The 71,667-nt window shown below is 34.8% G+C and overlaps 5 protein-coding genes and 3 long non-coding RNA genes across 13 annotated transcripts; 4 read left to right on the top strand and 4 right to left on the bottom strand.

Moving 5' to 3' along the window:
• Window positions 1-11,710: 11,710 nt before the first annotated feature.
• On the top strand, window positions 11,711-15,293 carry LOC141596179 (F-box protein CPR1-like). Of its 2 annotated transcripts, XR_012522403.1 has the most exons (4): window positions 11,711-13,087; window positions 13,926-13,980; window positions 14,208-14,253; window positions 14,929-15,293. XR_012522403.1 is itself a non-coding variant. In XM_074416273.1 (3 exons), exons 1-2 carry the CDS (start codon window positions 11,868-11,870, stop codon window positions 13,972-13,974), a joined length of 1,269 nt encoding a protein of 422 aa, XP_074272374.1. In that variant the 5' UTR covers window positions 11,711-11,867; the 3' UTR covers window positions 13,975-13,980; window positions 14,929-15,293. The 2 variants fall into 2 exon arrangements, 1 of the variants encoding a protein (XP_074272374.1); XM_074416273.1 differs by lacking the exon at window positions 14,208-14,253.
• A 2,266-nt stretch (window positions 15,294-17,559) lies between these two features.
• Window positions 17,560-24,382, top strand: LOC141596176 (COP9 signalosome complex subunit 5b-like). Of its 5 annotated transcripts, none has more exons than XR_012522402.1 (11): window positions 17,562-17,699; window positions 18,261-18,684; window positions 19,262-19,552; window positions 19,637-19,778; window positions 19,858-19,898; window positions 20,915-21,015; window positions 21,103-21,182; window positions 21,278-21,401; window positions 22,911-23,011; window positions 23,095-23,149; window positions 23,728-24,382. XR_012522402.1 is itself a non-coding variant. In XM_074416269.1 (8 exons), exons 2-8 carry the CDS (start codon window positions 18,268-18,270, stop codon window positions 21,337-21,339), a joined length of 1,056 nt encoding a protein of 351 aa, XP_074272370.1. In that variant the 5' UTR covers window positions 17,560-17,699; window positions 18,261-18,267; the 3' UTR covers window positions 21,340-21,759. The 5 variants fall into 5 exon arrangements, 3 of the variants coding, with proteins under 3 accessions (XP_074272370.1, XP_074272371.1, XP_074272369.1); XR_012522401.1 differs by having other exon boundaries at window positions 23,640-24,382; XM_074416269.1 differs by lacking the exons at window positions 22,911-23,011; window positions 23,095-23,149; window positions 23,728-24,382 and having other exon boundaries at window positions 17,560-17,699; window positions 19,340-19,552; window positions 21,278-21,759.
• A 20,480-nt stretch (window positions 24,383-44,862) lies between these two features.
• On the bottom strand, window positions 44,863-46,995 carry LOC141594029 (putative pentatricopeptide repeat-containing protein At5g37570). The gene has a single exon (XM_074414244.1). The coding sequence runs from the start codon at window positions 46,860-46,862 to the stop codon at window positions 45,273-45,275; it is 1,590 nt and encodes a 529-aa protein (XP_074270345.1). The 5' UTR covers window positions 46,863-46,995; the 3' UTR covers window positions 44,863-45,272.
• Window positions 46,996-47,820: 825 nt separating this feature from the next.
• Window positions 47,821-52,211, top strand: LOC141596178 (F-box protein CPR1-like). Its single transcript, XM_074416271.1, has 3 exons — window positions 47,821-49,105; window positions 50,833-50,894; window positions 51,837-52,211. The coding sequence occupies exons 1-2, from the start codon at window positions 47,904-47,906 to the stop codon at window positions 50,879-50,881; spliced, it is 1,251 nt and encodes a 416-aa protein (XP_074272372.1). The 5' UTR covers window positions 47,821-47,903; the 3' UTR covers window positions 50,882-50,894; window positions 51,837-52,211.
• Window positions 52,212-53,445: 1,234 nt separating this feature from the next.
• LOC141594028 (uncharacterized) lies at window positions 53,446-62,198 on the top strand. Its single transcript, XM_074414243.1, has 5 exons — window positions 53,446-53,506; window positions 60,727-60,767; window positions 60,898-60,995; window positions 61,787-61,866; window positions 61,982-62,198. Exons 2-5 carry the CDS (start codon window positions 60,732-60,734, stop codon window positions 62,077-62,079), a joined length of 312 nt encoding a protein of 103 aa, XP_074270344.1. The 5' UTR covers window positions 53,446-53,506; window positions 60,727-60,731; the 3' UTR covers window positions 62,080-62,198.
• Window positions 54,246-58,668, bottom strand: LOC141596175 (uncharacterized). The gene is made up of 5 exons (XR_012522400.1): window positions 58,602-58,668; window positions 57,320-57,573; window positions 56,681-56,854; window positions 55,451-55,569; window positions 54,246-55,313 (listed from the first exon to the last, which is right to left on the bottom strand). It is a non-coding gene; the product is annotated as an uncharacterized LOC141596175 (long non-coding RNA).
• Window positions 58,675-60,093, bottom strand: LOC141596174 (uncharacterized). Its single transcript, XR_012522399.1, has 3 exons — window positions 59,891-60,093; window positions 58,818-59,804; window positions 58,675-58,731 (listed from the first exon to the last, which is right to left on the bottom strand). It is a non-coding gene; the product is annotated as an uncharacterized LOC141596174 (long non-coding RNA).
• Window positions 62,199-66,215: 4,017 nt separating the features above from the next.
• Window positions 66,216-67,848, bottom strand: LOC141594026 (uncharacterized). The gene is made up of 2 exons (XR_012521982.1): window positions 66,624-67,848; window positions 66,216-66,471 (listed from the first exon to the last, which is right to left on the bottom strand). It is a non-coding gene; the product is annotated as an uncharacterized LOC141594026 (long non-coding RNA).
• Window positions 67,849-71,667: the final 3,819 nt, after the last annotated feature.

Here is a 71,667-nt window from a genome sequence, read left to right as displayed (position 1 = left end):
ATATTATTTGCTTATATTATATGCTTATGCTTTATATATCCGTATATTATATACTTCTATATACCTCTATATATTCTTTCTTATCTACAATTCTTTATGCTAATTTGAAATAACCAAAATTACATAATTACAAAAAATGACATAACCAAAATTTTACATACCCGAAAAATAAAATTACATACCCTAATCAGAACCAAAAAATAAAAATTGCAATTCAAGTTGCAAAAATCCCATTCACAAAAATAAAATAAAATTACATACCCAAATTTTTAAAATTACAGTCCAAAAATTACATTACACTAAAATAACAAATCTTAAAAATTACAAAATTACATTACATTAAAATTACAAATGCCATAAAAATATAAATAAAAATACATAAAAATACAAATTGCTACAATCTCTCAGGTTGGCGTAACAAAACATTGACCGTTCATCATCGAGATCTGATGAACTAGGTAACGTTAACTTAATGTTGCCTTAACCACAAACAATGGGGTGGCACAATAGTTAAGGTGTCAATAGTCATCATCAACAAAAAAAAATATACCTTTATATTTTAAAAAATTCAACGAACAATTCTTCCATTTTCGGAACTCGGATAACATTAGCTTCCATAGCTTCCATCATTGTTGTACCTGAACCACAACCTTTTGTTATCGACAATTTATTTAATTTATTTAATTAATTTATTGCAATGATTTTAATATTTAACTTACATTTTCATTATTAGGACTAATAAATGAATGGAACTACCATAGACGATGCACCGACACACGTGATAATAGATGCATACAATTACTGATTATGTATTTCAAAATTATTCATTGCTCATTACATCACTATAAAAAAATGGTCTCATAAAACAAGAAATCAATGACACCATAGACGCACCGACACAAGTGATAATAGATGCGAAAAAAGTTGAAGAAATAGAACAAAGAAAACGCAATGAGCGTCGGCCTGGTACATCAGCTACAACAAGGAAACCGAAAGAAACAAAAATGAAGTGGAAGATACACATATAAGTAAAACAGATTGTGTGGATGTCATCGCTTTCATTAGAGTACTTAGAAAAAGATTTGACTTATTTTGGTATTTTGGTATTTTTTACGCTTAGATTTCAATTACTTTCAGCATTGTTTCAGTTTTAGTTTTAGAAGAAATTTAGAAGAATTCTTAAGCATTGTCTTTCATTTAATTACTTATGTCTTTCATTTCAGTACTTATCCAAAGATTAGTCATTGTTTTTTATTTCAAATTAATTTCCTGCAATTTAATTCAAGCGGTTTTATTAGATTTTCTTCATTTTGCAATTTAATTCTACCAACTTAGAATAATAAGCAGAAAGGACTTAATTAAGTCCACTAAACCAATGATTTCTTAAAATCATGATAATTATGAACGAAAAGTAATCATTTTAACTCCATCATTTTAGAATAATAAGATGAAAAGATTTAGATAAGCACACAAACAACCAATGATTTATTAAAATCGTGATAATTACAAACGAAATATAATTTTATTTAAAGTGATTCAAGTAATAATACTAATAACTTAAATTCATAAATAATTAAAGTAATAAGAGCTTCTGTATCCAATGATAACGTCTGCAGTTACGACCCGTGCATTTTTTGCACGGGTTTAAAACTAGTAAAACATTGTATATGAGTAAGTGGATTATACATTTGATGTAGTATATCAGATTGTATAGTTTTTGAGCGTTAAGATAAAGTTTTTGAGTTTTGTTTTCAAAATTTTGAGTTTTATTAAAAAGTTTTTGAGTTCATTCTTTTCAAGATAAAACTAAAAAAATTTCAATATAACTCAAAAACATTACATATAAGCTCAGAAAAATTTAAGTTTTGACGTCAAAAACCTAACATATAGCTTTTAAACTTTATAAAGCTCGAAAAAAATACACAAAAACTCAAATATATATGGAGTCTGATGTAATACATCCGATGTATAATCCTTTTTCTCCATTGCATATGCTTTATGGCTTTATGTTGCATATCTCAACAGAGTTTTTGTAGAATAACTCAAAATTATTAATTTAAACCACCTGATTCGGAATAACTCAAAATTATTAATTTAAAATCACATTTCCACGACAATTGACAAATGACCTGACTCGAATACTAGTCTACACCGCGCCTACATTGTTAATATTGATTATTGAAGTATGTCGATGACCTGCAGGATTGCAGTGAATATTAGTTTGACACCGCGCCTACATTGAATAACTCAAAACTTCCGAAATACAAATTATTCATGATGCTTACACAGTTTACTTGAGGACGGACATTGAGTAATGAAGAGTTGAAGTGGTGAATTGCAGGGCAAATCTCCTTTGGCGTGACAGAAAGAATGCACGCGGCATTATCTGCATGCCAATAGAGAATTGCCCTGGTATTCACCATCAATTATACGATATGTTGCTTCTGAAGTTTCTGCTTATCGAAAAAACATGTTGGAAAGTCTCCTCTCTAAGCAAACATGTTTCTGCACATTATTCAGAAAGTAGTAGTGTTGCAGTCCTTAATTGGCTTTGACATCGTATTTATACCCTAATATTTTCAGTTTCTGCGGAATATGCTTAAGAAGAAAAGAGCATATGCTGGACAATGGACAGAAGACATTGATGAAGTTTTAGTTGGTCCTGATTATTTTTGAGGAATAGGATATGATTCCTATGAAGGTGGTCGATCAGCACCCTGCAATACTTTTTCACATTCTCGTAATTGGATATGCTTGGATATTTCGAGCAATACGTACTATTTCACTTTCTAAACACAGTAACATACCTTAATTAGTTAATTACTTAGCGAATGTTAGTCGAATATTAAAAGAGGAAGGCAGGGAAAACAACGAAAATAACACCAAAGATGGCCGATGGGCATCAAAAGAGGAAGGCAGGGAAAAGTTCGAGTAATCCAAAAAGAATAATGTTTTATTGCATAAATCGATGAATTTTACAAACAAATTCAATAATTCAAGAACGGTCTTAACCGACAGATTCTAAATTAATGCATTCCCGATCATCAATACTAATCCTAATTAAGAACCACTTAATTAAACTTAAAAACAGCCAATCCCGCTTAACAAGTAGTACGAATCATCAGCGATTATAGTTTCTTGAGAATTATAGTTTCAATCATAAGATATTTTGGACGTGGTTTTTGTTTAAATGGGGTTGAAACCCAAACTATTTAACAAAATAGTGTCGGTTTCAAACTATTTATCAAAAACTTCTTACAAGCGACCCGAAATCAAAGCTTTCAGTTACATCTGACGTATTATCTGTTGGGTGAAACATCCAACACAAGGCATTAAGTTTGGAAGTGTTACATGTACAAATTATGGATTATGTACATGTAACATTAAGTGTGATTAAATGATGTGAATTCATTTGTTTTTTACATTACGTGAAAAACATATGAATTGTTTTAATTCATTGGTGAGTAACGTGGAGTGATTTTATTATTGTAAAATATAACGTCACTTCACATTACTATATAAAGGATGGCAAATCCTTTGGAAAAGATATCTCACAAAATGTAATCAAACAATGTGACTTAGCTTGGTAGAGAGCAAGTCGGGGTTTGAGGGTGAGAGGCAGTATAACGGGTGTTTTTATACAATAGTTTATGAGGTTACTCTAGGGGTAATATTGGTGGCATTTACTAATATTACTGGAGGGCTAGAGATTGTTATCTTATATTATTGTGGGTTTCGAATTAGTATTTAATTCGAGACGGTTACGTTGTACTGGTGCTATTTTTATAGTGGATTCTAGTCGTTTTGGCTAGTGGGTTTTACTTCCGGTTTGGAAGGTTTTGCCCTGGGTTTGACCCTAAAATATCATCTCATCTTATTATTGCTTACATTTATTTACTTTTACGGTTTACTTGTCGATTGGTTGCTTCCGTTGCACGTGGGAGATAGGCGTTAATTTCCCAACAGTGGTATCAGAGCCACTAGGTTCGGTCTGGTGGCTGGTTTAATTGGCAAGGATGTCAAATTTGGGGTCTCAATTTGCAGTACCAAAATTTGATGGTAAAAGTAGTTTCACCCTTTGGCAGAGAAGGATGAAGGATCTCCTGGTACATCTTGGCTTGGCTAGAGCCTTGAAAGGAGATGATGGTAAGCCGGAGAAGATGAGTGATGACAACTGGGAAGAGGTTTGCACTAAGTGTGCAAGTACTATTAGGTTGTGCATTCCGGATTCTGTCATCAATTGTGTTCTTGATGATGACTCTCCATCAGTGATATGGGAAAAGTTGGAGAAGCTCTACATGGCAAAGAGTTTGACCAACAAGCTGTTGTTGAAGCGACGGTTATATCGGTTGAGGATGGACAAGGATGAAAATTTAATTGGACATGTGAATTTGTTCAATGGACTGTTAGACGAGTTGAAGAAGATCGAAGTAAAGCTTGAGGAGGAAGATAAGGCGTTATTACTCCTCAATTCTCTCCCGGACACATATGAGACTTATGTGGATACTATTCTGTGCGGGATAGACACCATCACAGACAGCTTTATTGTCCTTTGATGCGAGGAAGAAGGACAAGGCTGGGGTACGGAGCGGCAGTACGAGTACAGTTGCAGTTGCTCGGGATGGGAGAGGTCGATCGTTTAACAGGGAGGATGGATCGAAGCATGGCAGGTCTCGGTCCAGGAACGCTTCTAGGAATAATGATGTGAAGTGTTTCAAGTGTGGTGACCTTGGGCATATTAGGTGGTTCTGTCCTAAGAAATGCGGGAATGAATAAAACAAGGGCGACACCAACTTGGTTGCCGGCGAAGGAAGTAGTGGTTGTTTCCTTACCGGTGGTAGTGACATATTTGTGGTCAAGGATGTGAACGACGTGTCTTCCAAGGAAGAATGGATATTAGATTCTGGTTATGTCAACCACATTTGCACCCGGAAGGATAGTTTTGATGAGCTCCAAGAAGGTGTGGCTAGGAATTTGAGTTTGGCTGATAACTCAAGAGTTGATGTCATGGGTATTGGGGTGGTGAAAATCAAAATATCAAATGGGGTGGTGCACACTTTGGACAAGGTTGCCTATGTTCCAAAGTTGCGGCAGAATTTAATTTCACTTAGTGAACTGGACTCCGAAGGTTATGGGTGTAAAGCTCATGGGGGAGTAATGAAAGTTACTAAGGGTTCTATGGTCCTCATGAAGAGGGAGCTACGTCGTGGTTTATACCGTCTGGATGCATATGCAGTAAAAACCTCACAGGATAGCTGGAAACGGAAAAGTCGTGCACGTGTTTCGTTTGCGGAAGAGGCGACGAAGGTAGATTGTTTTCAGGTTGCAGACGGGCGCAAAGGTAAAACTCCTGCTGGTAGAAAGGTGGAGAGTAAGAGGTTTCTCTCTAAAGTCAAGTAACGTCATTGACTGGGTTAAGGCTGTACACGGTGCATTGACCGTGATAGTGAGTTAAGGTGGGGACCAGATACTAACTCGGGTGTGCAGCTGGTGATTTCAAAAGGCCAATGGTTGATTCCTCGGTGGTTATCACTTGTGTTGGAGGGGGAGATTTGTTGGGTGAAACATCCAACACAAGGCATTAAGTTTGGAAGTGTTACATGTACAAATTATGGATTATGTACATGTAACATTAAGTGTGATTAAATGATGTGAATTCATTTGTTTTTTACATTACGTGAAAAACATATGAATTGTTTTAATTCATTGGTGAGTAACGTGGAGTGATTTTATTATTGTAAAATATAACGTCACTTCACATTACTATATAAAGGATGGCAAATCCTTTGGAAAAGATATCTCACAAAATGTAATCAAACAAGGTGACTTAGCTTGGTAGAGAGCAAGTCGGGGTTTGAGGGTGAGAGGCAGTATAACGGGTGTTTTTATACAATAGTTTATGAGGTTACTCTAGGGGTAATATTGGTGGCATTTACTAATATTACTGGAGGGCTAGAAATTGTTATCTTATATTATTGTGGGTTTCGAATTAGTATTTAATTCGAGACGGTTACGTTGTACTGGTGCTATTTTTATATATAGCGGATTCTAGTCGTTTTGGCTAGTGGGTTTTACTTCCGGTTTGGAAGGTTTTGCCCTAGGTTTGACCCTAAAATATCGTCTCATCTTATTATTGCTTACATTTATTTACTTTTACGGTTTACTTGTCGATTGGTTGCTTCCGTTGCACGTGGGAGATAGGCGCTAATTTCCCAACATTATCAGACGGTTTAAGACATAGATGGAAACTTTTCCTTATTTCTTGAGAATTGAATTGAGGGCTGATAGTTTCATCATTGCTTCCAAAATCTATACTTTCAATTTCAGGACAGATATCAGACACTTAGACATTAGGGATCGCATCAACCGACTCAAAATTGACGCTTTCCATTAATTCTTGAAAGTTCTCAGAGAATTTATGGTTACGGCTGACAGTAGCATCATTGCATCCAAAGTTAATACTTTTAATTACATTTAACATTAGCCGGCGTAAAACCGAAACGTTTTGTAAATTCTTGACTATTATAAGAGAGTTTAGTCATGAGTGTTGCATCATTGCATACATAATTAATACAATTAATTACGTAAGGGAAATCATAACTTTCAACTTTGATTATTGTTAAGGAAACGATCAACGACATTATCAATGGAGGTTTCCCACCAATTATTACCATCTTGTCGATTATTGTTAAGGAAACGATCAACGACATTATCCACAGAAGGGTAACCGTGGGAAAACGGTTTCCCACCGATGGAAAAGGTAATGACGGCAAACTGAATACCGGGGAAATTAATATTACAGAGCTTTGAACACTTGCTGAATAATCCAGGTCGGCGCTTAGAGAAACATACTCGACGTGAATATTTGTTGGCGATTCGAGCTATCGGGATGCAATTGTGTGATTACATATAGAAGATTGATGGGAAGAAATTGTTTGATGAATTTAACGGTAAAGAAACAGAGATATTGAGTTTAGGTTTTGGTGTGACCGTTGTATTTCCCGCGTATATTTGCCGACAATAATTTTGAATTATTAGTTAGTTATAGACTTATAGTTAAGTAACTAGTGTAGATCCCCGTGCTACAGCACGGTATTTTTTAATTTTGTTTTATAAAGAGATCGACATTCTCTTTAAATTCATTGCATAAATTAACTGTACCTTTAATGTTATAATGTACATTATGGGTATTATGTAAGACGGTTTTATACTGTATATATTAACGTAAGACAAATTTATTTTTTCGGTATTTATGAAGAAGTATTTTAAGAATTGGTGCTTCCGTAAAATATAAGTATTTAAGAAACGAGAACACCGTCTTGACAGGTAGGGTTGGATTATGTATATATATATTTTTTTTAAACTTATGTCGCATCCTTTATTATATTTAAACTTATATTTTGATTTTTGAATTAAGCTATTTTACTCAAAGTTATAGATGCGATTATGGTTTTACATTATCTTAATTTGTCGCATTCGGTAATATATAGTGATATTCACTGGTCCCTTTATTTGCTTTAATATACTCCACAGTAATGTTATGATTTAGAAGAATTTTTTGCTAAAATGGGCGATTTTGACTAATTATTTAACGAAATGGGTCGACTTTGAAATTAATTACCCAAAATGGGTCCACGTTATATCCGAACTTAGGTTTGTATTTAAGTCGCCATCTCAGTTGGCGACCATACCCAAATTGCAACCAAACCTAAATTTTGTTGCTATGATAATTGAGCATAAAATCGCCATGGGGGCTGGCGACTTGGCCTAAAGTCGTCATGCATCTTGGCGACTTGAATGGGCAGTGTTTGGGACAATTTTGACGAAATAGCTGAGTATGTCTCAGATTCAAGTAGCCATGGAGGCTGGCGATTTGGCCTAAAGTAGCCATGGGGGCTGGCTACTTGGCCTAAATTTTTTTTTTCCTGATTTGGGGCTATGAAACTGGGAAGGGGAGGGGAGTCGCGGAAATATGTCTTCGAAGTAAGTCGCCAAGCGCCGTGGCGATTTGACTCTTGACCATAGCTTCGTAAATTCCAAGCCTACATGGACCCATTTTCGACAATTATTTTGGGAATCGACCTATTCCGTTAAATAATTAGTGAAAATCGCCCATTTTAGAAACGGATTCGATTTACAAAGCGTCTTGCTTGTGACGGACAATATCCGTCACAAGGTGAAGACCTCTCATATAAAGCAAGTGGGTTGGCAAGTGGGAGGGAAAATGGAGCACCCATACACATATTGCCACTTGCATCTTGTGAGAGGGGCACTATCCGTCTTCAGCTTGTGACGGATAGTGCCCGTCTTCAATGAGATTTTGTGTTCGATTTAGAATAAAATTAAATCGTCATTTTATGATCTCAAAATATATATTTAAACACACTCAAGTCACTTCACTCACATATTTTATTCACGAACAATGATGATGGCTTTAATATGCAATTGTGTGTGATTTTTTTTCAATTGGTCGACAAAATGTAGGTAAAGGATTGCTATTTGCCACCATTTAATCCCAAATAAATAATCCTTAACAAACACCGGCCACCAGATTTACAACCTTTAAATTTGTTACCGATTTGTCAGCATTCGTATATGGTTGCACTTATGCACAAGAAGAGCGAGAGTGAATTTACAATTGAAAATATCCGAACTGAATTAAGAAGAATTTATAAGTAAAACCGAAGTATTTATAAAAATAAATAAATAAGTAAAAGCGAATTTAGTTAAAACTTGGTTGTGCAGAACTAAACTAAACAAAATCGAGTCGAATAAAACAACGTCGAAGTTGCTCATTAATGTACGCATTTTACTTTTTCACAAACTTTTTGCCATTGTTTTCCATACCTTACCCTTCCCCAAAAAAACAACCACTCCCTTGCGACCAAGCTCAAACTTAAACTTAATTGCTACTTTTTTCCTGTTATTGATAGAGTGGTATAGATGAGGTGGAACGCCCAGACTTCCTTCAGGTAATTGCCTTTCACACAAAATTAATCAAATCCGTAAATTAATCAACTATGCCACAACTCATGTCGATCAAGTAATAATCTATGTTTTATTTACTTCATTAACAATGTTATAGATAGATTAATTAGAGTAATGAAATTACAGTTTGTAACAATAATTGCCAATTGAAAATTTATGGTCAGAGTCTTACGTGTATGAATGTTGTTGCGGTGGAAGGCAAGATGGTCGCCTGTGGTGGGCACGACCACCACGGTGGTTGTTGTATTGCGGCTGTGGTGGTAGTTATTGGTCAGCGCTAATACTGACGCTCTTGTTGGTGGTTGTGGCGTTAGGTGTTTATCGGCGTTTATCTTGGTGATGTCGTCGGGCGTCGCACATGTCGTGGTGGTGTTGTCACCCATGGTGGCGTAAGGTTGTGGCAGTGGTGGAGGGGAGGTTGTATAGTGGTCTACGTGAATAATGGGAATGCTGTAGTTCAATTTGCTACTGCATGTTTTCAATTGCTTCCTTTTCAACTTGTTGCTGCGTGAATGGTGCTGTCAACTGCTTGTTTTCAATTTGCTACTGCTTTCTTTTCACTATTTCTTCAAGCTCTTTTATACCAGTTTCATGTATTAAGGCTGCAATAAGTTGACATACCCATTTCTATAAATTTTTTTTTCTTTTTCTTTTGTTTTGAGGAAGCAAAGAGAGAAAAGGGCGAAAAGTGATGAGAAATAGACCTAATTAAGATCATCATTGGGAGGCGGATCTATGAGATTATCTGATGGCCGGTCTGAGGAGGTCGCCAAGACCGGCCGGTGGCGCAAGGGAGACAGCGATGTATGGTGGCTGCCAGGCCGCAGGCAGTGGTTAATGGTTTGTAATTAGGCTATGTTTGGTAAAACTAACTGAAAAGGTAGTTGAAACCTGAAAAAGTAGCTGAAAACTGAAAAGCTAACTGAAACCTGAGAAGGTAACTGATAAGGTAGCTGAAAATTAGAACCGATAAGGTAGCTAATTATGGGGGTGTTTGGTAAACAGCGGATTGAGAAATTTTTAGCATATTCAAGGCTTTTAGCATGTTTGACTCACCAATCTACTATTTTGCTTGTTTGATAAATGACATATTGAAATATTTGATTGGAGCTCAATCTACTGTTTTTCAATATGCTGCTCTACCCAGCATATTCACAATAGTAGATTATGAAATATGAATTCGTCAACAATTTACACATAGATACAATAATCTATTAACCAAAATCAGATAATTACCAAACACTTCTACTAAATCTGCTAATTGAAATATACTAGTCAAACTTGTTAATCCAATCTGTAATTTATAATCTGGTTGACCAATCTGTTTCTACTAATATCAATCTGCTGATTACGAAACATGGCCTATATAAAAAAATGTTTGGCAAATTAACTGAAAAGGTAAATAATTTTGATGAAATGACGTAAAAGGATATAATAATTATTGAATAGTAAAGATTTAAAGGGTAAAAACGGAAAATCGAACCAAATCAGGTACCTGAAATCTCAAATGCTACTCTAGGTAGCATTTCATTTCAGGTAGCTCAAATAAGCCACTTGTCAAACGCTTACAAAAAAATAAGGTACATGAAATTTTGATCAAATAAGTTGCTTTGACCAAATTAGGTGCCTGAAATGTCTTGCCAAACGAAGCTTTGGAGAGAGTAAAGAGTAAACGAAGAAGAGAGAGACTGAAAAATGGTATTAAAATAAAATCATTGAAATAAAAGGTATATTATTAGTATGGGTGCTGATTTTCGCAGTACACATTTTACTCATCGCAGTACACTATTGACAGTTATACCCTCTCATTTTTCCTTCCATTTTCTCCCTCTAACTTCTCTGTAATTTTACATATCCTCCTCCTCCTCTGATTTCATCCATCATATGGTTAATGAACAAACATGTACCGCATTGATAAACATAGACGTATGACGATCAAACAGTCGGAGATCCACCTCAATATCACTGGTGTTTTTTCAAATTTTACTAAAATAATGTCTAAAATAAAAATAAAAATATTTATCATTTTAGTACTACATTAAATTAAAAAAAAAAGAAAAAAAAAAGAAAAAAAAAGTACTAACCCATTACCAGGTACTGTTGTACTACGAAGGAAAAAGAAAAAAATTAAAAGCAGTCCAGCGATACGAACTGTCCGTTACTACTACAATATTAACCACCAAAACAATACCACCGGCAGCCAACTGCGCCGGCTACTGGCCTACCTTCGCCAGCCAACCGAATCAACACCACCCTGCCGTCGAATGACCCTACCCGCACCTACCCCTCCAACGCACCTCCCTTACTACAGTTGCCGACTCGAACGACCACTCCCACATCGTCGGCGGACCACCGTCGAACCACCAACATTAACCAACACAGCCGCATCTAAGTACATCAATGTCCCCACCATACAACACTATGTAGCTCTTAATTGGTTTTAACATAAACCCTAATTAAATAAAAGAATAAAATTATACTAACAAATAATCAATTTGATTATTAATAATGGATTAATGAATTAACTACATGCAGTATACTCGAATAACCATTCATAATTAAGGTTTAACAATAGAGAGAAGTTAGAGAAAATTATGTTTGATATTTTTTAGTAAAGGGTAGAGAAATAGAAATTTTGGTTCAAAAAGTACTGCAATGAATAAAAATCGTACTGCAAAAATAAATTGCGATTATTATTTTTGTCCATGAATGAGTATCTTGAATGAGCGCCCTTTCATTTTTCAAACTGGTACAAAAATGAGCACCCCTATAACATTACCCCACTCCAAGACACCAAGTAACTTGAATGAGCGCCCTTTCATTTTCCAACTTGCATAGCCGGCAAAATTACCAACTTGAGCTTTAGAACAAGCACAAAAATGGCGGAAAAAACACTCCCCTTCGATATAATCACAGAAATCCTCACAAGATTACCAGTAAAACCCTTAACCCGCTTCAAATCCGTCTCAAAACTATGGAATTCCCTAATCAATTCCCCCAATTTCATCAAACTTCACCTCTCCAAAACCCTAATTTCCGAAAACCAAAACCCTAATCTCATCTGCTCCAGCTTCTCCATCTTCACTGCTACCATCACCAACGCCGCCATTTTCCGATTCACGGAGCTTCACCATCCTCTACTCCAGTTCCCCGATTACCACTGCGTTAAAATCCTTGGTTCTTGTAACGGCGTCGTTTGCATTTCCTCTTTCGATGGAGCGTACATTTGCTTGTACAATCCTACTACGGGTTCGCATCAATTACTCCCTGTTCAACCCTCTCGATTTCCGAAACCTAATCCTGAAACAATATTTAGGGCCCATGATCATCGCCCGAAAACTGAGGAACATTTGTTTGTTTACGGTTTTGGGTATGATAGTGTTAACGATGATTATAAGTTGGTGCGAATTCTCGAGTTTTATAGGAATTCTGTTTTTGTTGGTACTGAGGTTTGCATGTTTAGTTTGAAGAATTATTCTTGGAAATATATTGATATTGTAGGAAATGTGTATCTGAATTATGGTGGTCTTCAGGAATGCAATGCAGCGCTTTTTAATGAGGTTTTATATTTCATCGTAAATGATGGGAAGATTACGCCTTTTGTTAGGTGTTTTAATCTTCAGACCGAGACTTTCTCGATTATGGACCTTCCTAAGTTTGATGATAATTTCTTTATGTTTTGCTTGGCGATGGGACAAGTAGGTGGTTGTCTTAGTTTCTTTGTGAACTATAACAATGTGGATCATGGTGCATCGAATTACAGTAGATTGATGCGTGCTGATTTTTGGATTATGAAGGAGGGGTCCTGGGTTAGGTTGTTTAGTATTAGTGATACGTCGAGCATTGGGGCTTCGGTAGATATTATTGCGCTTGTTTACTCGAAAGATAGGCAAAAGATTTTGCTCAACTTGGATGGCCGGGTTTTTGGTTGGTATGATTGGGAGAAGAGGAGTATTGTGAGGGCTTTAGTTCATGGATTGCCCTTGTATACTGCTTCTTTTAATTTTGATACTTGGACTTATGTCGAAAGCCTTGTTTCTTTTGGGAACCGTAATTATAATTCAAAGGGGAAAACTACCGTTCCAACGAAGAAGAAAAAGTATGGTATTTTAGTGGCTTTTATATCGTTGGTTGCCTCTTGTTGTGTACTCTGTAGTGTTTTACTTAAGTGGTTTGCTGATGTCTTATGCTTGTTCATGTAACTAGTTTAGTTAGTCGAGGAGTTTCGGTATGATATTTTAGTGTGTGGTAGTGATTTGGATGGCTTAATTGTTTGTAGAGAACCAAGCTTTTAGTATGAAGAATGATTCATCTTGTTGTTTAAATGATGCCATACTACATGCTTTAAGTTCATGTGTTTGATAGTAGCTATGCTTTCATGCCTTTTGCAAACATGTGATTTGCGTAATATTTTATGATGTATGTTGTTCAAGTATTACTGTTGCATTTTCTTGTCGAATATTTTGCTTATACCCGTAACTTGTATGATCACACGAGGATACTTTGAATCTTCTCATGGACGATGACATGATGTTTATGTATTGTGTTACTGTAGCTCGTCACTGAGGTGATATGGATTTAGATAGGTATGTTTTTATTGTTTAGCTTGGCTGCAATGTTACTTCGCCTTAGATGTAAGTGTCGTACACAATACAGCGTCAGCTAGCCTGTCAGACACCTATTTCTGGAAGAAAATTTGTGATGGTTTATACTCCCTTCATCTCATAATAAAGTTAATTCTCTAGTGCACTGAAGGGTCCGAACATTATGCTGAGATAGATGGAATTTTTCCGGATTCGCTTTGCCTAATTTTGTTATTTAAAACTAGAGTGTTGAATTCTCATGATTTTCTATTGCTAGACTTGGAAAGGCAGTTAACAGTTTTATTTAAACCAGCTTTCCGAGCTCTGAACCTTTCCCTTACATTTTTTTCTTAGGAATGATGTGGACCGTTTCCTGTCCTCTGGATTCAAGCTGAAACTATGATCACTAGTAAGTTTTTATTATTTTCTACCAGTAATCGCGGATTTTACTTTCTTTGACCTATATTTCACTTTCGCGTGTGCTCATTTGCTTCCTTTTTCTCCCTTTGTTCTTGTTCTTTCTCATGTACTGGTGCAAGTATCGCTTGTAACCAGTTAACTATCATATATGAAGATTGTTGGCTCAGCTGAGATCATTCATGGTGTCCTTAACCCGGAATATATTGAATTGTGTAGGTGAAAGTGTGAGACAAAGTGGAACTATCTTATTTTCCTAATTCAGGTACCATTTCTTTCTAATAAGATTAGTTTGATGTTGGGAACTTATCCATAAGTAATTGTCATTTAGGACTCAGATATCCTGTCCTTGAATTACTAATCGTTCCCAATTATTTATTTATTTATTTTACGTCACTCCCTAAACACACGTTCCAGCAAAAAAGTTAATTTTTTGGTATCGACTATTGGTGGCACGTGCAGAAGTTGTGTTTCCCCTCTTTCTGAATTCTATCTAACTTGTTTTGTTTCCTCCTTTCATTTTCCGTCTTACTAAATAGACATAGTTTTTTTGATGGAATCAAGATGCAAACTATTAGTAATATAGGATGAATTGTCAAATCTTCCTTTTTAGTAAATTCGAAAATTTGTAAGACCTTCATGTTAAATCGTTCCCAATTCAATTCGTCACTCCCTAAACACACGTTCCAGCGAAAAAGTCAATTTTTTGGCATCGGCTATTGGTGGCATGTGCAGAATTTGTGTTTCCCCCCTTTCTGAATAGTATCTAACTGGTTTTGTTTAATTGTTTCCTCCTTTCATTTTCCGTCTTACTAAATAGAAATCTTTTTTTGATGGAATCAAGATGCAAACTATGTGCCGGTCCGGGTTCGGTATTTGTTTATGAAAAGTTCATTTGACAGTAAATGCTCCTTTGCTTATTTTCCTATTTCTGATGCAGGGTACACGAGTACATCAGAAGAACACTGATGACCCAAAGCAGTGTGTATGCTAAGACCATTTTGTGTTATATAAAGATGCCAGTTTGCCGGAGTAAGTTTTGATTAGGAACCGTTTTATCTTTTGTCGTTTGCAAGTATATGGATACTCTGCTCGAGTCTTTGGTACTTAAGGCCGAGATTGTACTGGGATTTACTCGGTGCATGCCTGCATCATTGAAAATTCAAAAATCCGTCTACTTTATTTCACCCGAATACTTCTGTTGTTCGGATCAACTCGACATTTGACAAGTTGGTATTGTAGAAGTGTAGAAGTAGATCACAAACAAATCTGAAATTTTAGAAGTAAAATAGTAGAATGCAGTCATTGTTCGATCCATGTCAGTATGTCCACTCGAGTCTCGACTCATCAGGGGCGAAGCCAAGAATTTTTATTTGGGGTAGCGAATATTTTAAGGCTATACTATTTGAAAATTGAAAATCGTAAAAATGTTACATCGTACTATGCAACATATAAAAATTCAAATTACAAACTCACAATATATAATCAAATAGACCAATGTAATGGCTTGGAGGTTTTGATTGTATAGTTCAACTTATCATTATATTATTTTGTAAAAATAATTTTGATTTTTGCATTATAACTTACAATGAATTGAACATTTTTTTAATGTAATGGGATAAACATTTTCATAGAATCAACAACTTATCTTTATTCTTATTTTTCGACATTATTTTGGTTCGGGCTTTATACCATCATTGAAAGAAAATTTAATAATTTTAGGGCAAAAAGAAATTCTTAATACCCTAAAATAATGAATATTGACAATTTGAAAATTAGCAAAAAGTAAAAATAAATTAATTAAATAACCAAAATTAAATCAGGTGTATTAAATAACTTAATAAGGAAGTTTATTGATTTGTTTCAGATTCCCGTTCAAATCACAGAAACATTTAATGAGGTCATTGAAAAAGTCAAAAATAACAAAAAATTTGAGGATAGTGGGATTCGAACCTTAGATGTGTTGCATTAGAGACAACTATTTATACCAATCTACCACTGAAGCACATCTATTTTGATGCTTAACTTATACACTTCCTTATAATTATTCTTTCCTTAATCACATTTGGGGTAGCTAAAACACGACTTATTTATTGATTTTTTTTCACTTGGGGTAGCGGCCGCTACCCCTTGCTACCTACTAGCTTCGCCCCTGCGACTCATAGTTTACAATTGCTTTTAAATAAACTAAACAGAAGAGCAACTATGGAGTATGATTTAAATTGAACCAAATCGAACTGAATTAGCTAAAATGGAATTGAACTGAAATTATGTCGGAAAACGAAGGTTGAGTCACTCCAACAAATTTGCACGCCAAAGGAGAATTGCCTTGGTGTTCACCGTCAGTCATATGATATGTAGCTTCTTGTACAAAAAAATATTATAAAGGATTCTAAACGAGCTTTTAAGCCGAGCTTTTCTGTGCTCGGACTTGGCTCGTATTTAGTCAAGCTCGAGCTTGGTTTGACCTAGCAGATTCCGAGGGCTCAACGAGCCGGCTCATATCATTGACAACCCTAAGTTTAGTAATAAGATATTGTGACACATAAGGATTATATATCAGCTCAATATATGTCTCGAATAATCTTCTGAAGTTAGGCCCAATTTCTAGCTAAGAGTGTTAAAGACGAGAAAATTTCTAATTTTCTTCTTCTTTTATTAGATAGCGAATGGAATGAGACCATCTTATACGTGAACAAATAGAAGGAAAGAACTGAGCTTGTTTATTGTCTTTGAGACTTTGACTTTGGTTTTGTGGTGACACACGATTCTAGTTTGATTAAGCAATATAAATATATACAAGTTAGAAAAATCCATAAACTAATAAAAAAGAATATTATTGAGATATGAAAAAATGATGTGGAAACTCATAATTACCCTAATTATTAAGGAAATAATTTTGAAAAACTTCAATTTTTAAGTTTTCTTTTTATAAACCTCAGTTTTCAAGTTTAAGATTCATATAATCCCTCTCATCCAGACCAAAGATAACATAGACTCACTTTTTCCCTCACAAAAAGTGGATCCATGTTACCTTTGGTCTGGATGGGAGAGAGTATTATATTAATTTAAATAGTAAATCAAATGTTAATTTTAGAATATTATTCTTTTATTTAAGCTAATTTTATACACAGTAATATCAGACGATCCTATAGAAAAGTCGTATAATAAAATATTCTAAACGGGTTATACAAGACAACTTATCCATGTCTCGTTTGATCCGGATTCCGGAGCCTAACCATCCCTTTGTTTATACTCCCTCCATTCAATTCAATTCTTTACATTTACTTTATACACGTATATCAATACCTCGTTTTTTTTGTTCATATCTTTAATTACATATTAATAAAACTTATAAAAATTCGATATTCACAATATTTTAGGTAAAACACTTTAAAAAAGATCTCACATGACTATCTTTTATATTATTCCTCTGTCCCGGTCAATTGCGCTCAAGGGGTCAATTACTAAATTACAAGTGAATCAAATTGAATATGATGATCAAATTATTTGTCAAATTCATTCTTAAAATAAAAAGGACAACAATTAAGTGATATACCCAAACATAAAATAAGATAACAAATAACCGGATCGAATTGCCCGAAGGGATTGGAGAAAGTATAAAAGGCAGCCCATTTAAATTGTACACAACGCCGGAATCGCTTTTTATCTGCAAAATCCCTTCATCCTAATCTTTTGACAACAACCAAGGTAATTTTCGTTTTTCATCTTCTTAATTCATGTAAAGTTATCGATTTTAGTTTTAATTTTTAATTGTTTTATTTATTAGATAGTTCCTCGATTAACCTTGATTAAACACTAATCATCGTTTGTGACGGCACTATTCCGGTCACAAGCTTGTGACATTTTATTGATTATGATAAGGCTCACAAAGAACATGATGATTTACCTGCTGTTTTTGCTGATCAGTTCAATTTTGCTAATTTAAGGATGACATAGTTTTGTCTTTGTGATTTGTGAAACATGATTTACATGTTACGCTAATTTACCAAGTACTCCCTCCGTCCCGCTCAATTGTTGTCCTTTGGTTTTGTCACAAAGATAAAGAAAATAAGAGGGAGTCAATTATTAGATGACAAGTGGGTCAAATTGAATGTGAATGATCAAATTGTTTATCAAATGCATTACTAAAATAGAAAGGACAACAATTGACCGAGACACCAGAAATAGAAAAGGATAACAATTGAGCGTGACGGAGTGAGTATTAGACAGTGAATTCTGAGTTGCATATTTTTACTGTGTTCGAATTAGATCTACAATGGAACATTCACGCCTAGCAGACTTCAAATCATCGGCCGCAGCCAGAGAAACCTGGCAACGTGATAACAACATCACAACAATCCTTGACCCAATTTCGTTAAACGACTTTTTGGGCCAACAAGAGAAACCATGGATAAACAACCCTGTTTACTTTAAACAGGTCAAGATGTCAAATCTGGTTCTGTTAAAGTTGGTAATGGATGCTAGTTCCCATGAGTGTGTCAGAGCGGGAGATATCTTCAAGTTGTTGGATAAGCGTTATAAAACGACTAGAGAGGTGGTCGGTTTATTGATGGGCAAGATTTTTGGCAATGTGATCATTGTCTTGGACGCGGTTGCATTGCCTGTTGACGATACTGAGACTTGTGTTGATGTTCACTCCCAATTGCTGCATTACTTTGAGACTCAGAAGAAGGTTATTCTTTTAATTGCATAAATTCTATTATTGTAAATTGTGGCGTATGAAAAATGTGGCGGTTCGTCCAATGTCATGGTTTGCTTTGTTTTTATTGATCATATAAGCCGTCTTGGCTATATTAGCTATCCTTTGACCAAGTGTCGGAAAATCCATGTGTGAAATAGTATTTGGAGATCCTTTTATGTAGTTGTTGATACCAGTGGCGGAGCCAGAATCTTTTACCTGTGGGTCTATTCTAATGTAATTGTTATTCATCTCTTATTACGGGGTCTTAAAGACGTAAAATTTTAAAAACGTCAATTGTCGAAAAGCCACAACCATATATGTGGCTACGCCACTGGCTGATACACGGCCATAGCCGGCTAATATGTAACATCGCCATGGATATGTGGAATTCGCGTTGTTTAGTTCAAGAATTATCATGTGTGTCCTTTATACTCGTGTTTCTCTTGTGTTAATGTTAATAAACTTATTTCTGTTATTCATTTCATTTTAATTCATTGAATATATTGGCTGCCTCGCCTCCCTACCCCAAATTGGGCCGTTTCCTAGTAATAAGATTGGTCTTGTACAGCTTGGAGGCTTGGAAAATGTGGTTGGATGGTATATTACTGATACTTCTGCCTTGATTGTCACTGCTTCCGATGTGAAGACTCAAATGCGCATCCAAGAGTTGATGGAGCCCTCTGTCGCTGTTGTTATTGACTCATTCTCAACCATTGATATCGGCAAAGTACATATTCAAGCTTTCAGGACATATCCAGAAAGCTACAAGCCACCAATCCTCACATGCAGGAAGGATATTACTGCTGAGCATGCTAAGGTGTTTGCTCAGATTGCTGAGATGACAAAACATTGGGAAAAGGTTCCTCTACTAACCCTTTTTGCCGTGTCCTTCACGTAAATACTTATTTGTGATGACACTTGTGTTTCTCTTCTCTCTTGACAGCGCTACCCATTGTGCATCACTCACTTCAAATATTCGCTTACTAACCACGTATTCCAAGAGCTTTGGGAAAGTTATTGGGCGCGTCTTGTTTCTATGTGGAATAACTCAGGCAGCAAGACTGTTGATCAGAAACTTTCAGTTGGTAATATCATGCCATCCTTGCATTATTCGGCTAATTCTTAGCTCGATAAGTACTAACATTGTTTGCGGTCTATGTGCAGATACCTTGGATAACAAGGAAAACGAGGGAGGTCTGACTAAGGTATTCCTTTGAATTTCATTGTAACTACCCACTTTTGCTCTGTTTCTTAAGAACTTTTTTCCAAAACGGGCATTTTTCACAAATTAATTATTAAAATTGGTCGACTTTCAAATTTATTACCCAAAATGGGTCCACGTCATGACTGAAGCTAGGCTCGGATCCAAGTCGCCAAGTTGGTCAGCAACTATATCCAAAGCTTTGCAAAATTTGACCCCACTCTCAAAACGCCACCCGAGCTGGCGATTTTTCTAAGTGGGAAAGGGGAAGGTGATTTCTGGATTATACAACGAAACAAGTTGCCAAGCGGGCTGGCGATTTGCCTCCTCAGCCTAGGTTCGATAAATCCGATCCTACGTGGACCCATTTTCGGTAATAAATTTGAAAGTTGACCCTTTTTTTTTTTTTTTTTGAAATTGTCATCTCATTAATAATCAACTAGGCGTAGGTTACAATGAAGATAACAAATAGACAAAGGAAAATCAAGATTGCTAACGTAAAAAATACATTCAAAATAACTATCTAAGTACTGGTAATGGCGCTGCCGCTCCAAAATCATAAATTTCTTGAATCTATGAATAATCGATGTCGTTGCATCCTTCTTGATGGAGGGAAACAGTGTAGCCGTCTTGATGTATTCATCCACGAAACAAATCTGATAATCTCCCCGTCGATTAAAACTTATTATATTGATAACAATCCCACGAAAAAATGGAAAAACCCCGAAAGAAGGGACGGAACAACAGATCTCACCAAAAGGGAGACTATTATTGAAAATAAGATAGATCTGCATAATATTAGTTGTTTAAGAAAGCTTTTGTGGGGCTTACCATCGATGGATGATCGATGGAAGCCCCCGAATAATAATGGAGGCTAGGTTTTTAGAGAGGAAAGTTGACCCTTTTTGATAATTAATTAATTTGCGGAAAATAACCATTTTGAAAACGGATTCGTTTCTTAAAGCTGTCATTACTGCTTATTATCTCACCCACGACGTCCTTTGTTTTTGTAATTGTCAGTACTCTGTCTATGTGAAACCCAAGTTTACCAAACAATATCGCTCAGTTAATGAGGAGGCTGTAACGGGTCTTTACGCCAGATTGGTGGAAGATGCTGGCAGGTATGTTTGGCATAGTTTTGAACATCTTTTGAGTTGCCCAATTTGTTTGTTTGTTTTATTTTGGTTGTTGAATACTTGAATTTGTAGTTCGAAAAGCATGATAAGTGGACAGACGAGCGGAGGCTTCTACGTAATGTTGACCAAGGAACAAGCTAAGAAATTGGCAGGTCACCTCCTTTAGTGTACTTCCTATATGCCCTTCGTGACAAACGACATATGATCTGAGGGGCTAATTATATCAGGGTTTTTGTACTTGGTGCAGATAATGAATATGTGCAGGAAGCAAGGCGAGCATATACTTGCTACTTTGATCCATGTCCCTAAGGCTTTGGTTTGCGGCTTCTTCAACGGCTGTAGTTTATGTTAACCTCAAGACAACTTTTAAGGTATTAAGCTAGAAGTTTTAGGTAGTATAATTGTGGACTGCATATCTAGTGTATAGTAATATCTACTCTTAGAACAGAACAAGAAGAGGGAGAAAAAAATGGAGAACTTGACGAGGGAATGTGGGACGGTTTAGACATCCGTCTGCAACTCCCTGCATTCCCTCTATTGAAATCTCGTAACAATTTTAGCCCTCTTGTTTTGTTCCCAAAACTTGTTTTCTTTGTCGTTTTAACGATTAGTAGTAATGTATGTATCACTACTTCAGCCGACTCTGTGACGGTGAGTCACGCGCACCTTGTGTAATATACTAATATGGTTAACTTCTGTCAAATGCAAAAAAAAAAAAAAAAAAAAAAGAAACACTTCAGTCAGTAGTGCCTGTAATATACTAATATGGTCATTTTTTTTCTCTCTAATCACTTGTGTTGAAATAATCTCCAAATACTATTTCACACGGCCATAGCACGCTAATATGTAACACCACCATGGATAGTGTTTCTCGTGTTAATGTAATAATCCAATTATTTTCACCTTGCGCCAAAAACTCCAATTATTTGCGCCTTTTTTTTGCCTCCAGAAACCCCTACCCCTTATATACTGAATTATGGTATGTTCCATCTTTTCTCTGCTACTCAATTCATTGCCTCCCTGACATACACCGACATATACCATCGAAGTACCAGGTAATCAATCACTAATTCCAACTATTTTTACTGCTATAATCTTACTTCTATGATCTTATACTCCCTCCGTCCTAATGATTTGTTTACCGTTAATTAAAATATAGGACAAAGAATATAAAAAGTAAACAAATGAACGGGACGGAGGGAATAACTCTATAATATTATTGTGAATCGATTGATTGGCTTCTCATCATCCCCCACATTCTGAAATTTTTATTTGTTATTATTTTTTAGGCATGTATAATTACAATTATTTTGTATAGGTTTTGTGAAATTAATACAGTGATATTCATCAATATTCAATAATCTTAGTGGTATGGCAAAATTGATTTTACTTTAATTGGGGTAAGCAAAGGAAGATAAATAGTAATCGGGTTCTGGGTTTTTTTTAACGGTTCATGTTCAACATCATATTTCCAAGCTTAATCTAAGTAGGTAATCATGGTTCAAATATTATTAGATAAGTGTATCTATAATTCTAATGTTATAAGATAAGTATATCTCTAATTCTAATCTAAGGTCCATGTATGACTACAAGCCAATCTATTGTACACAAATTCTCATTATAATCGGACACTATCCGTTTATAGACGGATAGTGACTCTCTCACAAATACGTCCTAACGTCCATGATACTCCCTCTCTTTATGCAGCGAAAGTTAAATGTAAGTCACGACGACCCGTGTCGGAGCCTTTACCTTGAAAAACGTTTCATGTTAAGACTTGTATAAGTATCGTCAATGATACGAGTACGATACCATTAAAAAGCAATAGTCGTTTGCTTGGTCTTATATTCTATTTGATTGTTTTTGTTTCATAACTGAAGCTATTTTCAAGATGCATCCGCCATTTGCATCACCAAGGTATTCTAGAGAGATCAACAATGACTCCAACATGCGATTTTCAGCTAGAACATCGACAGATAAAGTAAGCATTTTTGTCAGCCTAGTCTCTAAATATTTTAACTGATCGATAATAATTTCTTATTGGTTCTAAAATTTACAATATAGGTGAAACAAACAATTAGTAAATGGACCATTAACTTCTCTCCTGATGAATGATGAGGTAAATGATTTATATTGTTGAATTTTATTTATTTATATAAAAAATTGTACATAGTTTAGTTTGAAGTATCGTCTTGAACATGATTTTGATTTTAAATATATAGTTTTATCATCAAAAGATGATAAAAGGACAACAACGAGCCCGTACGCCTACTTCAAATTTTGTAATGAAAAAAGAAAAGGCAAATTGGGATCCTTTGACGACAAAGATATTCTGTGAAGTTTGTGCTGAAGAGGTCCACGCTGGAAATAGGCCTAATACACATTTTAGTAAAATAGGATAGGATAATATAATTATTAAGTTTCACCGAAAAACTGGAAGAAAGTATGATCAGAAGCAATTAAAGAACAAATGAGAGTCTTTAAAAAATCAATATAAGGCATGGAATCAGTTAATTGATACCGAAACTGGTTTAGGATGGGATACTTTTAATGCTCAATACCACCTTACGGTTCCATTAAACTTAAAAATGGTATTTCGAAAATTGCAGGTTAATCCCGAAGTAGCTAGTTTTCGCCATGGTGGTATTGAGAATTTAACTGATATGAAAATAACTTTTTCTAAGACATTTGCAACAGGAAATGGTTCTTTCAACCCATATATTTTGAATGATACAGAAGATGATGAAGGTTATGATGCAATTAACGAAGAGTTTAATGATAGTTCGGTTGGTGACGGAAAACATGAGGATTTTGAGAACATTGAGCTAGTTAATAATCTCCCTATACAAAAAGAGAAAAAAAGAGCAGGAACATGAAAAGAAAAGAAAAGAAAATGTTTCAAAAGGTCGAATAGGTCACATCTCTCATAAGGGTAAGAAATCGAAAGTGAGTACTGCCTTAATAATGCAAAGTCAGTTGGACCGAATTTGTAATGTCATGGAAACTACAGTTGCTAATACCAAAACAAATGGTCAATCTGGCTGTAGTATTATTGAGTGCATAGCTGTGTTAAAAAAGATTCCGTCAATTGAGTCTAAAAGTGAGTTGTTTATGCTCGGGACACCGCTATTTAATTTGTCAAGCGTGAGTATAGAGAAATGTTTATTGTCCTAGAAGAAGATGGTATCCGAGTTAATTGGCCGGAAGAAGAGCTCAAAAGGGAGAAAAATTATATTTCATGACGCTAGGTTTATTTTATGATATATTATTATATTTTTCGATCATGTATCTCTTTAAAAATATCAAGGTTGATACTTGATACTTGGTTGCAATGGGTTTGGTTTCTTTAACTTTTCGCATGAGTTACAGTTTTAATTTATTTTATTGTTGTTTAGAACTTTAACCATTTACCATGGTTTATCTCTTTCTACTGTTTATTGAAATGTTCCAATATTTCATTTCATCTTGGTTTTATTTCGTCTTGGTTTTAGTTGGAGATTGTCAATCTTCATTTGTTTACTTTGTTTTTTTAGTTTGTAGAAGGTGTTATATTTGATGATGTGAATGACGGCGGTGTGAATGAAAATGAAATGGATATTGACGAGGATGAAGAAGAAAATTTAGGTTATGATTCAATGAGTGAGGATGAGATAGTTAGTTAAAGATGATGAAAAAAATGAATAAGGAAGAATTACTACGACAAATCAGTGACAAGTTAAGGATGTATGTGCTTGCTACCCTAGGATTGATTGTGTGCTCACAATATTACGTCAAATATATTTTTAAGCAGAAAATAAGGACTTCAATTTGTTCTGGATGGCAATTTGTAGCTGAAGCGCTAAACACACCAGGTGAAAGCTACATGACATTTAGGGGTTGTTTGGTTGCCATAAGGGAAGTTAAATACACATGAACTCCAATTTCACATGAAATGGAAATTCATGTGAATTGCACAAAAAGTGTTTGGTTGGCATATAGGTAATGAATTCATGTGGGAATTGCCACTTACCTAGGGGTGGCTAGGTAAGTGACTTCCTTCATAATGGAGGAACTTAAATTCCATGGGAAGTTCTTCCCGTGATTTTGGCAACCAAACAAGTCCATAATATTGCAATTCATGGGATTTTCAAATCCCATGAATTTAAAGGGTAACCAAACAAGTCCTTAGAATGGAGTCGCATGTCTTTATAAAATTAGCTGAATTATTAGTGACTAAATATAGGCTTCATTCAACTAGAGAGATGCGTGCAGAAGAAGCGCTTGCAATATTTCTTTGGGTTTGTGCACATAATCAATCCAATCGCACTCTTCAATGTAGATTCAAACATTCGGGGGAAACAATTAGTAGAAAATTTAATGAGGTTTTAACGTCTTTGGTGAAATTGTCTAAAGACATCATAAGAGCACCTGATTACCACTTTAAAGAAGTTCCGAAAAAAATTCGAGATGATTACAAGTTTTGGCCTCATTTTAGAGGGTGTATAGGTGCTATGGATTGAACTCATTTTCGTGCTGTAATTACTCCAAAAGAAGACGAGATCCCATATTTTTGTAGAAGATGTTATGCAACGCAAAATGTCAAGGCAATTTGCAATTTTGACATGCTATTCACTTTTGTCGAAGATGGATGGGAGGGATCTGCACATGATTCTCGAATACTCACTGAAACACTGGTAAAACTTAAGGGGAAAAATATATTCCCATATCCTCCTGAAGGTGAGTCATATAGTTTTTTTCCTTTCCATTATACTTTACATTTTATTTTATCTTTTAGTATTAAAGGTATATATTTTTCTTTCAGGTAAGTTTTATCTCGTCGATGCAGGTTACTCAAATAAGAAGGGGTATTTGGCACCTTTTAAAGGAAAAAAAGCGAGTTGTCATCTAGCTGACTATAAGCGTTCAAGTCAACCCCTAACCGATTTTAAAGTATTCAATTATGCACATGAATCTCTTAGAAATGTTATAGAAAGGTCATTTGGCGTTTGGAAAAACAGATGGAAAATATTGTTTAACATGCCGAGCTATAAGTTCTCTACACAATGTAAAATGGTAGTTGTAACCATGGCTTTACATAACTTTATTAGAATAAATGCGTTTGGGGATGAATAGTTTGACAACTGTGACCAAGACCCAAACTATATGATGAGTGTAGAAGATGAAAATGATGAAGATTATCAGTAAAATGGGAATGATGAAGATGAAGATGAAGATGATGAAGACATGGCTATTGTCGTAATTCCATCGCTACTTCTCTTATGAATACAAGACGATTTTAAACTTTGTAATATAGACATGTACTATTTTTATTTATCGGCATAAATCTGATTTGACAAGGGTGTGTAAAATTATAATTTTGAGCGATAATTATATAGTTTTATGTAATTGTCGAGTGATTACATAAATTTTTTAAATATTACTTTGTATTCAATTTTACAAATAACATGGTTAATAAGAAAAAAAGCAAAAAAGTTGGATGTAAGTAGTAGGCCAAACAACCAAAATTTATAAAAAGTAGTTTTTACAAAAGTTATGGCCAAACAATCAATTTTTTTCCAAAAAGTAGCTTATGAATAAACTCATTTTTAAGAGTAAAAGTTATTTTACACAAGTAAGGTCAAACAGCACCTAAGTGCTCACCCCTCAACGCACTAAAAAAAGTTGTTTATATTGTTCAAATATCTTACTGCGAATTTTTTATGTATATAATTAAGCCTTAGTTAGCGGAGTTTCTTATTCACCCACTGAATCAGGAAACAATTTGAAAGAACTATGGTGTTTAGTTATAACGATACAAATGCTATATGAGCAAGTAGGGTATATTCATAATTAGAAACCTGAACTGGTTATATCACAAATCTAGTGAAAACCTATTGGATTGATATGCTTGTTGGAATTATAATGCAATAAATTAAATAACAATTATCGCCTTCGACCGTCTTTAACGTATGACCAGCGGCCCAAAACAAGAGAATTCCAAAAATAATTAAGTATAATGTGTACCTTTTTAAATATATACTGTATTAATCAATACTCTATATTATACTCTCCCCATTCAGAGCAATACTATTCATTATAAATGATCTCCTCTCCTCTTACCTTAGTCTTTATGTCAAAACCAAAGGTGAACAAATATTTAGGTAGTTGGAGAAAACTTTTGTTATTCCCTATATATTTGCCTTTTTATGCAAGTGACTATTAATCGACCCATTTTTAACTGCGTTAAATTTAATAATAATAAGATTGTGTTAAATTTAATATTTGGTAATTATGTTATTAAATTAATTAAAACTAGAACTTGATTAGAAAATTAGTTGATGAGATTAAGAATGTGGTGTATATGTAAATAAAGTAGAGTGGAAGAGTGAATTTATTACCGTTGATTTTACCCACCGTAAAAAATAAAGGAGAATAAATAAATTAATGAGTAGTACAAGTTTTGTTTGTAGTCCTGCAAACAATTCATGGATTATACCACCAGTTGTACAGTGTAGAATCTGAGTTTTGTAATAAAGACCTGGATTCTATTTTAAAAAATACGAGTTTTATTAGATAGTATCTGATTTCATCTTTTTACACAATAAAAATATAACTTTAAATAAGCGCAGAAAAAAATACATATAAGCTTGATTTATTTTACATTGATTGTACCATACTCATATACAACTGAATGTATAATCTTATTTGTGGTCATGTAAGGTTGCAAGATTTCAGTTCAAGCTCTCTGCAACTTCTTCTATTAACTTTCATGCAGAAAATATTCCGTCTCTTCTAAGTCCTTTCTTCCACAACCACCACTACACTTCTTTTCTTCTACATTTTCTCACTTTTATGTTCTTGAAAAATTTGCAATTTTCTTGCAATGGAAATAGAGGAATCAAACGGTACAATTTTACTTTTATGATTTTGTTGCAATTTTCTTGCAATTCTACTGTATTTTTTACTTTTATGTTTTAACCGTTTATCATCATCATGTTTCTTTTTGCATTTTCTGAAATTGTGATATCAAAGTTGTTCTTCCTAACATGAAATTATTAGTATGGTTGGAATAGATCTTAACAAAACATGAGATGTCACACTAGTTCCTTTAAGAGGGTTGTACACACCACCTAAACTAGTACTATATCCTATTGGATGCCTATTCTGTCAAAAAATAGATGTAGATGCCAACATTGATGTCATATCTGTTGTCATTGAGAGAAAAGTTAAGGTCATTTCAATGTACTTGGCTACTCATATGTTGCCTTGTTCCTTAGAGTTAGAACTAAAGACTTGTGCGAGAAAATATAAATTAATAGAGGCTTTAGAAAATGATATTGTAACCGTATTACCAGCCGGGAAAAAAAAGGAAGAAATGGCTTAACATCGTTGGCGATTTCGGGACCTTGGAGTTTGACGGTTGGACCATGCTACTCGAGAAAGAAATATGGTGTGTGTACTTCTTAAGCCAATATGGATGTCATTACATAAAACTGAGTTAATTAATTTTTTTTTATTAAATTGTTTGATTTGTTTTAATTAGTAGAAGTCTACAATCAATCAACTTATCAATATCTATCTATATTATTAAAGGAAGATTTTTGTTTTTTGCGATTCTAGAGAATTCAAGTTTTCCGCGCTACTTAATTTACAACAAATATATAGTAGATAAAAGTTAAAAAAAAAAAAAAACAGAACCTAAAAGGCAAAGTACGTAAAAATCAAATTCATATGTTAAACAAACTCTTATACTCCTATATCTTTATCATATGTTAATAAATAAATAAATTCTTATATAATATGGTAGTTAAAAATATTATACAAATGTAAAAATCTTATGTAGAGAGCTAAAGAAATTAAAAAAAAAAAAAAAAAAAAAAATTGTGTAAAAACTTACCATTGCGTGTATCTCAATTCTCTATATAATAGTTCCAAAGTTGGGTAAGACTAGAACTTATCTTTGTGAATTAAATATATTTTAAGCATGAATTTATGTTTTTTACACAATTTTTAATGGATGCTGCTTCAAGAAATGTGTATGTTTCTAATCCCGAGTTTTATCCTATTATATTTATGCTATGTATATTATCACAATATACGTATATTTACCACATTTTAATAAAATTTTGCCACGTATTATTAGTATTTTATCATAACTATTACATTTATTTGTATTTTGTCACGACTATTGTTATTATATTTATTGTTATTGTCGTTTTTTTTCTAATTCTTATTTTTCTTATTATAGGTTTTAGTAACGTAACAAAAAAATATTTCTCGGCAAGCAATAATGGATGCCAAGAAGAACTTCCCCTAAATAAATACACTACATATTTGATTTATTTTCTCCTCAAGATTCAAGCAGGAATTCACTTTCCGACAAATACAACAGACATGCAGGAGAAGTAAGCTTAATTTCCGGCATGCTACAAAAACATAAACCCTAGAATTAGTTGTAGTTGGACACTTTTTATTACAAATCGATAATAAATAAAGAAAACTATTTTGAGATTATTTTACTCGTAAGGTATTATCATCATAATCTGCTTTTATCACATTTAGAGATTGAATCTAAAATAAATACATAGTAATTAACTAACGGCAGACTTTACTAATTAGATCATTCATAAAACAAATTAATTAAAAAAACACCATCTTAATCTCGTGCACCAACTTTCCCTCTAAAAACTTTACACAGCTAAATTATTTCTTGCTCGATAGGCAAGAACCAACACTCAGACACCACAGACACAGTTGAACAGCCTTTAGCAACAAAAGAAACAAATAGAGTGGCAAGTTGCAGCAAAATTGCAATAAAAACAAAAAAGTAAAATTGTACCGTTTCGTTCCTTTATTTCCATTGCAAGAAAATTGCAAATTTTTCCAGAACATAAAAGTTGCACTAGAGAGAAAATGAGAAGAAAAAAGAGGAATGGTGATTGTGGAAGAATGAGCTTAGAAAGATAAATATTTTCAGTATGAAAGGTAATGGAAGAATTGGAGGGGGTTTGCATTGAAAACTTTTGCAGACTACAAACAAAACTTGTACTATTACTCCTTTTTTTTACATTGGGTAAAATCCAACGGTAATAAATTCCCTCTTCCATCTATCTATCTATACAATATAATTAAAAGACTAATGTGACATGACAAATTAAATGTGACATGGCAAATGTGACAAGGCAATTTAAATGTGATATGGCAAACTAAATGTGACATGGCAATATCATAATCCACATATTATCAATCTATACGATATAGTTTAAAAGACTACCTAAAATATTAAATTTTATTCCATGACCATTTTTAAAATTAATTTTTTATTTAGTATTTGATTATAGAATATTTATTTAGTGATAAATGAAAATATAATATTGACGTCTTAATAACTCTTACTAAAAAAACACATGTTCAATGATATTTGAGTTAGTGACCCACAAAAAAAAAAGTAAACGTTTATTTGGGAAGGTGTATGTCAATTATAAATCATTTTATTTAATAAAAAAAATACCACATGAACACTAAAACTTGGACTATTTCTATGATAATATTGTTTATTTTGAATGAGACCATTAAAAGTAACTAAATTACCCTACAATATAATCTTTACAAATTTTTTGGGATCAACTTAAAAATCTACCTAGTATAAAAGCCAAGTTTTTTTCTTGGCTTTTGATTGGATGGTGAGTTTCTACATGTGGGCTCTCCCATGTCTCATATACCATTTAATTACCTTCTCCCAAAAGCCAATTCCTCTTATTTCTATTTTAATTGTTTATGTGTTAAAATGTCACAATTTACATAAATGTTGTAATTTACAATTTTGCATAAATTCAACGGGTCTAACATGTCAGATATCTTTAATATAATTCTAACAAAATGTGATTGTATATTATTTGATATTCAAATCTCCAAATATGGACTATTATTATTGTCACGATATTGAACGCTTAATCACGCTCAATTATATGTTCATGTATCTAATGATAGCGCCTGCTATTACGACCCGTGCATTTTTTGCACGGGAATAAAACTAGTAGTTTAAGTACTTGTGACTTAAAAATTGAGAAAAAATTGTGGTCATACAAAAGAACGGCCTCACATAAAAAAAATTATCTTTATGTAGAAATTAGAATATAATCAACACACATCTTTATTATAAGTATTTGTGTAGTAAAAATGAAAAAATGATGCTCAAAAGTCATGAACCTTGCTTCATATTTATTCTTATATTAATTTGATAATGAAAAAGGATGTTCAAAAGTGATATAAAATATCCTTGATTATTTATATATTTTTAATGGATGATAAAATTTGTGAGGCAAAATTGTATGTGTCACTAATATTCATATCATTCTTTCACATCAAAGTCATATAAAATATCCTCAATTGTTTATATTCATATCATCGCTTAGTTTGAAGAAGTTATTGATTCATATGGATAACTCGTCTTGTGTCAAACTCGTTCTTGAAGATCAACTCGTAAGTAATAGCCTCAAATTCATAGTCCCGAGCTGCAAGTAGTTTATAGGCGAGCCACATTGGATGGTTAGACTAGAACATACTTACTGGGAAGCAAATAGGGCAGCTGACCTCCTTGCCAATCGAGGTGTCCAGTCTAGCACGGAAATACAACATTTAGATTCTCCATTTAATGTTCTCTGCACTATTCTTAGAGAAGATAATTTTGGGGTGGTTATTTCCCATGTAATAGCTAATAGTTAGTTTTATCGGGTCTTCGCCTCTCTTAAGTACCAAAAAAAACATCAAATTAAGTGTTTGTCACATAATTATTAACTACTTTTTTTATGGAAGTTCTGTTAGGTTATGAAGTGTTCGTCACATTTTTAACTTCACGTATATGTTTGTTTTGTTCGCATTTACGGGCAATCAAGATTTGTGGTTTTGAGCTTTTCAAAGGTAAATATATTACACATCTCTACGACTTGATTCTCATTCTCCTTTTTTTTCATTATTTAAGGAAACTTAAGTTAACAATTAACTGTAATATTGCATAAAATAAATTCCATTATTGTGTTGGTTAGTCCACGCTAATACAAGGTTACTTTTTTTGTATAGGGGTGATTAATTGGAGAAAGAAAACTATATTGAGAAGTAAATATTAGGATTGCTTAAACAATTATATATTGTAGACTAATTACGAGATTGACGACATCAACGTGAATGACTAACATTTTTTTTTCCAGATGTATGTTTTATGTTGGTATTTGTTGTTTTTTTTCCCGTCGTTTTACCTTCCAAAAAGTAGCATTTTTCAACTACTTGACTTTTTAATTTTTTTCAACTTTGGATTTTATATTAACATATCGACGCCCGTAATTTTAGTATACGATCTGTCATGAATAATTCATGAGGTGATCTTACTATGTGTTTTGATATTTTATAAATTTCTATTTATTTCATTACATTATAATTTGACTTTTGTGAATTGTAGATTTCATTCTAATTCTAAGTTTGAAATTTAACCATTATCGCATACCTTAGACGATTCCATGATTTTCTCGAGTGATAAAACTGGTTTTACTTTATTTACATATACACATTTTTAACCTCATCAACTAACGTGCTAATCAAGTTCTAGTTTTTAATTAATTATTAATAACATAATTACTAAATACTTCCTCCGTTCTTATATGATGTACCCATTTGTTGAATATATGAGTGTAGTATTTTAATCAAATGGGTACATCATATTAGAATGGAGGAAGTATTAAATTTAACACAATCTTATTATTAAACTTAACGCAATTAAAAATGGGTCGACTAATAGTCACTTGCATAGAAAGGCAAAATATCTAGGGAATAACAAAAGTTTTGTCCAACTATCTAAATAATGAAATACGTTTTTTTTTTTTTTTTGTGTGTGTGTGTGTGTTTTAGCTATAAAATGAGTATTTCCACCTTGAGACATACCAACGTAAATCTAATCATGCTATTATCACGAAACCATTTAATTAACAAACTAGTTTTGTGACCCATGAAAAATCCCGGGTATTATTTAAAGTTACGTTTTTAAGACTTTTATTTATTTATAGCACATCAATTCATGCTAGTGACTTAGTGAATATTGAGTGATGATATTTGGTGTCGTATTAATGCTACTAAATATGTATGGTAAGCTCTAAATAAACACGCACTAGCGAAAGTATGAATACAATGATACATAATCCAACTAAATTAGTGAGGTAAAATACTAATCAATTACGCGTTAAATGAGACCTGATACGGATATAGTAAATAACCAAATTATTTCCATGGTCGTTGCCTCTTCGATATCCAAAGCCATAATAGCCTTAGTGGTTAAGAGAGAGAGATTATTCCACTTTTTTTTATTACTTATTTATTTCAATAATCGTAGAGTAAGAAAGGTGTTGCGCAGTGGGCTTAATGATGACGGTGTTGAATGACTTCATGGTTATGCTCATTAAATTAAGGAGGTGGTGAGTTTTTAATCTTATTAATTAAAATTTGAATAGATTGGCAAAATAACATTTTCTTATACGGATATGCACATTATTATATTATCTTATTCAATTATTATTCAATGTACAATTTTTTTTATAGCAAGAATTTGCCGTAAATATTATATTATCACTAATCAAATAATCTATAATCAATATTAAATACAAATTATTTGAAAAATGTCATGTATCTATAGTTTTATTTAGAGAGTTAAATGGATACTATTAATTTTTTTAGAGATTTAAATAGACACTATTAATTCAACTTTTCCTCAAAATCTATTATTCTTCTAAAAAATGTACATGTAAAACGAAGAATCTCACCGACGATGAATGATGATGGTTTGTAAGCCAACTAAAAGAGTAAAAAGATGTTTTGGCTTTTCACATTTATATCCAAACATGTAATCTTCACTTTTCAATAGTCTTGCTCGCAATGAATAATCTACAAATTTGAAATAGATTAAATTAAAATGAAGATAAAATAAGCATCATCTTACAAAACTAACGATACATATTATTAAACTTTTAATGTTTTAAAATATTAAAAGATAGAAATTCGGAGTTCCTTTTTAAAGAGACTATGCAAACTTTAATCGCATGGGCACATCTTGTTTACAATTTTTCTTAAGTATGCTAATGAGAGTATTTAAGATGAGTTTTAAAAAGGTTGAAAGTAACAATATGAGAAATTGGGAACCTTTATAATCCAATTTATTAGATTAGATTTTTCATTTACCACATATAAGACCTTTAGCTGCTATCTTTATGGCTAATGAGGAATTATATTAACAAATATACGATTAAATGACGAGATTAAAATTTTAATTTATTTTTACAATTTAATACATGGCCTTATATTCTTATGGTTTCCACAAAAAAACATTAGTAGCTTTACATTCAAAATTATTAGAACTTTAATTTATAACATACTAGTTTTACTCTCGTGCAAAATTGCACGGGATGAAATATTCAACAATTTAACTAAATATATCAATTTCATATAATTATGATTTGCCTTGAAAATATTGATTATATAAAATAAAGTTAGAGAGTATATACATTATTTAATAAAATCAAGTAATTTTGTTAAATCCCTTGATTTCTAATTTAAATTTTATATTTTTTTTGTTAAGAGTTAGTATTGTGTAAGGCGATTTTACACTAATATAATTGTAAAATGGTTCCAAAAAAATTAATAAATGATCTCATTTTACGACAAATCCCGCATAATCTATACATGAAATCATTTTTGGATTGGCCATTAAGATCAACCTTTTTTTTATCAATAAGTCTTGCTTGTGACGGGTCGGATCTTGCGACGGGTATTTTGTTAGTGGAAATGGGTAGAGGGGACAAGTGGGCACCCACCCCATGTGCTCCTTCTCTCACTCCTTATGGATTTTTTGTGAGACAATATGGTACCCGTCTCTTATTTGTGACGGATACCCTCCGTCACAAATAAGAATTTGTGTTTTTTTATTGGGAATATACCCGTCTTAAATGAAAATTTGTCGTGATTGTATAAATGTTGGTTTTTTTCCTTTAAAAAATTGATCGAGTCAACTTCAATAAGTAGCAGGTCAAACATCGTCCGATTAATCACAATCGATTATAATCAATTATATTTTGGGATAAATTTACTCCCACCAAATGTGTTCTCCAAAGTCCCAAAAGAAAATGTAATTTTTTCTTCGGTAAAAAAAATGTGTTTCTACTGTTTTGTTATTGAAGATTTTATAGCTAGTCATTGTTAAAAGGTAAGATTTTTATTTTATTTAAATTATTCGTATCCATATAGTTTGTTTTTAACAGTGATATAATTTGTTTTTTAAAATACTTAATAAATTTCTTATACTCTTTATTTTGAATCTAACCTTCCGTTCCAATGCTTTTTAGTTAAAAATTAAGGCTATGATTTTAATTTTATGTTTCATCCCGGTTTTTAAAATAATGATGATTTTTATTTTTATCATAAGGTGACATTGTTTTTTATTAATCATTTGATAAATTTTTGCAATTTGAACTTCACATAAACCACCTAAACTAAATACTTAATAATCAATTATGAATGGGTATTGAAATGCTGGCAAAAAACGGCAAAGGCCTTACCAAAAAGAAATGTAAAGTCCTAAAAAAAAATGTAAAAATAAATATGTTAACGGCCCCACCAAAGAATATTGCAAAAAAAAAAGTGTGATTTATGACATGCAGTTCCAAGACTATACAACTGAATGTACAATGAACATTGTACATCCAAGGTTATTTTAGTCTTTTTCAAATATTTTTGAAAAAAAAAGTAACGTAATTCAATTTCAATCTAATCCCCACTCTCCCTCTCTGACTGTTTCCATATTTTTCTAACTTCTCTTCATCTTCCTCCATTATCCAGTTAAAGAATCATCTTCTTCCATTATTATAATTAATTGACTATGCGGAACTGAACATCATCTTGAAGAAATTTTTTTATTCAAAATTTCTAATGCATGAAAATAGTTGAAGCTCGTATTATTTTTACATTAGCTCGTATTCTTATCTTAATATCTCGTAATCTTATGTGCTCGTATTTTAAAGCTCATGATCATCTTAAGCTCGTATTCTTTTTACATTAGCTCGTATTCTTATCTTAATAGCTCGTATTCTTACGTGCTCGTATTTATAAGCTCGTGATCCTTTTAAGCTCGAGTTCTTTTTACTTTAGCTCGTATTCTTATCTTAATAACTCGTATTCTTATGTGCTCGTTTTTTTTAAGTTTGTGATCCTTTTAAGCTCGTATTCTTTTTATATTAGCTCGTATTTTTATCTTAATAGCTCGTATTCTTAGGTACTCGTATTTTTTAGTTCATATTCTTTTAATAATAGTTCGTATGATTGGTGTAGAAATTTACCTCAAAGTATTGTTCGATGCATTTTTCCTTCCTGATGATGATATAAATTGCTCCCCACTCACGAAATATTGTTAGATGCGTTTTTCCTCCTTGATGATGATGTAAATTGCTCCCCTTTCACCATTTTAGAATTAAAATTATGGAGAAGAGAGATTTGTCGACTGTCGTTTAAGAGAAATTTAGAGAAGGGAAATAAGAGGATTTGTCGACTGAAGAGAAATCAGAATTAGGGAAAAAGGAGATGCGTAGAATTTATTTTTATTTTTATTGGGCTTAGATATATATATATATAATATATGGATCTGTTGTACAATGCTACTGTACAACAGGATTGATAAGTGCATATTTTATATACGTTCACCCCCTATATTAGCTTCATTTTACATGTCATTTGGCACTTATCATAGTGTTGTAAGCTAATATTTGTTGTTCTAGTGTATTTGCTTGTCTTAACATGTTTTTGTAGGAATTTAAGCATTTAGAGGCTTTTTCCTATCATTTTATACACTAAGTTCATTAAGCTAATCAAGACCAAGTGTTGGACTAAGCATGGAGCATTGGATTGGGTTTTGCATGAAGAAATTGATGGATTAGTATGAGTAATGCAAATGTTGCCAACAAACAAAGTTAAAGCCCAAATGTTCAAGTCCAAGTCAAGGTGGAAAGCATAAGATTCCAACATGCTTAGGATGCTTTTTGGGAGCTCTAAAGATCATAGATGAGACATTTACCCGGGTGATTAAGGAGCATTAAAGTATAAACCTTGGATTCCTCACGCAATTAATAGAGGAATTAAGAGAAAATACCCGGAAACACGCGACCCCGATCGAGGCCACCTAACCCCGATCGGGGCCGCATGCATCTAGGCTTTTACGTTTTGCTTTCCTCTCCTATAAATAGGAGAGGTATTCCGAGGCTTTGAGCATCCAATTTTACGTCCAAGTTTTAGTTTACAATAGCCTTAAGCATTATAATTCTCTCAATAGTTTTCATATTAGTTTACAAATTAGTTAATCTTGTAGTTGTTCAAACATTTGGTTCTAAGTTATTTCAAGCTTTTGGTTATACATTGTTACAAGTTCTCTATTATTAAGGTATTTCTATTTCTAGTTTGCAATTTACATTTCTATCTTAGTTACCACATAGTTTATAATCAAGTATTCCATTTTACATTAGCATTGTTCTTTTCTCATGTTATATCATCTAATTAATATAAATCTTATAACCATGTTTAATATTTCTTACAATATAGTTTGCAATTTACATTTTAGTATGAGTAGCTAAATTTCCTAGTCTAAGGGCTAGGGGAGCCATGCATAAAATTAACATATAAACATGATAAAATAAGTTAATAATAATATTGTTCATATTGCTTCTATCACATGCTTGCATCGTCACGTTTAATCGTTGTTTAAGGCCTTATTCAAATGATTAAGTTTGTTCATTCGTTCTATAAGTCGAGAGGCACGGAATTGAATTAGACAAAGCATGTATAGTAGGACGACCTAGTCATGGACGAGAGTTTCTCTAGGACCCGGTCTATGGTTGATGCTAATGCCGCAAGGTGGGTATCTTTAAGCCTAAGCAATTGACAATGTTGTTAGTACCGAATTTATCATGACCATATGTTTATCTTTGCACGTGTGACCCGAACCCCTTAGACTCTCTTTTATTATATAATTTACATCATTATTGTTATTAATCATCAAACAATCAAACCAACCCAAATCGTAATCGACCTTGATAAAAATCTACCCATAGCAATTCACGAAGTAATTCCCGTTTCCTTGTGTTCGACCCCTATTGCTACATTAACTTGTTGTCTAGGGTAATTATCTTTGCATAGGTACGCGATAAGCCTATCAAGGATGTAAGATCCTATTTGTGTATGACATGGGTGAAGGAAAATGCTCTAAATGTTTTTGTATTAACAGAAGTAAGATGAGACTTTTAGCTACTATTTTATGTTTAATGAGGAGTTAGATGGACAAATTGTATGATTTAAATGATAAGATTAAATTCTTAATTTATTTTTATAATGTAAATCATGATCTTATGGTTTCCATATAAAAATTAGTAAACCTTTATGAAGAATTTTTTTTTTTTTTTTTTTTTTTTTTGCTATTCCTATTGGTTTGGAGTTATTATGTTATTCATTTTTTTGTAAATAATTAATAAATTAATTAAATATTTTATAAAAAAGAATATAAATCAAATTGTTTGCTAATGTCATGTGGAATTAAATTGATTGCTAATGCTTATGTGGGTTTTAATTAAATGTTTTAGTCTTTTATATATGAAAAAAGAAAAAAAAAAACTTTTTTTCATAGTATTCAACAATAATGTCTTATTTTGGCTTCAACAATAATGTCTTACTTTATAGCTAGCAAACTATCTTTACTTTGTAAAGATAAAAGATGATATTTGGTACAATTACATATATCGTTTATAAGAGTTATGTCTAAAGGTATTGGTAACTAATGTTTATTATATGAATTCTAATAGAAGAAGTTCAAATTTAAGAAAGTTGACACTCGACAACGTTGTTACTAGGTACAATGATAATTAAATAGTATTTTCGGATTATAATCTTATGTATTTAGTACTCCAAATGTTATTTATATCACGATATGATTTCAACTGTAGGAAAAAAAATTACCATGGCAACAAATATGTCAATCACATGAAATGATTTAAAAATAGACAACTCGTAAAATCTATATGATCCGCAATTCTTTGTCATAATCAACTTATTCATAATAAGAGGCCTTCAAGAGCAATGAGCCAATGATGTTGATTGTCTTATTTGTTTGTGAGTAGGTCTCCTGAGAGACGGTCTCTTAATAAGCTTTATTGAGAGACCATTGTACAATTTTAATAAAAAGTGGTACTAAAGGTAATAAAATAGGTACAGATCATGATTAATGATAAAATGGGTACATTTATTATGTAAATAGGTACGAAATTACTATGTTACGAACAACAACAAAAGGGGTACGAAATACAAATAAGAGGATACGAAATATTGATCTCTCAATAACTTAGTGAGAGACCGTCGCTCCCAAGTTTTAGTGTTTGTTGAAAAGTTAATCAAAAACTGAATTTATATTAAGAACATAAAAATAGAGATTCAAACTATTGTTGTTCATACTATGAAATTAAATATACAATCATATATATACATATAATCACGTCATGTCCATTGCTTACCCAAATCCTAAAAAAAATTAACGAAAATCCATTAAATTTTTTTTGACGTGAGACAGTACTTGTGAAACAAAAAAAAAAAAAAAAAGATTAAGGTATCTTTATAGAATATTGGGGAAAGATAAATTATTTGTTGATAAAAAATATATGTAAATTTGTGACTCATAATAGTCATTAAAGCATTTTCACATGTCAATATCAATAATGAATCATAAAAATATATATTATAGAAATTATATACACAAGAGTATAAAGATAAACAAAAAAATATTAGCAAACAATAATCTAAAAAGTACCTCGATTGGTAATGTCGAAGGTGATTGATATGAAATATATTTTGAAGTCTTTCACATCCAAGTTTTGGCTTTATAGAACTACTACGTTTTCATTTATAAACCGTATTAAAAGTTCTTTTTAATTTGAAGAGGAAAACAAAAGAAAGGTAGCTAAAGAGACATTATTTATGTTGAAGAATGAATGCAAAAATAAAGAGGCATGTATTGATGGGGAAAATCCTATTGATTTTACTCAATTAACTTGGTTTGAATTTATCATTTATTAGATGATTAGTGGATGCCACGTATATGATTTAGAAAAATTCTTGGGTACACCGACCGGGTATACAAGATTATCGGACACCCTAACCAATGATAAACCTTTAATCATATTCCACATATATTTTGTTTCATTATTTATGGAGAGTTTGGTTAATTCTAATGATCTTATTCGCTAGGGTGTACGATGATGTTGTACACCCGGTGTACCCAAGAATTTTTCTATGATTTAAGCTTATAAGAAATTTTCATGTCACTTGTTCAAGTTAGCCTTTTTAGATTATTTATAGATATGAGATGGCATCAAGTAAGCTTATGTAGCATTTTGATATAATGACATGACATTTGTTTTTTTGGTCTAAACCATCCGGTAATCCGAACCACATTGAGCCGACTAATCCAGATTTCGGGGCGCGTCCAAGGATTACGGTATTTAAACCCCTCCCAATCGCAGTTGTGGGGGATCGATCTGCAGACCTCCCTACCAAGCGCAGCCCCATGCTACCACTGCGCCAACCAACGATTGGTAATGACATGGCATTTGTGACATGGCATTAAGTAGATATTTCAAGGAGCCTTTTAATTAAGTTTTATAGATATTTGTTCAATTTTGGTTTTGACACAAAGACCAATGGAAGAGGGGGTTAGGACCATTGTGTTAAAGGATGATAATTGACAAGTGGACCATTATATATGGATATGATCAAATTAACTTTCTTAATATAAAAAAGTAAATAAATAAACGAGATACACAAAAATAAAATTGATTAAAGAAATTAACCTGAACTGAGAGAGTATAATACGGAGTAGTGAGAGTATAATATGGAGTAGTGATTAATACTGAATATGGCAAAGGGCGCATCCTCCCGCCATGCACTCTAGGTTTAAAAAGGTACATTGTACTTAATTATTTTTGGACTTCTCTTTTTTTGGGCTGGTCATACGTTAGAGACAGTCGAAGGCGAGAATTCTTGTTTAAGTTTATTGCATTATAGTTCCAACAATCATATCATATCAATTCAAAAGATTTTCATTGGATTTGTAATATAACCAATTCAGGTTCCTCGTTAAGAACACCCTACCTGTTCTTATAGCATTCTATTGGTATAACTAAACACCATAGTTCTTTCAAATTGTTTTTTAAATTCAGTGAGTGACTAAGAAACTCCGTTAACTAACGCTTAATTATATACGTCGAAAATTTGTGGTATGATATTTGTACATTATAAACATACTTTTCTCATTGCGCTGTGGGGTGAAAATTTACCAATTTCAAGAGTAAACACTCAATACGATTGTAGCCGAAATGAAACTTAATTGTATTTAATGGAATTGAGCTGAACTCTTAACACTATATGGATTTGAACTTAAATTAATAAACTTGCAAATAGTTTAGTGGGAATTGTAAATTGATAATTTATAAGAGAACACACTTTCGCAAACGCGAAAGAGGTAATTTGTCCCCTTAACTTTGTCCAATGGTGAAATTAGGCCCCTTAAATTTTATTTGTAGCAATCAAACCCCATAACTTTAGTGAAAAGTGAAATTAAACATCATTGTTTGATTTTTCATGAAATTCCACCAAAATTCATTTAATAATACAATTAATCAAATACAAAATTTAATTTCTATAACTTTATAACTTTTATAAAATATATAATTATAATGGCGAGTATTTTCCTATAATTATAAAATTGTAGAAAATTTATTATAAATGTAAGAATATAGTTCATGAAATTTTACATTTTTTTATTTTGTTTATTATAGAGAATGGAAAATTATTCTTTAAATGAATAATTTTATATAAATTAATAAATATAAAATTAGTATTTTTTATGTATACTATATAAGTTGTATAAAGTAAATATAAAATGAATTTTTGTTGAGAATTAAGTGAAAAATAAAAATCGGGGTTGAATTTCACTTTTTGATAGAGTTAAGGGGTTTGATTGCTACGATAGCAACTTAAGGGGTCTAATTTCATTATTGAACAAAGTTAAGGGGGCAAATTGACACTTTTGCCCTTTTTCAAATCTTATCTTAGTTTTTTGCGTTCATTGACATTTCCTTAAAAAAATACTCCATCTGTCCCGATCATTTGTTGTCCTTTTCCATTTTGGGGTGTCTCAGTTAGAGGTGGACATTGGGCTGGGCTGGTGCGGGCCAAGGGCGGGCTGGGTTGGGGTAGAGCAACACTGGCACGACACCAACATAGGACCGGGCTGGGCTGGTTTTGGTCAGGCCCGGGCACGACACTATAGGGGCGGGCTGGTTACATTTTTTTTTTTTTTTTAAAACCGGGCTGAAAACCGGGCTGGGCTGAAAAACCCAACACTAGCACGGCCCGTAGGGCTGATCGGGCTTGGGCCATGTGCTGACCGGGCTGCTAAATTCTGGCCCGTGTGACAGTGCTGGGCCGTGCCGAGCCGGGCTGGCCCGCTATGTTGTCCACCTCTAGTCTCAGTCATTTGTTGTCCTTTATATTTTAAGAATGAACCTGATAAGTAATTTAATCATTCACACTCAATTTGTTCCACTTGTCATTTAGCTATTGGTCATCTCCTCTTTCTTTGGTCTTTGTGCCAAAACCAAAGGACAACAAATGATCAGGACGGAGGGAGTACATCAATACGGAAGAACCCCGCGACAGAAAAAACCCCCAAATTAACCCAATTTCCCCAACCCATCTCGCCGGCGTTTCTCCGGTTCTCTTTGTTGGTCGCCGGCGAGGTCTCTTCAACCTTTTCAATTCAACCCTTTCTATTCTACCTCAACACCATCGTCTTACGGTCTTTTGCGTATTTAATCCGATTTTCAGGTTTGGTTGCTACTTTTGCATGTTGTTAATTTCGGTTTAATAGTTCTATTATCGCTGTTGTCGGATTATATCTGGCCGATTTTTTCTCAACTCCTGCTCCAATTAAGAATCTCTAGTATTTTCAAGTTTTTCGTAAGGTCTTGTGGTGGATGTGATTTTGGTCGATTTTGTTTTCAATGTTTTTTTTCAATTGACGTATTTGCTTTCTTGTTGGTACCTTGGTCTCTGTTGAGAGGTTTTGGCTCTTTTAATTGTTTCCCGGGTAGGGGTTTAAGGTGTGTTGTTTTCACTACTTCGATGCTGTTACTATGTCGTCTTCTACAGTTTATCATATTTCTTGAAGCCTTTGCTTGTGCTCACGTTAGTGATGGGTTTATGGAGGAAGATGGAGATAGGATGTTAGGATCCTTTATGAAACTTTAGAGGTCACCTCTGTCTGAGGTGAAGGAGCTTAAAGACAAGAGAATGGTTTTTTTAAGCAAAATTATTTCGATAGGGCTGCCGATTGCTATGATGAAGCATGTAAACTTTTAGGTCTAAGTCCGGGAATTATTATTGGTGGTGAAGATATCAAATCTTTATCCGTTCTTGCGGTCTCCCTTAATTCTAATCTCGTCGTGTGTGCCCTAAAACTTGAGGAATATCAAGCTACTATTGATTTGTGCTCCATGATATCTCCTATGTCTCCTAAATATATCTTGTTTTCAAATACGAGTTTACCAAACATTATAGCTCAACTATTTAGGCTTTAGATGTACGTGCTCAGTCACTCAGATATCTCCTATGTCTCCTAAATATATCTTGATTATCTCTATTGTTATGGTGTATAAGGACATTGGTGTTGGTTTTCGTCGATTTGTTTTTCTTTGAAGAGTTAGGAACGATAAACACCTAAGAGGGGGAGGGGGTGAATTAGGTGTACCTTTTTAAAATTTTGTTCTTAACTTAGTTAATTGATAACTTAAGTAAAGAACCTTAAAGTACAAATCTTGAAAAACTTAATAGAACGTAAGTTCACAAGATGATACAACCGTTTTATGTCACAATATAGCTGATTGTGACACAGAACTTGACTAGATATAAACGAGAAATAGCAAAGTGAAAGAACGTAAAAGTAAATGAATAAACAAACGACATTTAAAAATCGGTTCAGCCTCTACTTCGACACTAACGTCCAACCGTTATTTTATTGCTTGTTTAGAAATTTACTCAAACTTACTACACCTATAACAATGAAAATAAATCGTCAACCTACTCTGGTTGAACTCAAACTTAAAACTACTCCGCTTCAAGAGATTATGAGTTCTATCTCAAGGTGTACAGAATCTTTGAATCTCAAGAATTCACTTAATAAACATGAAGATCACAATTAAGACTTAACACGAGAATCATGGAACAAACTCATTATGTCACAGTACAACTAACTACAACTAACTGATATTTGGAGGTTTACAGCTTTTCGAAAACAAATGAGACTTTAAAATCTGAAAAACGTTTTGCAAACACTTGAAGAACAAAGCTTTAAATGCATAAATGATTTGCAATGTTTTACAATAAATGCTTTGGAAAGTCTTGAGAAATAAATGAGACTAAGACACTCTATTTATAATGGATTTGATCTCAAATAAGTACAACTTAAGGAAATTAAATCCAATATAGTAAAAATGAATGATGGTAAGTGTTAGGCTTTAGGCTTGGGGCTTAAGTTATTGAAGAAATCAGAAAACTTATGCCAAAACACTTAACATCTGACATTTTACCAAAATGGCAAAAAGTTTTTCTAGCATTAAAAGTTTGACAAGTTGAACTTACTATTTTGGTAAAAGGTAAATGCACAAATCTAGAAGTTTAATCAATGTGGATTTGTAACTTAAAATTTCAGATTTGTTTTCAAACTTTGAAGATTCAAATGTTAAGGTTTGAAATTTGTAAAGTTTTTAACACTTAAACATTTCGAGTAAAAAGATCCTCCAGACGGTGGTATCAGAAACCACAGGGCACTTATATGGTTTTGCGGTTACTTCACATAAGTGAGAGTGTTACACTTACTCTTACAATTTTCGACGAAGGCTAGAATAATATCATTGTCTTGACTTCTTGATTGCTTATCTTGATCATCTTGAGCCATTATTGAGAATCCATTTGATTGCTTCAATCACTAATCATTTTCAACTAAAAGCAAACAATCAAATAACAAAGGGACTTGACATCATCAACCAAATGTGTTCTAACATTCTTTACTGATGTAGTTGATTTTGTTCGCCGATGAATTTGTGCTTCTATGTAACTCTGGATGAGGATTGAGGAACAAGCTAAGAAGTTGGCAGGTCCCTTACATTAGAAACATCTACCCAACGATCAGCTTTCGCATCGACTTTAGACAGGGAAACGAAATTTCCACCATTATACGGCTCAACTTCAACGAGATGTCTAGCCACTAACTCCCCCAACTCAGAATTACAATGCAATCTACATGCCCCAAGAAGTGCTCCCCAGGCTTCAGGGTGAAACCCATCAGGCATTGACTTGAGAATATTGTAAGCGGCTTTTAAGTGACCAGAACGACCTAGAAGATCAACCATACAAGCGTAATGATCAGCAGAGGGAGAAATTAAATAATTGTTCTTCATCATATCAAATAAGCGGTATCCTTCTTCAACAAGTCTTGAACGACTACACGCTGTCAGGACGACAGTGAATGCCACGTTATCAGGGACTATCCCTTCAGAAATCATGTCGTAAAATAATTGAACAGCATTGGTTCCTTGACCGTGAATAGAACAACCTTGGATCATCGAGCAATATGAGATTAAGTCTCGCTTAGGCATATTTTCAAACAAATACATCGCTCTTTCTATATTACCACATTTAGCATTCATGTCCACCAATGCCGCAACAACATGAGGTCGACAACGATCAAAAGAGCTACAATTCATAACATACGAATCAAGCTCCCTAGCAAGATTCAAATTTTCTAATTGTGCACAAGCCGACATTACACTCACCATTATAAACTCATCCGGCCTAGTTTTACTCCCTCGCATCTTCCTAAAACACCTCACAGCCTCATCAGGCTGTCGATTTTGCACGTAACCTGAAACCAAAGCCGACCACAAGAAACAATCTTTCTCCCGACACTGATTAAACAACACCTCAGCAGACGCCATATCACCACTTTTAGCATACCCATCAACCATCGTCGTAAAAGTAACCACATTCTTACAAGGCATCTCATCAAACAACGTCTTCGCCTCATCCAACTCGCCTTTCTTCACATACCCGCTAATCATAACGTTCCACGACACTTGATTCCTCTTCGGCATTTCATCAAACACCCTTCTCGCACTACCCAATTCCCCATCATTCGCATACGCCATCACCAAAGTCGTCCAAGACACCTCATTTCTCACAGGCATTTCATCAAACACCTTCTGTGCATCCCCAAGTAACCTACATTTCCCATAAAAATCAACCAAACTCGAACCAACAAACAAATCATCGTCAATCCCATACTTTATCAACAACCCATGAACCCCAAATCCAACACAACAACCCAATTCCCTACAATCAGGACAAAACCCAGAAACCCTCAAACCCGACAAAACCGAAAGCGAAAAACTTAACGAGGAATACTCAAAACAACCCTTTAAAAACGCATTACAAAGACGATCATTAGGATAAACAACAGCATTAAACACAGAAGTTGGGTAATCAAATGAGATTTTCTTGTTATTATTAATGTTAAAATTGTCGAAAAAGTGAGAAATAAAGTTAGTAATTATGTAATTGTCGTTTTGGAGACCGTTTTGAATGATATGAACATGAATTTGTTTGAAATCTGTAAGAGTTTTGCAGGATTTTAGAAAGGTGGTTAATGGAGGACAAGTAAAATGGTGTGTCATTGATTTAAGAAAGGAGGAAGAAGGCGTTTTATTTTATTTTATTTTATTTTATTTTATTTTTTTTTGAATGCAAGAAAAAAAGGAGGGAAAAGGAAAGAGGGTTTTGTTCGACTCGAAAATACTCGACCCGTAACTAACTCGATCGTGATCGATCCAAAACCGACTATTTTAAATGACAACTGGTTGGCAAACACCCACTCTTAAGTAGAGGTTATCAAATGCGGACGTAAGCCAAGCGAACATGATTTTATTGGCCCATGGACATGCGGGTTAGCAGATTTTGGACGGGTTCGTGTGTCGAACCTTTGTGTATTTTGGAAAATACATTGTTCAAGCCTTTTTATTAACGGTCCGACTGGGCGGGTCTAATGAGTCATTCCGCCATGAACTACTCTTCTACCTTCATGTTACATATAGCTGGACAAATAATGGTGCGAGAACGGGAAACATGGTCATGAAAGGTTGGTCGGATTATATTATGCGTGACTCATCACATATTCTTTACTTACTATTTAGCTTTGATTTTTATTTATAAATGAATTTTATTTATTTAGAGTTTTAGATACAACTATTTTTTTCAATTATCTTATTTTTTCTCAATCGCTTAATATATTGTGATATATTCACTAATCCTTTCACTTTAATCTACTTTATAGCCAATTTTACTATTTAGAATAATTTACGATTGCGCGTGTTAAGGTAATAAGTTTTGAAGGTAAAGGATTAGAGAGCGTAATTTTTCAATTAGTTGACAAATATAGGTGAAGGATTGCACCATTTCTTACAATTTTTAAATTTACTACCGATTTAAAGACACTCGCATAGTAGTTGTTGCACTTATGCATACACGAACTTATTCAACTTAATTAAATTAAATCAAATTATTTTAAATTAGGTGAAACCGTGAAAATGAAGTGAACTGAATGAAACCGAATCGAATTTAACATTACCTCACTGGGCTCACTCCAACTTAGTAACTTACCAACTATCTTACATAGGGTGGCAAAATCACCTAACTTGAGCTTTAGATCAAGCGCAAAAATGGCGGAAACAACACTACCTCCAGAAATAATCGCCGAAATCCTCTCTAGATTACCAGTAAAACCCTTATCTCGCTTCAAATCCGTCTCAAAACCATGGAATTCACTAATCAATTCCCCCATTTTCATCAAACTCCACCTCTCCAAAACCCTAATTTCCGACAATCAAAACCTTAATCTCATCTTCTCCAGCTTCTCCATCTCCACCGCCGCTATTGCCGCCATTTTCCAATTCACGGAGCTTCACCATCCTCTGCTCCACTTCCCCGATTGCCTCGCTGTCACAATTATTGGTTCTTGCAACGGCGTCGTTTGCATTGCCCCTTTTGATAAAGCGTACGCTTGCTTGTATAATCCTACTATCGGAACGCATCGTTTGGTCCCTCCTACGCCTTCTCGATTTCCGGAACCTAATCGTAAGACGATGTTCCTGAATAATCGCCCGAAAGTCTTGGAACATTTGATTGTTTACGGTTTTGGGTATGATAGTGTTAACGATGATTATAAGTTGTTGCGAATTCTCGAGTTTTATAAGAATTCTGTTTTTGTTGGTACTGAATATTGCTTGTTTAGTTTGAAGAATAATTCTTGGAAATATGTTGATTTTGGAGACAATGTACAGGTGAATTGTGGTGGTCTCCAGAATTGCGACGGAGCGCTTTTTAATGAGGGTTTATATTTCGTCGTAAATGATGGGAAGATTAGGCCTTTTGTTAGGTGTTTTAATCTTCAGTATGAGACTTTCTCTATTATAGACCTTCCTAAGTTTGATGAGAAATTCGATATGTTTTTCTTTGTGTTGGGAGAAGTAGGTGGACGTCTTAGTTTGATGTTGAACTATCAGAATGTGGATCATGGCGCATTGCGAGGTTTTAGAATGATGCGTGCTGATTTTTGGACTATGAAGGAGGAGGCTTGGGTTAGATTGTTTAGTATTAGTGATATGCTGAGCATTGGGGCTTCGTTAGATATTAAGCCGCTTGTTTACTCGAAAGATAGGCAAAAGGTTTTGCTCCAGTTGGATGGGTTGGGATTTGGTTGGTATGATTGGGAGAAGAGGAGTATTGTGAGGGTTTTAGTTCATGGGTTGCCTCCTGAAAATGCTCCTTTTGATACTTGGACTTATGTTGAAAGCCTTGTTTCGTTAGAGAATCGTAATGAAAATTCAAAGGGGAAAACTACCGTTCCAAAGAAGAAGAAAAAGTATGGTTTTTTAGTGGCTTTTAATCTTTTATATGGTTGGTTGCCTCTTGTTGTGATCTTATGTGTGATCTTGTTGTGTACTCCGTAGTGTTCTGATGTTAATATATGATGATGATAAGTTCACTGGTAGACATTTATAGTATATTTGTATTATGCTGGTTCATGTAACTAGCTTAGTTAGTCGGAGAGTTTTGGTATGGTAGTTTAGTGTGTGGTAGTGATTTGGATGGATCAATTGTTTGTAGAGAAGCAAGCTTTTAGCATGAAGATCAGAATGATTCATGTTCCTTCAATAGCCTAATAGTATGTTCGTTGTGTGATGGCTAAAGTTCATGTTTTGGATCACTTGAATGTATAGTACATGACTAGTGTAGTTCCCGTGCATTTGTGCACGGTTTTGTTAGATGATAATATTAGAGATTATAGCGATCATTTATTAGTAAAAAATGGAATTTTAAGGAAATAATTTTTTTATATATGGTATGTAAATAAAAAGAGGATTATAGTGAGATCAATCATTGAGAGTGGGGGTTATTTATTAGAATGTGAATACATAGGCGGGAAACTTGAGCGGGAAAGTTTAGAGTTGTGTTATTCTTTTAGTATATAGGGGATGTGAATACGTAGGTGGGAAACTTGAGCGGAAAAGTTTAGAGGTGTGTTATTCTTTTAGTATATAGGGGATTATTCTTTTAGTATATAGGGGATGTTGATGTAGGATAGTAGCTATGCTTGCCTGCCTTTTTGCAAACACTTGACTTGTGTAATATTTTATGATGTAGTTCGTTCAAGTACTGATGTTGCATTTTCTTGTACTCCCTCCATACCACACCAATAGTAACATTGACTTTTTCACACTTGTCGAGACACGTTTTGCAACCTAAATATCTTTTATTACACATTATTAAAAATTATAAAAATTTGATATTCTTATAGCATTCATGACGATAAATCAAACAAGATCTCACATGACTATATTTTGTCTTATAGATTAACGATAATAACGAAGATTCCCTACGACCATTAATAGTGGCAAAACGGTCAATGTTATCATTGGTCTGGTATGGAGGGAGTACAATATTTTGCTCATGTCCTGGAACTTGTATGATCACATGAGGATATTTTTGAGTCTTCTTATGGATGATGGCATGATGTTTCTTATGTCTTATTGTGTTGCTGTTGCTTGTAATTGAGGTATTTGTGAGAATTTTCGCAAGTCATGTTTAATAGGTATGTTTTTATAGTTTGGCTTGGCTGCAATGTACTTTGCCTTAAATGCAACTATGCAAGGGTCGGACGGACATGACAAAGTGTCCTTGTGTTAAACACCTATTTTTTGGAAGAAAATTTGTGATGGTTAATACTCCCATTATCTCATACGGAGTAATAAAGTTCACACTTACTCGCGCTTTCCTTTTTAGGCTATTTCGCCAATCCCCACAAGTTTCACACTTTACTTCATTCCATTTCTCCAAATGTTAACATGATATTAAAAGAAATGACACGGTTTTTACTTTCTCTGCTCATGTAACCATCTACTTTCTCATTAATTCAGGCGTACGGAGGGCTCATGTTTCTGATTCTTTTTATATAATCTTTTTACCATTTTTTGTTTGTTTTAAAACTAGTGTTGAATTCTCATGATTTTCTATTGCTAGACTTGAAAAGACAGTTTTATTCATACTAGCCTCCCGAACTCTTAACCTTTCCCTTTCTTTTTTTGTTAGGACTGATATGGACGGTTACCTATCATCTGGATTCAAGCTGAAGCTATGATCATTTATCATTAGTAAGTTTTAATTATTATCTACTGGCAATGTTGTCTTTTTCTGCCAAATAGTGGGCTCGCAGGGTGTTTTGCGTTAATAATGTTTTAAAAATAAAGAATTTGTGAAAAATCAATTACAAAGAAGTGTCTCGCATATTTTGGAATTTCAAAAGGATTTTTTGACAATTAATCCTTAAATATGCCATTGTTCTTATATAATATGTGAGATTGTGAGGGGGCAATTTCATGTGCAAAATAAGCTTACTAAGGGGTAATGTAATCATCATTGTTGGCCATAATGGTTTTCTTAATACTCCGCGAAACAATTAGGTTAGGAGGGAATGAGATGTTTAGAATCCTGTATTGGAACTTATTTTGTCTAAACCCCTTAGGTTCCGTTTGTGTTGCAAATTGTTGATTTTTGCTGGTCCATAATGTTGTCAAGGGTCAGTCGTAGTGCCTAGGTGCCTATTATACTCTGCAGAATCCTGGGTGGTACTTTGTTCCCATTCTCGAACCTATCCTATTGCTATGAAGGGATAATGATGTTGTCAAGGGTCAATCTATTGCCTGTGATACTGTACAGAATAGAATCCTGGGTGGCACTTTGTTCCCATTCTCGAACCTATTCTAATGCTATGAAAGTATGAAGGACCAACTACCTTTTTCTATTCAACATGCTACTGTCTTAAAAATTGACCCAAAAAAATGAAGGTAAATTGATACAGTACTTTATAGGAGAGCAGGAGTGGTAAGGAAGGGCGAAATGGTACTAGTTACTAGATAGAACTTGTGGGGAATGATATCCCATGGTTAGCAACAGAATTTCAGTTCTTGCGAGAATGTGTGTAATTTTTATGCCCTTTTGAAGGGTTAGTCTCTTTCCGCAGGCATTTCTGAGACTTGATGAAAAGTTCATTTAACCGCTTATGCTCCTTACTTATTTCACTATTTCTGATGTAGGGTGTATCAGAAGAACAGTGGTGACCCAAAACGGCGTGTATGCTTTTTCTAGGTCGGCTTGAAGTGTGTATGCTAGGACTTTTTATTATATAAATAAGGATGCCAGATCGACAGAGTAAGTAGCAGTCAGGAACCATGTATCTTGTGATGTTTGCGAGTATATGGATACTCTGCTCGAGTCCTTGGTACATAAGACTGAGCTTGTAGACGGATTTATTGGCTGCATGCCTGTAACCCTTACCGGCTTGTAACCTATGTTACCTTGAATATATTGCTTGTAGTGTTTGTGAGAGTGTATGGAAATGTATAAAGTTGTTCGACTTGTGTAATCTATGTTATCAATTGTTAACTTCGGCCACAAGTCCACAACCAAAACGACCTATAGCTTTCCACATTCTGATACTTGATACTCCCTCCGTCCCGGTCATTTGTTGTCCTTTTTCATTTTGGGGTGTCTCAGTCATTTGTTGTCTTTTCTATATTAAGAATGCATTTAGTGAACAATTTGGCCATTCACACTCAATTTCATTCACATGTCATTTAGTAATTGACACTCTCCTCTTTTCTTGGTCTTTGTGTCAAAACCAAAGGACAACAAATGACCGGGACGGAGGGAGTAAATAGGTAAAAAGGGAGGGTTATAGGCCAAAGAAAAAAGGGATCGGTTGCAGGTGGCTATTAAAAGAATGGTTCTCGATGGAAAATTAGAAGTAAAATTTGAAAGGTTGACGATAAATATTGCATTAGAAAATGAAAAAGTGACATTTTACTTCAAAATTTCCATCAAGATTAGCATGGGTCAGCTAAGCGTTTGCCCAGCCAGACCCGTAACCTTACTCAAACCGGGTCAGGGTCCATAATTTCAAGCCCGTCCGCCTATTGGCTCACTTTTAGCCGGAATGGCATGACCATCATTGGTAAATGGAAATCCAAGAAGCCAACATTAAACCCAAAACATAAAATCTACGGAAAATTCATGTGGTACCCTCGAACTTTGTTATTTTGCACGGAAAATTTATGTGGTACCCTTGAATATGCTAAAAATTGGCCAATATGTCAATTACCAAACAACACTTATGAAAAGTAATAAAATAACCGCGCTAATAAAATAGGAGTAAAAGAGTTGGTTGAGGTTTAGTAATAGGAGAGAGATAAATAAAATAAGAGTAAAAGTTTCCAAAATAAATAAGTGGAAGAAAAATTAAAGGGATATTCTCTCGTGTACTCCTCAGTTTTTTCATTTTCTATGATATACCCTTTTTTTCATGCAAAAAAACTTTGACCGTCAATAACTCTTGGTTATAAGTTCAGAATAGGATAAACTTTTTTTTTCAAATTGACTGTCTTTAAGAGGTCTTCCGTTTGAAAAAAAAATTCACCGACGTCTCAACTCGTAGTCGGGAATTATGGTCGGTCAAAGTTTATTCGTTAAAAAATGTTTGACCAACCATAACTACCGGCTACGAGTTCAAAAAGGAGGAATTTTTTTTTCAAATTGAAGGCCTTGACGAGATAATTGGTTTGAAAAAAAAAAATTAAATAATAGGTTTTAGGAAATAGGGTAGAAAATAGTGAATAAAAGGAAGTATAAAAGAAAGCCCTTGCATACAACGCCCAAATCACTTTTCATCCGCAATCCCTTCATCCCTAGTCTTTTGACAACTACCAAGGTAAATTTTTTTTTTTTTTTTTCTTTTTTTTTTTTTTTTCATGTCGATCCATTTTTTTGCCGTTTATACTCTATATTGGTTAATTTTATGGTAAAAAAAAATCACTTGCAAGTTATTGTTTTTACAATATTATTTACAGAGTATTTATTTATTTTGGTTAGTGAAGGATGTTATATTTTTGGTCATAGATCTTCACGATTCATGAAAAGTCATTAATCGACGTTATTTTAATTGTTTTAACTTTTAATTATCAGATAGCTCCTTGATTAACCATGGAAATATTGTAGTTAGAGTTGAAAAACACATATTTACATGCAGTTGAGATTTTTGTAGTTTTTAGCCAAATTTTTCGAATTTTTTTCGAGTGTAACTTATATTATTACTCCTTCGCCCCCTAAATTTTTTCACCCCTAACCTAAACTCAAATTCTGGCTCCGCCGTTGTCTACATGTTATCTTAATTTACCAAGTACTTTCTCATTCCGTATATCAATGCTCGTTTTCTTTTATTTATATCTTTAGTTACACTAGTTGTTCCTCCGCGCGCGTTGCGCGCGGAGTTCCAAGGACTATCTCCGTCTAAATTGAAAATATTAAGCTTGCATATAACTCAAAACGATTTTTTTGATAATATTTGCTTATGTAACGATTGCCTTGGGTACAAACTCCAAGATAAAAAATGATAATTCGGAGTCCTAAGGCCCATATCGTTTCTTTTCAAATATCAAGCTTGCATATCGTTTCTTTTCAAATATCAAGCTTGCATCATCATATACATAGAAAACTGAAAAATGTCAAACTTTGCTAGAATAATGACTTTGCTGCAAACTAAACTGAAACTCAGTTATATCAAGTTTCTCAAGCTCCATATGCCTCCTAATAACGGAAGACATGCCATCATGGGGTGACACCAGACAGCATTTACTAAGGCTAAGGCCACGTAATGAGACATTTGTAGACGACTGGAGTTGAGGTAATCCAATCTAAAGTCGATTTCTGTGCTCCCCTTAGATGCCATAGCCACCAGTCGATTTCTTCATTCTCAGTGTTTAGCTTGTCACCTAACCTCTTCGGATCAGCCCGGTTGAGGAACCACATTGATTCTTAACATTATTGATTCTGACCTGGCCATTCTAAAACTCGCCGACAAATGACGGACCTGATCTGACCTACCCTTATTGGTTAAATAATACACTAAAATGACCTGACTCTAACAGGACCAAATTACCCTACTTGCCACCGCCTATTAAACAGGATATAAGTGCAAAACATTTGGGTAGTAACTATTTTTAGTTATCGAGGAGTACTGAGATTCTGATACATCGAACTCCCACCAGCCGATGCGAAGCTATGTGTTGAGTTTACAGCATCCAAGAAAAATGTCCCAATTTCCTGCTCAATTAATTAAAGAACTCGGCCAAGTAAATGAACATATCTTACTCCCCCTTGTTGGAAGCAGATCATTATACTCTTAACACAGGGCAAGATGTGCCAACAGCAATATACCATTGACCTTATACAGCTCATTCCCGGTTACGCCATATCGCATTTGAGCATCATTGACCATCGGAAGGTGTGTTTGCATGAAAGCTTTTACCATCGGAATGTGAGGCCCAACAACAGTTTTCTCAAATCCTATACAAAATACCGAAGAAAAGTTGTGTAGGAAGGATGTCGAGTACCTTCAATGCAAGTAATCCTCAAAAACATGGTTTGTCGAAGAGATGAGCCATCAGCAGGTGCTTTTGATCATTTTGTATACAATCAACGATGGCAGTTCAATACAAAGAACTTAAAGATATTTAGCCCTGAATGTTTCATGTTTCGCATTTAAAGATATTTAGTTAGGCAATTGACTGAGCAGATACGAAACAAGTGATATAGGAGATCATTCATCCCACCGGTTTCTTCATTTAAAGACAACCAATGTTGTTCGAGGGTGTACCTCATAAGTCATAACCACATTCTGTACACGCTTGTAAAAGTAATCGCCATCGTTGTCACCATCTTTAGAGGTTCAGGCGCTTCAAAGACGGTTATCTTGCCTAAAAGTCCTGCCATTATCTATCAATTGAGACAAACAGTTAGACCTCCATAAAATGGGAAGAAAAACAGCATTATTACAGTGCCTCAAAGGCACCCGAAAACGCAAAGTAACCGCTAACTTAAGAAATGGTGAAGCCAAATAATTTGCAAATTTCAAAAATCCAGAACAATGTATAGCTTGTGGATAGTGTAATCGGGTGCCCACACAGGTTGCACAGCTTCAAATCTATCAAAAAGCTTATGCGGAAACGCTGAAAGGTATCCTGTTACCGTTGCATCGTGACACTGCTTTAGAGCAGATACTAATGTGGTCATCTTTGGCTCTTTGCCCTGAGTGTCTCATTGTGAGTGCTAGACCACATTTGTGCAGTGGCACTCAAGTAATGACCTTAATCATGCATGTTACATCAGATAAGCAATCAGTATCTCTGTTCTTTCTGCTATATTGCAAGGATTGAGAGTAAAAGCGGCCATATTTTATCACTACCGGACCACTATTATATCATAAATCGTTAAAACTAACAAACCATCACCACTTATCAAGGTACAATATCATGAAAAAAACAATTCGGTTTAGAAACTCATTACTCACTAAAAAGAAAGAAGGACATCATTGACCAAAATCATATAGGATGAATTCCCTAGACACCTTCTATGACCTCCTCTATAAGATAAGAACTTTATCCTCTAAAGACTTATATGCTTGTTTTTAAAATGATTTACCCAATGATTTACTTGGAGTCCCAAGACCCATATCCGTTTTGTAAGAGGTCGATGATGGGATATTGAATTCAATAACTCAAAACCCATAAGCCTTTAGTATGCATGGGTTTTGAGAAGTGATTCAGTTTCAATTACTCCGAATTCGATCTCTCACAATGCAGCCTTTCATCCTACGGAGTTATCTCAGAATTTCAATATCTCACAATGCAGCCTATGCATCAAAAGAAGTATTTATTGGCCCAAGCTGTGATACTTTTGCACAAGCAAAGAGCGAAATGGCTAGGAAATTCATCATGTATCTAATACCTGCATACCATCTTGAGATTGTTGATGCAAATTATGGATCACGGGTATTATCATTGGAACTCAAAAGAAAATGTCTCCAATGCTAGTCTCGGTTACTTACCTCCACAAACCCGTCACCAAGATTCACAGCATCTCCAATATTATAAGTTCTGGCAAGGTGACGATTGAGTGAAAACGACTTGAACTGGGTAAGAATGAACATCTTTCGTGTTCCACTATTTATACAGTTGCTCAAAGGAACATCAGTAAGCCTATAACATCCTCCTATTGGAAACTGCAAATCATAGTTATCAACGTCAGCCATTTTGAACATAGTTATCACTCAAAACTTGTAATGAACATAGCATCACGAATTGCATAGAAAGAGTGTCAATCAGCAACTAAAAAAACAGTCAGTTTAGTTAGTCGTTTGCATATCACTAATATAAATCATAGACCGGAAACAAATGAGTTCCAGCACCTCCCCCCAATATAATTGAAGTAACATTTTGGAGTCTGCCTTAGCAGATTCAAATAATGTAGGCTCAAGCTTCTGCAATTCAATAAACCATCAAAAATACATGTACCTTTACATCCTAAGTACCCCAAAATAAACCAAAAGTAACACACATGCATAGTTTTAAATATCAGCAGCTATGATCTCGCCTTTTACACCTTAAAAGGCGATATTCGGCCGTGATAACCAATATCGCGACAGAAACGGAGATTTAATACTATGCACACATGTATTAGAACTTACCATAGAATCTTTAACATTTTGATTAAAATCTGAAGTGAGAACAGAGAAAGCAAGTCCAGATTTATTGATCTTTCTTCAATTATTATTATTAGAACCCCCAAATTCTTGGAATAAAAGCTCGCAGATTTGCTTTTGATCAAACTTTGGCTAATTTTCTTCCATAAAAAGCTCTTCTTTCCTGCTTCTCTTATACAAGCACTATGGTTTAAGGCTGCCACACTTGACTCCATTGTTTAACCTTTTACAATAACTTCCTACAGAAATCAATAAACAATGTCAGAAAGCTAAATATCTCAAATTTACCAAATAAACAAATCATAGAATAAGACCGTCTCACACAATAATTACTGTATCAAGCATAAAACAAAAATGAACTAACTTTATTGTAAAAGTGTGTTTTTTCTGACCCAATATATATATCAACCATTAAAGAGCAAAACAAGAACCACCCAGATCATCAAAAGGCTAATAATTAATAGCAAATTTATGAAAATAAGCTCTAATTATTAAAGATTTTAAGTATTTATAAACTACAAAAATTCTAAGAGGCACTTGGTTAAGTTTCAGTTGCATGCTTCTAGATAGAGTAACGCATTTTTAACTGAACTGGCTGGCTTGTTGTAGCTACACAAATTTTGATCGCAAGGAAGGACAGGAACAGTTAAAAGAAATCAAATACTGATCAATAAACCTGATAAGCACGACATTTACATGTTTATTTAAAAACCACATCCAAAATAAAGTGAACAAAAAAGTCGGTTCATATGCAAAAATGCAGTTGAGATGTTTGTGCATGTGAGACTGTGACCTTTGAAGTTGTAATTAATTTTTCCTATTGGGCTACTATTTTACACGATGAAGTTATTTACTTGCCTATCTCTTTTGCTGTTCTTCCTTTGATTTCTCTCCTGAATACATGTTGCCTTTAACAAATATCATTACATTTATCTAGAACAACTCTTATTGCTCTGGGTTGAGCCACATGACGGCTGACTCAGGGCATGTCATTTTGTTTGATTCATTCTGATATGCTTGTAAATAGTTTTAATAAACCAAAACAAAAAGCAAAAAGCAAAATAAGCTGGAGAAGGACATGGACATGCCTGGTAGAGGTGAATGGATAAGCCTATGAGATTGAAACCAAAAGGCATCTCAACACAGAAATCAAACTAAAATCTCTAAAATTCAACACGCAACATGATGATTGACTAATAATCAAAGCAAAACTCTAATTAAATTATTATGTCTGAGAAAGTGTCAAGCATGAAAAGTGACAAATTACCGGAGTTCGAATCATCACAAATCATCATGGTTGTCTCCGTCGCCGTCGTCATCACAAGCATCGGAGCGGAGACGATCTCATATGCAACCTCTATCTGAACGCCTATATGGATACTCTGAAAGATGAGATCCTATGAAATCAAACAAACCTATCAAAAATCCAATTAAAACCCTAAACTTTGCACACAAAATTTACAAAAGAAAAAAAAAATCAAACCTTGCACGTCCATCATCAAGGATGTGGAAAAGGGCTAATGAGTGATGGAGAGTAAAAGAGGAAAAATGAGTGGATGAAACTGGAGAAGAAAATTGAAGGGCAAAACAAAATGACAAAAAGGAATAAAGAAATGGAGAAACGCAGGAAGAGGAAAGAGGAAAGTAAGAAACACTGTATGGCACATGATCCGCACGAAAAACACTGCCCTACTGTTCATTCCCCAATGTTTACATGTTAAAAGAAATCAAATACTGATCAATAAACCTGATAAGCACGACATTTACATGTTTATTTAAAAACCACATCCAAAATAAAGTGAACAAAAAAGTCGGTTCATATGCAAAAATGCAGTTGAGATGTTTGTGCATGTGAGACTGTGACCTTTGAAGTTGTAATTAATTTTTCCTATTGGGCTACTATTTTACACGATGAAGTTATTTACTTGCCTATCTCTTTTGCTGTTCTTCCTTTGATTTCTCTCCTGAATACATGTTGCCTTTAACAAATATCATTACATTTATCTAGAACAACTCTTATTGCTCTGGGTTGAGCCACATGACGGCTGACTCAGGGCATGTCATTTTGTTTGATTCATTCTGATATGCTTGTAAATAGTTTTAATAAACCAAAACAAAAAGCAAAAAGCAAAATAAGCTGGAGAAGGACATGGACATGCCTGGTAGAGGTGAATGGATAAGCCTATGAGATTGAAACCAAAAGGCATCTCAACACAGAAATCAAACTAAAATCTCTAAAATTCAACACGCAACATGATGATTGACTAATAATCAAAGCAAAACTCTAATTAAATTATTATGTCTGAGAAAGTGTCAAGCATGAAAAGTGACAAATTACCGGAGTTCGAATCATCACAAATCATCATGGTTGTCTCCGTCGCCGTCGTCATCACAAGCATCGGAGCAGGAGACAGATCTCATATGCAACCTCTATCTGAACGCCTATATGGATACTCTGAAAGATGAGATCCTATGAAATCAAACAAACCTATCAAAAATCCAATTAAAACCCTAAACTTTGCACACAAAATTTACAAAAGAAAAAAAAAATCAAACCTTGCACGTCCATCATCAAGGATGTGGAAAAGGGCTAATGAGTGATGGAGAGTAAAAGAGGAAAAATGAGTGGATGAAACTGGAGAAGAAAATTGAAGGGCAAAACAAAATGACAAAAAGGAATAAAGAAATGGAGAAACGCAGGAAGAGGAAAGAGGAAAGTAAGAAACACTGTATGGCACATGATCCGCACGAAAAACACTGCCCTACTGTTCATTCCCCAATGTTTTCCAATGTTTACACATTTAGAAGGTTTTTAGATATTAATAAAAATTATAAAAATTTGATACACATTGTACTCGTTATTCTGAATTTTTTGGCAAATTGGTGTTTATTAGCAAAATAATTAGGGAGTTGGGGTTGGTTTGAAACTATTTTTTTTTTTTTTGTAATTTTTTTTTTTTAATTTTTTTTGAAAAAAAAAAAAAAGTGAATAGTAAAGCCGCTGAGAAACCTAGCGGCTTTACTATTCATTTTTTTTTTTCAAAAACCGTCACCTTCTAACACCGATGATGTAAATTTATTCTAGAAATGAATAACCACCAAAGCCGCTAAGAAAGTTAGCGGCTTCCCTATTTCTCTATTTTTCATAAGCTTATGACTTTTATTATCTAAAAAATGACAAAGAGACAAAAGCGCTAAGAAACTAAGCGGCTTTGCCTAAAAATTGGAAAAAAAATGAAACTGATGACGTGGACATCATAAGTCAAAATAATTTCAAACCAACCCCAACTCCCTAATTATTTTGCTAATAAACACCAATTTGCCAAAAAAATCCGTTATTCTTCTAATTCTTAGCCTGATAAGTTGTAACATTGTTTGCTGTCTATGTTCAGACACCATGGATAACAATGAAAACGAGGAGCGTCTGATTAAGGTATTCCTTTGAATTTCATTGCACTAACTAGTAACTGAACTGCCCACTTGTGCTCTGTTTCTGTGTTCCTTAAGTTGTCAGTGCTACTTTATTAACTCACCTATGGCTTCTTTGTTTTTGTAACTGTCAGCATTTTGTCCATGTGAGATATAAGTTTACCAAGCAATTCAGCTCACCAGATGAGGCTGTAGATGGTCTCCACGCCAGATTGGTGGAAGATGCTGGCAGGTACGTTTTGAGTTCGTCAATTTGTTTGTTTATTTAATTTCTGTGGTTGAATTTTAAGGCATTCCGGATCCTTAATTCTATTTCGGTTTTCAAAATCGCTTTAATCTTCTCTCTCGATTTAAATTTTAAGTTTTGGGATATTCTCTCGTGTACCCCTTAGTTTTTTCATTTTCTATGATATACCCTTCTTTTCATGCAAAAAAACTTTGACTTTCAATAACTCTTGGCTACAAGTTCAGAATACGATAAACTTTTTTTTTCAAATTGACTGTCTTTAAGAGGTCTTCCGTTTGAAAAAAAATTCACCGACGTCTCAACTTGTAGTCGGAAATTATGGTCGGTCAAAGTTTATTCGTTAAAAAATGTTTGACCAACCATAACTACCGGCTACGAGTTCAAAAAGCGGTGAATTTTTTTTTCAAATTGAAGGCCTTGACGAGATAATTTGTATGAAAAAAAAAATTACCGTTTTCTGAACTCGTAACAGAGAATTATTGTCGGTCAAAGTTTTTTTTGCAAAAAACGAGGGTACACCATAGAAAACGAAAAAGTTCGGGGGTACACGAGAGAATATCCTTTAAGTTTTTATAAAAGAAATCCGGAATTCAATTTTAAAACCTGACTTTTCATTACATTTTCGCCCTCCCTTTTGTTTTTCATTTTCCCTTTTCTATTCGCATTTTGAGGTGTGCGTTCACCCATTGACGGTTCTAAAGGATGATTCATGTCAGCCGACCCCAAATCATTTTGGGATTAAGTCTCTGATGTTGTTGTTGTTGTTGAATTTGTAGTTCCAGAAGCATGATAATTTCGCCCATGTGCTCAGGCTTCTTCGTAACGCTGACTGAGGAACAAGCTAAGAAGTTGGCAGGTGAAGTGTATACCCACTCTTCTCACCTCCTTTAGTGTACTCCCTATATGCCCTTCCTGACAAATGTTGTATGATTTTAGGGGCTAATTTTATCGAGCTTTTTGGCTTTGTGCAGAGAATGAATGTGTGCGGGAAGTAAGGCCAGCATATACCTTCATGCCTAGAAAACGCCCTCAAGGACTATCGGAAATGGTGTCTTTGCGGTTTCTTTGACTGTCTTAAGTTCTATTGTGAAAATTTGGGTGGTTATTAAGTTTATGTTATGTTGCTGAACTTGTTTTATTTGTCGTTTTAATGATTAGTTGTATCACTACTTCATCGGATTGGATTCTGTGTGACACCCTGTGTAATACGTTTTAACTTTTGTCAAAAAAAAAAAAAAGCTTTCAGTACTCCCTGTATTTCTTGTTTCGCTAGGTGGCCTTGGTCATTTAGTTTCGCTCCATTTACTTATTCTAGGATAACACATTGACACTCCAGTCAATCACTAGTAAGTACTCGTAAATTATTGTGGTGTTAAACGAGTACCTTTTTTCTTGGGTGCGATTGCATGAGAATGGATAGGGGTGTTCATTGGTCCGGGACCGGACCGGACCAAACTCTCTGGACCGAAGACCAAATAAGGGTTAGGAGGTGGACCGAGAACCGGTCCATATTAATATTGGTCCGGTCCGGACTGGACCATAAAAACACGCGGACCGGACCGGACCGGACCAAATGGACCAAATATTATTGTCATTGACATGTTTTAGCATATAAAACTAGAACTCGAGAAGTTCGTAATGATCAAAATAAATAACATTATTTTCTTACGAGATTTTACTACATAATTACACATCTCATAATACGTGTAAACAAAGTAGAAAATAAAATCAATAATATTACAAATTAAAAAATTCTTTTATTACATAACTTCGGTCCATGGTCCGGTCCACGGTCTATTCGGGTTGATCCAGGACCGGACCGAAGACCAAAGTAGAGTAAATAGGTGGACCGTGGACCGGACCAAATAAAATTCGGTCCGGTCTAGTCCGGACCAAATGGTCCGGTCTGATCTGGTCTTTGGTCCGGACCATTGGGTGAACAGCCCTAAGAATGGATCATTTTCCAATTCTACAACCTTAAATTTGCGTTTGAAATTGGGTAAAAACTCAACATGCCTGAATCGAATAGAGAAAGGAACATGTTATGACCTGTTAAATCTTGTGAACGTGGAAACGTATTTAAAATATTTTTGCCATTTCATTACGAAATCTTGTCAAAACTCGATTTTTGTATAGGCAAATTCAATGAAAATAACCCAATGTTTAGCTTATCTTCTAAAAATAACCCGACATATTCACTTTAATAAAAAGTAACTCAACCTTTTATCATCATGTCTTCTAAAAATGACCCGTATACCACCATTCCGATGACCGGAAATCTAACGTGGCATTTACTCATTTAGACCTACCTAATTAGATCAATTGAAAACCGATAAAATCTAGTAATCTATGTAAAGAATAGGTTAATTGATAATTGTATTGATGATTAATATGAGTTACAGGAGCTTGGTATATATACTACTATACATTAACTAATAGCTAGGGTTAATGCTAGAATATAGGATAGTTACAAACTACATTTGACTAGGTAAATAATATGTGCTAAATCTAGTTTGTTAAGCTCTTTGCGTGAGACTAGGATGCTGCTGACTTGTATTCATTGACTTTGATTTTGTATTGTCAACATTCCCGCTCAAGATGGACGGTCGAAGACGGAGTCCAATCTTGGATGACAGCTCGAGAAAACGTGGCTTTGATAGAGGCTTAGTGAGCGTGTCCGCGAGCTGGTCCGTGCCATTAATATGTTGTATTCGAATAGTACCTTGGCGAACTTGTTCTTTGACGAAGTGAAAGGCGATGGCAAGGTGCTTCATTCGCGAGTGAAAAACAGGATTTGCGGAATAGTTCGTGGCACTTAAATTGTCACAGTAGATGGATGGTGCATTTGTAGTCTTGATACCGAGTTCATGAAGAAGGGAATGCAGCCATAATAGCTCGGTGGTGGTAATTGCGATAGCACGGAATTCAGCTTCCGTGGAGGACTGAGAAATGGCTCGTTGCTTTTTAGAGGACCATGATATCGGGTTGCTTCCGAGATAGACTATAAAGCCGGTGGTTGAGACATAGTCGGAGGGATCACCTCCCCAATCTGCATCACAATATGCGTGTAGTCGAAGAGGAGAGGAGCGATTGAGATGAATGCCTTGGTTGAGAGTTCCTTGAAGGTATCTAAGCAATCGTTTTAACGCAAGCCAGTGGTTGGATGTTGGGTGCGTTAAAAATTGGGCTAGCTTGTTTACTGGAAACGCTATGTCAGGCCGGGTCAATGAGAGGTATTGAAGACTACCAATGATTGAACGATAGTCGGTTTCATTGACAATTGGTTGTGTGGGTTCAGCGAGAAGAGGAGGGTGAGAAAGCATTGGTGTGGAGGCTGGTTTGCACTCTTGGAAATTGTAGGAGTGGAGAAGGTCAGACAGGTATTTTGTTTGATTGAGGTGTAAGCCATTTTTTGTGGGTGTAACCTCAATCCCGAGGAAATACGATAGGGGTCCGAGGTCTTTGAGTGAAAAAACTTTTGAAAGATGAGAAATAAAGGACATAATGTGGTTTTTGTTGGGGCCAGTGACTATTATATCGTCGACATAGACGAGGACATAAATTTGGACTGGTGGTTTGAGTAAGATAAAGAGGGATGGATCCGAGAGGGAGTTTCGAAAACCGTGAGTGACGAGGTGGGTTTTGAGAGCGGTGTACCATGCTCTCGGGGCTTGTTTGAGACCATAGATGGCTTTATTCAGTTTGCATACATATTCGGGGTTGTTTGTATCAGTGAAACCAGGAGGTTGAGTCATGAAAACGGACTCGCTTAAATGACCTTGAAGAAATGCGTTGTTTATATCTAGCCGGTGAAGATGCCAGTTTTGTGTGACCGCAATAGTGAGAACAAGTCGAATTGTTGTTGGTTTGATGACGGGACTAAAGGTTTCGGAGTAGTCGATGCCGGGTCGTTGATGAAAACCTTTGGCAACGAGTCTCGCTTTATGTTGTTTGATGCTCCCATCGACATTATATTTGACTCGAAATACCCATTTACATCCAACAATATTTGAGGCTTGAGTTCGAGGTACGAGGGTCCAGGTTTGGTTACGGGAAAGAGCTTGGTACTCCTCGGTCATGGCTTGGCGCCAACGAGGGTCGATAAGTGCTTGTTTAGTGGTGTTGGGGGTCGTGTGAGCTGAGGTCAGGGTCGCGGTTTTGGCAGTTTTAGTGTATTTTGGATTTGGTTTGATGATGTTGTTGCAAAGGCGAGTGACAGGACGGCTACTAGAAGGAGGAGGTGGGGGTGGCGGTGGGGGGGGGGGGGTGGAGAGGTGGCTGGGGAGGAAAGAGGAGAGGGTTGGGCAGTGGAGGGTGGAGTAGTGGGCAGGATGGGTTCGGGTGATGGCTCGGTGTTAGGAGGAGGAGGAGGGGGTGGCGTGTGAGGTGGTGGTGTGGCAGCGGAGGTGGGTTCGATGAAGGGAGGAAGTAAGGGAAGTGTTAGGGTACACCATTTATCTGGAGAAGGAAGAGAGGAGGGTGTAGAGTTGGCGAGTTCGACAAAGGGAAAGATTGTTTCAACAAATTTCACATGTCGAGAGGTAAAGAGGCGTTTAGAGACGGGTTCAAGACAGAGGTAGGCACTTTGGGTGTTGGAATATCCCACAAACACGCATGGTTGGGATTTGGGTTCGAGTTTGTGATGATTATAAGGGCGTAACCATGGGTAGCACAAGCATCCAAATGGTCGAAGTTTTTGATAGTTGGGAGGTTGATGAAAAATGACTTCATATGGTGACTGATTGTTTAATGTTGGGGTGGGTAACCTATTAATTAAATAGGCGGCAGCGGAGAAGGCTAAAGGCCAAAACGTAAGGGGCATTTGGGCTTGAGTGAGAAGAGTGAGACCGGTTTCAACGATATGGCGATGCCGTCTCTCAGCGAAACCGTTGTGTTCGGGAGTGTGTGGTGGAGAGGTGAGATGGGCTATGCCCGTGTCTAAGAGGGTAGGGGTGAGTTTTTTGTACTCACCACCATTATCGGAATAGAACTGTTTAATTTTTTGTTGAAAGTGATTTTCGAGAATGGCTGTGAATCGATTAAACGTTGTTAGGGAGTCGGATTTATTCTTTAACGGATATAACCAGAAATAGTGAGAAAAGTGATCGACGAATATGATGTAGTACTTAAACGAGTCATAGGAGGGTATGGGTGATGACCAAACGTCGGAAAAGAGAAGGTCTAGGGGTGCTTTAGACGTTAAAGTAGAAGCGGAAAACGGTAGCTTATGACTTTTATTAATGGAGCAAGCATTACAGTGCATAAAATCGGAAATACGGAAATTAAATTTGGAATTCAATAATTTGAGAGTAGCTAGGGAAGGGTGTCCTAGACGGGTGTGCCATAAGCTGCTGGGGTTTGAGACGGCCGAGTGTGCAGTAGGCCGTGGTGGAGACGGTGTCCATTGATAAGAGCCTTCATGGTATGGCCCGAGAAGAAGGTTCGCCCCCGTCGCAATTTCCTTAAAACAAAAAGAATTGTGTGAGAATATGGCAGTGGCTTGGTTATCAAGACAAAATTGGGAAACTGAAAGCAAATTGCGTGAGATAGTCGGAACTACAAGAACATTATTAAAAATAAGAGTATGAGTAGGAGTGGAAATAGAATATGAACCAATATGAGTTATCGGAAGCGAGGTGCCGTCTCCGATAATAAGATCGTCTGGTCCATCGTAGGGCTGATGCATAGAAAGGGTTTGGAGATCATTGGTTACATGGTGGGAGGCGCCACTGTCGATTAAATAGGAGGAGGCAGTTGGGTGAGACACGGTTGCAGTGTTGGCGTAGGGGCGGTTTTGTCGAGTTGGTGGTGGAGGAAAGGTAACATTGGGGTAGTCACGTTTGAAGTCGGGACAATCACTGATTACGTGACCAACGGATCGACAGTATTGACACCTTCCTTTAAACGGTTTTGGTTGGTTGTTTGAGTTGTCACGGTTGGAGTTGTTTGAGTGGTAGGGTTGACGGTGTTGGTGATAGTTGTTGTTGTGGGTGTTGTGGTAGGAACGGGTTTGGTTGGAGGTGGTATAGGGTCGGGTTGTGGCGGCATGGGCAGTAGGAATGACGGGGGTGATAGGAGCTTGGTTTTTGTTAATTAATTCTTGATTAATCAACTTCTCATGCAGTAGCTCGAAACTGATTGGTTCATCTCGAGCATGCACCGCATCGATAACGGATTTGTAAAGGGTTTGGTCGAGGCCATTGATGATGTGAGTGGTGATATCTTCTTGGTCCATTGGTTTACCTAGTTGGGCAAGTTGGGTAGTACAAGCTTTGATGGAGAGCATGTACTCGGAAATGGTTTTGTCACCGAGCGATATGTGTCGGAGGCGGTCTTTTAGTTGAAGGATATGGCCACGTGATGGGTTGGCGTAGGTTGTGGCGAGTGTTTGCCAGGCTTCATGGGAGGTGTTCGCGTCAAGAATGATCGATGAGACGGACTCATCGAGTGTACCAGCTAAGGCACCAAGGATGAGCTGATCTTGACGGAACCATGTGTGGTAGGCCGGGTTGGGAATGGGGTCGGGGTTGGGTTTGGCATCGGTGGGGATGGGAGTGATGGTTGGAGATGGTGCTCGGTTGGTGCCATCAAGGTACGAGAATAACCCGTAACCTTTAAGAAGGCGGGTAATTTGGTATTGCCAGGAGCGATATGTGGTGGCTGTGAGTTTTGTGCACGTAGGGAAGGAAAGGGAGACGAGTGGTCGATTGGGTTCGTCGGAGTTGGGGATGAGGTTGTTGGTGTTGGATGCCATGGGTGAAGCGAGAGCAAGGGCGAGAACAATAAGGGTGACGATGGGTTGGATCGAATAGGATCGTGATACCATGTAAAGAATAGGTTAATTGATAATTGTATTGATGATTAATATGAGTTACAGGAGCTTGGTATATATACTACTATACATTAACTAATAGCTAGGGTTAATGCTAGAATATAGGATAGTTACAAACTACATTTGACTAGGTAAATAATATGTGCTAAATCTAGTTTGTTAAGCTCTTTGCGTGAGACTAGGATGCTGCTGACTTGTATTCATTGACTTTGATTTTGTATTGTCAACAATCTAATCAAAATGTATCCAAAATGATGAGGTATCTATCATCATCTAATAGTATAAAGAGCCCTTTTTTTATCAAGCGATTAATGAGAATATGAGCCCTAATTTTTATCAAATGATTAATGAGAATATGATAATGGTGTTTGGGTTTAGGAGGTTGAATTGGATGGGTTACGTTTAAAGTGATTAATGAGGATGATGATTCAAGTTGTTGATTGCGAAATTTTTTGCAAGTTCTATTTTGCTATCAAGATTTTACATCGCGGAAAAATTTTCTCCGGCAACGTATGGGTCATTTTCAGAAGACACGTTATAAGGTTGGGTTATTTTTATGCAAGTCGTAATGTTGGGTTATTTTGGAAGAGTAACCAAACGTTAGGTTATTTTCATTAAATTTGCCTTTTTTTTAATATTCTATTTGGTGAAATTATTATTGTTGTATTTTATAAAATTCGTTCATTGTCTTTGGCACAATAGATATTTGGCACCGCTCTTCACGAATCATGATGCAACTGGCTGTGCACCAAAAGGAGTTAAAACATTACTTTTCTCACTGATTTAAAAGTGCCCGTTAAATACATTCGCATGTATCTTGTGGTATTTGCGAGTATATAAGGATGCCAGATCGACAGAGTAAGTAGCAGTCAGGAACCATGTATCTTGTGGTGTTTGCGAGTATATGGATACTCTGCTCAAGTCCTTGGTACGTAAGACTGAGCTTGTACATATGGATTATTGGCTGCATGCCTGCAACCCCTAAGCTACCGGCTTGTAACCTATGTTGCCTTGAATATATTGCTTGTGGTGTTTGTGAGTATATAGATGTATAAAGTTGTTCGGCTTGTAATATATGTTGCTTCAATGTTAACTTCGGCCACAACCAAAATGACCTATAGCTTTCCACATCCGACGCTTGATAAAATAGGTAAAAAGGGAGGGTTATAGGCCAAAGAAAAAAGGGATCGGTTACTATATGTCGCATGTGGCTATTAAAAGAATGGTTCTCGATGGAAAATTTGAAGTAAAATCTGAAAGGTTGACGATAAATATTGCATTAGAAAATATGAAAGTGACCTTAATTCAGACTGGGTTAGGGTTCATAATTTCAAGCTCGGTCTGCCTATTGGCTCACTTTTGGCCGAGTAATAGGTAAGATAAGAGACTTAACTATGAGTTTTTTTTACAGATAAGGGACTCAACTTTTAAATAGTACAGTTAAGGGACTCAAGGGTTAAAAGTAACGGAATGTTCACATTCATTGACAAAAAAGTTGACAGTTAGCTACATAATTATCAAATAAATCCTTCTTGTCCAAAATACATGTCTCCTGAAAGACAAAAAAATGCATTTCACACTCGTCAAAGTGGAGTAATATTATGAAGTGCTTCCTTGGTTCTTCTTGCACTGACAATATTCTCCCTTCGTGATCTATGGTTTGCCCTTTGCCCAACTCTGAAAAAACAAACCTAATTGACTAACAATGCATACACAAAGCACACATTATGCCGGCATAATAACGAAACTAGGTACGTTAAAATTAACAAATTACCTTGCCATGTGCGACTTGTAACACAATTTCTTCCGCTAGAGTCCATTAAAGTGGGCATGCCCGTAGATGTTGTGCTAGTTTGAGATTGGTCGTAAAAAGTGAAATCACGCATTGTAGTAATGCCACGTAATGTTTGTTGACCTTCAAAATTGGAATAATATGCAACTTGGTTGGTCTCTACCATATCATCCGCCAAATGATTTAATAGAAAAACATGTAATAACTTTACGAAAACAAAAAACGTATACAAAAACAAAATTTCAGTCATAATCTATGAATATGAACATGTGAAAGAAAATAAGACAAGCAACAATGTTTGACAAAAACGTATACAACACAAAATTCGATAAAAATGTATACAACACAAAATCAAGCTCCAGTTAATATAAGTTCTAATAAATGAAATTAGTAAACATCTATGAACAACCAAGCTAAAACAAACGAAATTGACAAATTATCATACTTCATCTAGTTTTGGGTTTACTGCTAAAACTATGGTTAACACATGGATTTTTGTATATGTGATTATAAAAGCATACATAATTATTGTTGAATAAAAAAATTGTTACTTGAGAAGAGATGAAGTAATTTAAGAAACCACCATCCTGACAACTCCATATACAATAAGGTATTCATGCAAAAAATAATTGAAATAGATTAATATCACAAGAGAAAACTTAAATTGAACAATTAATTAGGAGTAATTAGTATCACTTACTTGGTTGTTTCTCCAGAAAGGATGCCCTGATTTTTGATTTTGGGGAAGATGGAGAGGGTTTTGTATATCAGTTTAGATTTGATCTAAGTGACTTCTAGAATTTAATTATTTTATTTCCTTTTTTTAATAAAATATACTTGCAGCACACATTGGCGCCATTTTTTTCGTGGACATATCAAGGATTGAACAATATGGGATAACGGCGTTATAACGGAGTCCCTTAACTGTACTATTTAGAAGTTGAGTCCCTTATCTGTAAAATAACCCATAGTTGGGTCCCTTATCTTACCTATTACTCCTTTTGGCCGGAATGGTGCATGAACATCATTGGAAATCCAAGAGCCAACATTAAACACAACCGAAAACCACTCTATAACTTTTTTTTGATTAATAAGGGGTAAATCCCGAGACCTACGTCGAGTAGGGTCCCACACAAGTTATAAGGGTTTTGGAGAGGTGAAGTTTGATGAAATTGGGGGAATTGATTAGTGAATACCATGGTTTTGAGACGGATTTGAAGCGATATAAGGGTTTTACTAGTAATCTTGAGAGGATTTCGGCGATTATTTCTGGAGGTAGTGTTTTTTCCGTCATTTTTGTGCCTGATCTAAAGCTCAAGTTAGGTGATTTTGCCACCCTATGCAAGTTACTTGGTGACTTAGAGTGAGGTAATGGTCTATTCGACTCGATTTCTGTTCACTTCACTTTGACCTAGTTTAACTAAATTGATTTTAACTTAAATTTAATTTAGTTCAGATAATTTCAGTCGTAAGCTATTACATGCATAAGTGCAATAGCTAATATGCGAGTGTAAATCGTTAGCAAATCTAAAAGTTGTAAATCTTATGATCGTTAAAGGTTATTTGGGATGGAGAATTGTTGTCAATCCTTCACCTATATTCACCTATATTGGTCGACCAATTGAAAAATTAAACCGATTGAACTTTTACCAGCATAACTTATTTTACTTTATCATGCGCAATCGTAAATCATTTTGAATCATAAAGTTTGCTATAAAGTAGATCAATGCGAAGCTATTAGTGAGTATCGCAATATTTGGCGATGGAAAAAAAAAAACACAATTGAAAAAAGTACTCGTATCTAAAACTATAAATAAATAACATTAATTTTTAAATTAAAAATCAAAGTTAACTATATTTAATAAAGTATGTACGATGAGTTAAACATAATATAATTCGCGAAAGTGACAATTTGCCCCCTTAACTTTGTTCAATGGTGAAATTAGGCCCCTTAACTTTGAATTGTAGCAATTAAGCCCCATAACTTTAACAAAAAGTTAAATTCAACCCCGATTTTTATTTTTCACTTAAAT

This window comes from Silene latifolia, chromosome 8, assembly GCF_048544455.1.
Source record: "Silene latifolia isolate original U9 population chromosome 8, ASM4854445v1, whole genome shotgun sequence".
Taxonomy (NCBI): Eukaryota; Viridiplantae; Streptophyta; class Magnoliopsida; order Caryophyllales; family Caryophyllaceae; genus Silene; species Silene latifolia.
Note: the sequence above shows the minus strand (reverse complement) of the source record. Positions and strands in the feature narration are given on the sequence as shown.

Coding starts and splice junctions, on each gene's coding strand:
- LOC141594028 (XM_074414243.1), top strand. CDS start 60,732: ATGGATAACAATGAAAACGAGGAGCGTCTGATTAAG. Junction 60,768..60,897: donor ACGAGGAGCGTCTGATTAAG/GTATTCCTTTGA, acceptor TGTAACTGTCAG/CATTTTGTCCATGTGAGATA. Junction 61,867..61,981: donor ACAAGCTAAGAAGTTGGCAG/GTGAAGTGTATA, acceptor GGCTTTGTGCAG/AGAATGAATGTGTGCGGGAA.
- LOC141596179 (XM_074416273.1), top strand. CDS start 11,868: ATGGCGGAAAAAACACTCCCCTTCGATATAATCACAGAAATCCTCACA. Junction 13,088..13,925: donor GTTCCAACGAAGAAGAAAAA/GTATGGTATTTT, acceptor TTTTTTTCTTAG/GAATGATGTGGACCGTTTCC.
- LOC141594029 (XM_074414244.1), bottom strand. CDS start 46,862: ATGACACACCATTTTACTTGTCCTCCATTAACCACCTTTCTAAAATCC.
- LOC141596178 (XM_074416271.1), top strand. CDS start 47,904: ATGGCGGAAACAACACTACCTCCAGAAATAATCGCCGAAATCCTCTCT. Junction 49,106..50,832: donor GTTCCAAAGAAGAAGAAAAA/GTATGGTTTTTT, acceptor TTTTTTTGTTAG/GACTGATATGGACGGTTACC.
- LOC141596176 (XM_074416268.1), top strand. CDS start 18,268: ATGGAACATTCACGCCTAGCAGACTTCAAATCATCGGCCGCAGCCAGA. Junction 18,685..19,261: donor ACTTTGAGACTCAGAAGAAG/GTTATTCTTTTA, acceptor GGTCTTGTACAG/CTTGGAGGCTTGGAAAATGT. Junction 21,183..21,277: donor ACAAGCTAAGAAATTGGCAG/GTCACCTCCTTT, acceptor TACTTGGTGCAG/ATAATGAATATGTGCAGGAA.